At 31.6% G+C, this 72,089-nt stretch overlaps 2 protein-coding genes across 8 annotated transcripts; one reads left to right on the plus strand and one right to left on the minus strand.

Annotated features, from left to right (window-relative positions):
• Positions 1-14,424: 14,424 nt before the first annotated feature.
• Positions 14,425-42,668, plus strand: LOC107434870 (eIF-2-alpha kinase GCN2). Of its 7 annotated transcripts, XM_060815619.1 has the most exons (31): positions 14,428-14,607; positions 14,702-14,758; positions 14,873-15,033; positions 16,340-16,408; positions 16,489-16,548; positions 16,642-16,747; positions 18,016-18,120; positions 19,577-19,987; positions 21,577-21,696; positions 21,799-21,885; positions 21,970-22,056; positions 22,156-22,261; positions 25,231-25,348; positions 26,475-26,529; positions 26,981-27,150; positions 28,192-28,373; positions 30,148-30,296; positions 30,439-30,688; positions 32,095-32,377; positions 32,533-32,626; positions 33,692-33,772; positions 33,935-33,991; positions 34,313-34,444; positions 34,528-34,611; positions 36,576-36,684; positions 36,759-36,895; positions 39,225-39,332; positions 40,678-40,763; positions 40,878-40,980; positions 41,079-41,201; positions 42,097-42,668. In XM_060815619.1, exons 3-31 carry the CDS (start codon positions 14,900-14,902, stop codon positions 42,241-42,243), a joined length of 3,753 nt encoding a protein of 1,250 aa, XP_060671602.1. In that variant the 5' UTR covers positions 14,428-14,607; positions 14,702-14,758; positions 14,873-14,899; the 3' UTR covers positions 42,244-42,668. The 7 variants fall into 7 exon arrangements, 5 of the variants coding, with proteins under 5 accessions (XP_024923452.3, XP_060671604.1, XP_060671602.1 ...); XM_060815618.1 differs by having other exon boundaries at positions 14,428-14,760; positions 14,874-15,033; XM_060815620.1 differs by lacking the exon at positions 14,702-14,758 and having other exon boundaries at positions 14,890-15,033.
• A 23,088-nt stretch (positions 42,669-65,756) lies between these two features.
• LOC107434864 (MDIS1-interacting receptor like kinase 2-like) lies at positions 65,757-69,005 on the minus strand. Its single transcript, XM_060815876.1, has 3 exons — positions 68,744-69,005; positions 66,398-68,308; positions 65,757-66,142 (listed from the first exon to the last, which is right to left on the minus strand). Exons 1-3 carry the CDS (start codon positions 69,003-69,005, stop codon positions 65,757-65,759), a joined length of 2,559 nt encoding a protein of 852 aa, XP_060671859.1.
• Positions 69,006-72,089: the final 3,084 nt, after the last annotated feature.

A 72,089-nucleotide genomic window follows, 5' to 3' on the forward strand; every position in this document is an offset into this window, starting at 1 on the left:
ATAATTATAATAAATAAATAAAAACTACACTTACTATTTTTTTTTTCTTAAAAAAAAACTTCTAAGAGAGGGAGGGACTAAAACTGACATTTCAAAAAGCATAGCCTCCATGACAAATCACACATTACATTACTCTCTCTCTCTGACTTTCTCTCACTTGTTCTTTTCTTTTCTATTTCTTTTTTTTTTTGTTTCTCTCTCTCTCTCCAACAGCACAAAGTCTCTTAACAATGCACAGATGGGAGGTGAATCAGGGTGTTTAATGGTACAAACCTACTTCTTTGTATGGAAAGAGAACCTAATGCCCTTTTTTATGTGTGAGTGGGTGTTTCTGGCCGGTGGAGTATGCGTAGGATACAAACACGCCGTAGCAGGAATCGGTGGCCGGAGCTGAAGCTACAGTGGATTGAGAAATTGAAAAGGGTATGATCAAGAAAATCAAAAGAAGAATGGGGTTGAAGATCAAGAAACAGTTGGCTTTCAAAGCCCTTTTTTCCTCAAAACCTCTCTCTGCCTTTGGGTTTTTTGGAAGGAAGAATAAATAAGGAAGGAAAGAAAAAATAAAATAAAATATATACTCACCAGATAACCTAGACAAACTTGAAGCAGATCCTAGAGTTCCTTTTTCTTTTTCTTTTTTTAGGGTGAATCTGAACTTCAATGGAAGAAGGAAAGAAGAATCATAGGCAAGGAAAGACAACTTCCCATACAAAAGTTAGTAGATACTTGAAAAGACATGAATAACCCTCAAATTCCTCAAAATTTCTAACAGAAATGTCTAAATATGAAATGTCTAAATATAAGAAAATAAAATGATCTCTGAAGGGTATTTATGAATATGCAAACTGAAAGCACAAAAAAAGTTAAAACGCAAAGAAGGTGGTCGTTTTTTAACCATTATGAATAGTAAAACATGACCAAATCCTTTTGGCTCTTCTCATTTATATTATCGACTAAGGATATATATATTAAATATGGTGTGTGTGTCTGTGTACATATATATATATATATAGAAAATAAATATTCTTAATTTAAACTAAATATTGTGTTGTTTCCTTTTAATATCTTTGTTTTCAAAATTCTTCATGTACATGTGAGATGTTTTCTAAATTTATCTATATTTTAAAAAATATTTTCAACTTTTTTTAAATTATATATTTCTAAAATAGTAAACGAACAATTTTTTTATTATTTTAATTTGTAAAATGAAAAAACATTTTACAAATCAATATCGAACAAGAGTTTTCATTTTTTTATTATATTAGTGAAAACAAATCCTAAATATGTTCGACCTGAAAAAATTCCTAAATATGATTTTGGTTAAAAGAAAGAGTAAACCAAACTAAGTTAAACCAGGAAGAAAATTTTAAAAGTCACTATTAACAGCTTAACAAAAAGCAAAAAAAATAAAAAATAAAAAAAAAGGTTAATTTCATTTATCTTCATTGAGATTTGATTTAAATACAATTTAATCTCTGTGGTTTCAAAAATGTCATTTACCTCCCTTTAGCTTTCAAACAGTCCCAATTTTCCTCCCTTATTATTTCATTCACATCTGTTAAAGTAATTTCATTTACACCTCGTATAAGGATGTTAGTTGTAATTTTCAAAACCTAAATAACTAAACTGAAACTAATGTAAAACGTAGGAGGTTTAGATGAAATATTGCCCAAAAAAATTAATAAATAACATTATTAACTTTCTATTTTTTTTTTTTAAAGGAATGACAATATTTCTTAAGTTGCTTAAAAGCATTATAGTCCTATTTTAAAAAAATAATAAAAGCAAAATAAACTGTAAATTAACTATAAAAAATTATGGCTGCACGTAAATCCCTCCATGCAAATAGCAATGTGTAAAGGCTATATTTTTATTTACATAAAAAGAGGGCTAATTTTTAAATTTAAAACTCTTTTTTTAATTTTTTTTTAATTTCTCCCGTAAAACAAAAAAAAAAGGGGCTATTTTTTAAAAAAAATTAATTTTTTTTAGAACAAAAGTTTTCCATTAAAAAGAAGAAATTACATCACTAGTAAGTAAATTATTCAAAGCTAAAGAAATAGTAACTTCTACATATATGGAAGAGACTTATTCAAAGCATATTTAGCTACCCAATCAATAACTTTACTTGTTGGGGAGGAACAAATCAAAGACTACAATAAGAAAAAGAAGCTTTTAAAATAAATTGTTTGCAATGATAGAACCCTATGCCAGTAACATAGAGTAAACATCATGGATTAATTGAGAACAAATAGATTCAATTAATTCATGATGCTCAAACTCATTGAGAGCAATTTCATCCATTTGAGAGCAACTAATCCTATGAAACCTGTGTCATGCAGCCCTAAAATATATATATATATATATATATTTCCAATTAGAGACATTTATAATTGGAGTTAGGACACTGGACTTGATAATTTCCAAACACACAGCAAATCTAGAGTAGGACAGAGGGGAAAATGTGGATATTATCTGGTCGCCATTAAGGCTAAGTGGAGTTCAGCTTAGCAGCTACCAGAAGCTCGCAGCAGAACAGCATGTAGATGCCATATTTGACAATCCAATTAAACCAAAGGCAAGATTTTCCATTTGGATATATCCCACTGCTTTTCAAGCTTATAAAATAACCAACACAAATAAACCATGTGTCACACCATTTTCTCAACTGTGAAAGAGACTATTACATAAAATAAGAACCGTTGGGCTCCTAAAATGCTTAAAAAATATGATAGAATAATTATAATAACAATAATATAAATTACCTATATGTTAAACTCAATGTGAGTCAATTGCAGCACACCAACTGAATCTCTTCTATATGCTGACTTTAACGTTATCTCTTATATATGTGCTCTTAACCTTTGATCATTAAGCTTATCCCTCATAACTCCATTAGCTCTCCATTATACAACCCAAATGAAACCCATGTTGACAGTGCTTGGAGGGATATCGAAATTTCAATTGCGCACTTTGCTTTCTCGCAAGCCAAGATATCATTTCAACAAATATATCTCCCAAATGATTATCAACTCAAAATTCTTCCAAATCAATCAATCATTTTTGTTTATAAATATCACAGTGGGTGTACCGCAACTCCACAATTTCGAATGATGGACACTGGAAGCAACTTTCTATGGATTCAATGTCTCCTTTGCAAAAACTTAGCAAGCAATTTAGTCCTATGTTTAATCCTGCTAAGTCCTCAGTGTACAATGCCATATATTGCAACTTTGACTTGGTATATGTAGCATATGGCACCCAGCAGTTATTGCAATGAGTTCTTCTTGTACAATTACACAATAGTTTATGAAATTCGAAATCGTGGTAGCATATCAAAATGAATTGTTACTAAAGATGCGGCCACCTTTCAAGCATCTAATTAAAAAGTATCCATGATCGTTTTTTATCTTGTATTTGGATGTGGAGTCGAGAATAAAAATATTGTAATTGACGATTACCATGCTACTAGGTTGTTCAGCTTAGGCAATGTATAGGTCAGCTTTACTAAATCGATTTGATTCTAAATTCTTTTATTGTATTGGCAATTTACATGATATTAACTGTCGGACCCGTCCAAGATCCCTTATCGGAACCCTAGACAAACCCTAATCCCAGGGAACCCTACCAAACCTTCCTATAGAAAATCCGATATAATCTCCCCTAAAGGTTGATCTTACCTTAAAATTCCTTGCATAGAAAACACTCCTATAAGCACCATCTTATTCCTCTCATCTTACTACAATTTGATTCCACAAGTTTCCAGCACTTCAATTAACAAACAGGGAATAAATGCAATATCAATTAAATAAATCCAGTACAGTATACAGAGCATCGCATTATCTACAATTAAAAATAGAATTTCTCACAACACAGTATAGGAAATTTACAAGATGAAAGAAAAAGAAAGAAAAGTTTCTTGGAGTTCAGCAACAAATGTAGGCATCGAACGAGCCCCGGATGATCAACATCTACTAACCTGGATCTAGAGGAGTGAATTTAAAAACATATGAGATGCTAATCATATCAGTGAGCGACCATATCGACTATAATAATAGTCATATAATAATGTAATAAATTTGGCTAATTAATAATATTAGGAAATATCATTTTTCCTCAAAATCTTTACGATTCACTCAATTAGAAATGTTTCTCTTTTAAAACCTTTCACAAAACCTAACATTTTATATAACCTAAAAACTAATAAAGTAATTAACCAATAAAACAAATAGAATACAAATAATTTTAGAATCTAAAATTAACACTTCGAGATTAATATAATAATAAATAATTGAATTTATAATAATTATCATAAGATAAAATACAATCATAAATAAATTAACCAAGCCAACATTTAATTCAACACATAATCATAATATTTATTAATCAAGCCAAGGGAATAATCAAGGAATATTAATAAATAAAATGCAGATAATATGCAACAAGTCAATTTAGTAATAAAGGGGTTTAACATAAGACAAAAATTGATTTCAATAAATAATTTATAAAGAAATTGTGCTCAATAATTTGATAAACTAATGAGAGACACCATAGAACATCTTTTTGATAAATCTTAAATTTATGTAAGCTTTGAAAACATGGTAAAATATATTTTTGGATAAAATTTAAATAAATAATAAAATCATAATTAAACACCTATAATTTCAAATACCATTTGAAAACATTTAATTTTGATAATTGGGTCGAAAAAATAACTTGACACACACAATATATACCAGTGATGTCGGACGGTGCCCAGTGTCCCAAAGCACCGCCTGACAAGGAGGTTATAAAGAGAAACCTGCATCTAGGCCGACCGAGCGTCCCAGCAGTGCCAATGCTATAATCCTCAATCCCGACCATGGAAGGGAGCAGCTATGGCCAATATACTTGCCTACCCTTGGTCCAATGGCAACCACGAAAAAGTATAAATCTGCGCGCTCATCACACTCCACCCACGCACTAATCACATCCACAACTACAAAACACCGGTACTGCATAGTGCATCTTAAAAACCAAATATATATATATATATATATACACACACCATTTTCAAATACCAAAATTTCATCATTTCCACTGGATTTAATATCTCTCTCCACATCCATAAATTCACATTAAAATCCATTATAATTTCATTGATGCAAATATACCAAAATTCCAGTGACATAAAATCAACTCATAATCATAAATCCAACGGCATATATATATATATATATATCCAAAATTTTCCAATACTATAAAATAATTATTGAAATTCGCCTTAATGCATAATAAATTTATTTATTTATTTTTTTCTTCAAATCCATGAAATCAATCCACTCAAAAATAATATTTAAGCCCCATAAAATTTATATAGTCTTAAATCCATGCAACAAATTTATTATTCATCAAAATCCCAAAAATCTTCTCAACAATTATTTAATAAAAATTAAATTCGAATTTCCTTGAAATCAAAATATAATTCATATGCACATATATTTTATTCTACCCCAAATTTTTGCCATAAGAATTTCCAAATAAAATTTATCAAATATTCAGCACATAAATTATAATTTTCACATATTCAATCAACACCAAATATATTAACCCCAATTATCAATGGCAACCATACATATATTGAAATTCATCATAAAAGGACAATATATATTCAAATAGAAATTCATTTAAATATTAAACACAATTTATTTTCCATGATTTCAACAATATAAAATATATGTATAATTTTCTTTAGCCCCAAAATATATTTTGAAGGTGAGTTACTCACCTTGAGCACGTTTATCAACCAAGATCCGCCATGGGATCATTTCTACAACTCACAAGTGCTCCTTCGGAAGATCAGACCTATGGTGGCCAGGATCTCGCCGGAAGGTTCTTGGACTTAATGTCCTTAGATCTTACAAACCGTTGGGAGTTGGAGGAAAAGAATCCCGGATTTAGATTCAGGGGGGTCAAATTAGTGAGAAAAGGTAGGTAGGGTGATCGGGAACTTGCTGAAGGTGGGTTTTCCGGTGAGCTACCATGGTCATTAGAATCTGTCACGGCCGGTGGTGCATCCGGCGGCTACTGGTCGTGAAATTTGGTGAGGAGGTAGATCTGGTGATGGATAAGTAAGCCAATGGGACCGGTGGTGAAGCAAACAGAGGTCTAGTTTGGGAGAAATCAGTCGGAGAAAGAATTGGCGCCACCACCAAAAATCGCCTTGATTAGGGCACGTTAGCAGTCGGTTGCCCGTGAAATATGGGTGGCCGGTCAAAAATGAGGTGGGCTACATGGTGGGGTGGTGCATGTACTATGTTGGTGGCCGGAGATGGGTTAACGACATAAGGCCCGTCCTCCCCCTTTTTCTTTCTCTTTCTCTCTCCTCCCTTTCCCTTTCTGCCACCTCAGCCCCCCTTCACTAATGAAAGACCTAATGGGTGCCACTGTGCACTTGGGTTGGTCCAAAATGGTGACACATGGCACAATGCCATTGGGCACTGTGCACACACAGATAAATAAATAGTAGCTGCTGTCTTGGAAAAACTTCACGGGTCCTTAACTTTAAACCACATGTCCAAATCAGACGTGCCGCTAGTCTATGAACTCGTATCGACAAGTACTTCACAATCACACATGAGTCAAAGCTCAATTTTATAAGAATAAAAAGTCAATTCCAGCACCCTCAGACAGTTTAGACATCAACTTGTTTTGTTCATAATTTCCTAACTGTAGCTCCGTTTTTAACTTGCTACTAGTCCATGAACTCAGATCGACACATACTTCGCAATGGGGCCTTAGTAAATACAGAATTCTAACCGGATCAAAAATTCAAAATTTGAGCCCTTTCGATCAACGGTAATCAAACCCGATCAACCTCGGTCAACATGAAAAAATTCTGGCATACGGAGTGTTACATTAACTATGAACACAGCCAGTTGATTCTAAGAGATGGGGTTGGATTTGAAGGTGCTATAACATCCTTAGACTTGGTACATGTTCACTACTATTTAATTTTAGAATGTATAAGTGTGGGTGACAATACGCTTGACATTGATCAAAATACATTGATTAGGATTGAGAATAATATTCTATCACGAGTTGTCATAGATACAAGATCTCCGCTTATATAGCTCAGTGATGCTCCATTTAATGCATTAAAAATAGAAATTCTTATTTGAGACATTGACAAAAACCAAAGTTCCTCCTTGGTGCTTGTGTTACCAAGGGAATATAGATATAGACCTTGTAAGATTTCCAACGGTGACATTTATTTTGCTGATGGAGTTTATATGGATTTGCACATATGAAGCATGTTTCGGCATATCTGTCCATACAAAATTTTCCTTGGTGGTGATGCCAAGCAGTTTCCAAGGAATATAGAACGCCAAAATTTGTCTTTGATCGGATTGTATGGTCAACGATCTTATAACATAGCTTATGACCTTTTTGGAAAGATACTCGTATTCAAAATGATAGATTGTGATGTGCTTGATCAAACATGGTAAATCTCATCTTTGAATATATTAATAAGGGCAATGTAAATTTAGTGACTCTAATATCACTAAAAAAAAAAAAAAAAGACCATATGAATGATACGGTGCAGTGGTACTGTTGTAGTTATCATTTGAACTTCAATTAGTTCTACGTTTTTTTTTTTTTTTTTGGTTCTTTTTTTTAATGATAAAAGAAATGTCAATGTGAATTTGTATTAATGGTATCCTTGAATTGCCACATGAATATTTGTGTTATCAATTACCCTGTGATGAATCATATTTTTACTTTTATTCTTTTTTTCCCACCGATCAATGTGTCGAACTCAGGACCTAGCTATTGTGAGCACTATCCAATGCTAACAATTGAAATCGAGGATTCGCCTGTGATTAATCATCATAGAATAATTAATTGGGTGCATATATCACGTATATTGGGCTAAGATTAAAGATAATCAATCACATGTTTAATTTAACAAAAAGAAAGAAGTAGTAAATACAAGCGAGCTAAAGAAGGGTCCAAGGCTTAGAGTCTAAAACTTAAATTTTGACAAATAATGATTTTAATTAATCTACTCTTTGAGTTGGGGTTTTGGGTTTATAAACTATCAAAGTTTAAAATTGAAATGAAAATTTTTGAATTAAACTTGTATTTGAACTCAATAAACGTAAGAACATGTATTATTACTTTTTTATTTATTTTAATATTTGCACCAGGCAAGTTTTTGCTGTTTTCATTTTTAAAATCTATTTTTAATCAAAGAAAATTTGTCATTTAGTAACATGATTGGTTTTTAGTTTGTTTTTTTTTTTTTTCTATCTATCTAATAATATGTAATTTGATTATATCAAATGTTAGTCAATGCTAATTAAAGTTTTATCAGGTATTTAAATTGGTTATGACGTGAAGAAAATATATATATATATAATCACAAAATTGAAAATAAGTTCAAATTGTGTTAATATTTTATATATATATATATATATATATATATTTCCCTCTTTCTTTCAAGTTTTTAATTGTTTGAGATGTTTAACAAAAAATAGCTATCATTAGCTAATACTTGATGTGGAAAAATTACATTAGATATAATACATATGAGTAGTTCTACGATGCAGACCACATTGTACACATACACGTTCTTTATTCTCTGGTCCCGGCCTATTCCCGATTCGGTCTTTAAAGATTTATCCCAAGCCCATCCGGCGGTCTCAATTTTTAGGAAAAAACCGCCCATTAGGGGCAGTACACCACGGTTTTCGGGGTGTGCAGGGCAAATTGACATCCCTAAAATTGATATTTTTTTTCAAAAAGTATTGGCTTTGATGTGATCTATACCATAAAATTTTCCTAATATATATATATATATATATACATAAACTAAAACTAAAAACTAACCATACTATCAAATGGCACCTAAACTTTTTATTTTTCATTTTATGAAATCAATTTTTTAAAATCATTTTGTAATATATACCAAATAGGCTCTGACTTACAAGATGAGTTTTACATTCATTATTCTAAAAATATGTAGGGCATGTTTGATAGACAGGAATAGGGGAATGAGAGGAATAACTATTCTTTATGATTAAATAAATAAATGTTTAATTAGTTTCTATGTTAAAATTTGATTAGTTTCTATGTTAAAACATAGTTATTTCTTGACCAATATATGGTAAACTTTTTTTTTTTATAATCCAAATATGGTAAACATAAAATTGATTTATTAAAAATTTTAAATTTGATGTATTATTTATCTAAAATATGTAAATAAAAATATTTTAAAAATCACATTAAATACAAAAATATATAATATAAAATTAGAATAATAAATTATATTTTTAATTTAACAAAAATTTTAATGAAATATAAAAAACATAAACATAAATGTAAATAAATATAAAAAATTAAATTAATTTTTTTTTATCTTAATGATTAAATCTAATTCATTTACATAACTAAACAAATGAAAAGGATCAGTGATTCATTTTCTTTATATTTTATTCTTTGAAATGACTATTCATATTCCATCAAGTATATATGAATATATATAATAATAATTCTCATATGCAAAAAATCCTGAACGAATTTCGTCCAAAATAGTGGTAAAAATGATTATTTTTTGAAAAATTATCATTTCTTATAGACGCATTAGATAATGATTTTTTAAAAAATTGTCATCTTTATCATTTTTCTGGACAAAATTTGTCTTCAAGTTTTCATAGGAGAGGCTCTCTCTCTCTCTCTCTCTATATATATATATATATATTTACCAAACGTAATTAAAAAGAACATTATTTATAATTAGTGTTATTTTAACCTAACGTTTTTTCCACAATTGTTTTGATAACTCTTACCCAAAAAAAAAAAAAAAAACAATTGTTTTTGACAATTGTTCATCAAAAAGTAATAGCAACATTTTACAGAAAAGTTTTGGTGAGTTTGAAACACTTGTTAGCGCATTTCAAGGGATTTTTCATCTATTATATGTTTTTTATTTTAAAAATTTTGATGAGTTTGAAACACTTGTTTTAAAATACAAAATAGGTTTACCTTTCCAAATTTGAAGAGCCAGAAACATTTTTGATTTTTAATATTATATTAATATTATTTAATGCTTATTAAATTCTACAACCATTACATTATATTAATATATTTTAAAAATATTTATTGTTAAAAATAAAAAACAGAAAAAAAAATAAACATAACAATAAATATCCATTGAAAAAATAAAAATAAATAATATAATATAAAGAATATTATTAAAAAAAATTTAAAAGTTTCATTCGCTTTTTAGTTTTGAGAATCCGATGCTCTTATATATATATATATATATATTTATACTAAAAAAAAACCTTGAATTTCTTGACTTTGTTCTCCCAAAAAAAAAAAAAAAAACAGAAGAAGGTTTACTTTTTGCTAAATAGTTTTAAAAGGTTTTAAAATTACAACTCCTGCCCTTTTTCTCTTAATTAAAAAAATGGTTTAGGTTTGCTCCCGATGGAAAAGAATGTAAAAGGGTTTTAAATTTACCACTCCCACCATCTTTCTTTTCATTACTTCTTTAGGCCCTTCGGTAATTTGAATACCCTCTTCTCCGTTTTGGCATTTTAGCCTAACCGACGCCGACGCCGAAAAGAAAATAAATAAATAAAAAAAAAGAAAAAAAAAAGACTTTAATTAGATAACTCTTTAAAAAAAAAATTAAATTGAAATTCCATTTGATTTTGCCAATTTCTTGCCCAATTGGATTACTCCAGCTCAGATAGAATATCTGCTGCTTGGTTGTCGTCCATTGTATTTTTTGCATGCCAGGTGTTTACAAAAAGCTTCTTACGCTTGGGCTCCAAGGAAAAACTAACAGGTAATTTTTATCTCCTTTCCGTTTATGTCCATGTATTTGTGGCTGTAATATTTTTTTCATTTTGGTTTTTTGGTCAAATTAGTTACTTTCTGCTTCTAAGTTCTCTTTCAATCTGCATCCATTTTCCAAGTCATCATCTGGTCTAATTTTTCCCTTTTATTTTTTTTTAAATTTTTATTTATTTATTTATTTGTGTTTTCTTCACTCCAGCCTCTGCATTGTTTTCTTAAATTGTTTTTTAGCATTTTAATTGATATCAAGGCCTTTAAAATTTAAAAATATTAACAAATTAATAAAAATCTAAAAAATCAAAATCTCATTATAGAACCATATTTTAAAAATTAATTGTGTCTTAAAGTCTTTTTTTTTAAAAAAAATCAAAAGAATATAAATTAAAGAATAAATATTTGAAAATGTTAATTATTTTTTAAACAATAATAAAAACTAAATTTGTTATAGTGAATAAAAGAACGAATAAAAGGAAAATTTAGTAAGTGACAAATTTTTTAAGAATAAATGTTTTAAAAAATAATATATATTTAAATATTTTATCATTTTTAATAAAAAATTAAAAAGATTTTAGAGCATGTGCAAATTATTTTTTTTTAGACTGATTTTATCCATACTAATGTTTAACTTGAATACAATTTAATATTTTTAATTAAAAAAATCTTCAACCTCCCATATAATTTCATATCCACTAAATCAATGTCATCCACACCTCTTACAGGATATTAGCTAGTTGTAATTTTTAAATATGAGAGGTTAAATGTAATTAGTCCAAATTTTAGGGGGTCCGCAACATATATACCCTTTTTTATTATGAATTTCTATAAAAAATATAAATTCTTAAGATTTTAAAAAAATATATTATAGAAAAAAAAATTTCTAAAATTAATTTTTTTATTTTTTAGTATTATCAAAATTGCATTTTGGACCATCCTAATAACGGTAGGTTTTTATATGGAAATTGGTAAGACTAATGATGCAACAAAAGTAAGATTGGACGATCAAAATGCCAAAAAAATAAAAAAAATAAAAGAAGTTTCACAACCAAAGTGCGTAATGCAGTATAGCTTAAGGACTAGAGTGCCTCCTTTAATACTATTGTAGCATAAAAAATATTGTAAAGAACTTTATTTGGTTAGAGATTTGATTAATGAAGATCCAAAAATATGGAAAATAATACATAAAAACAAGATGCATAAACAATTTCACATCCTAAATTATTAAAAATAAAATTATTTATGAAGAAAGATATTTATGTGGAAAGAAAACTATTAACTACTTGATGGTAATCACCAATCCATCACATAACAAAACTTTTAATTTATAAAATTATTTGAAAGTTTAATAATTACTATTTTTCTAAGGCAGACAATGTATATATTGTATAATGTTACCATAAGATATAAAGAAAAGCAATTTTATAACACATTATTTTTTGGGCTAAATTTCACTTTTGCCTCCTTTACTTTTTGTATTTTACTTATTTATTTATTTATTTTGTAAAAATGCATTTATATTTTGGATAATTTTGCTATAACTTTTGACATTTTATTTTGGTTCCATTAACCGACTTTGCTAATCAAATTTTAATTAAATTTTATATTTTACTGAAAATTACAGTTTTAAAACTATATATATATTTTTTTATATAGGAAAAAGCACCCATTAATAAATATCACTCATATTTATTTTCTTTATTTGCTGTCCATTCTTTTCACAACATTTATGACAATGAAAATTATAAAATGAAATTATGATTAAATATTATTTTTTAAAAAAAAATACAAATAAAATAATAAGTGGATAATTTGTAGATATAAAGAAGTAAAAAAAAAAAAATAATAATAATAATAACACCATAATTTTTAGATATAAATAAGTAAAAAGATTAAAAATGTTATTTGAAGTCAAATAATTACTTACTAATAGTTTGATTACTAAGAGGGTTAAAAATGAAAAGAAAATCAAACATACATGTGAGGTGAAGTGAAATTTTGAAAAATTATGATACCTTTTATGGGAAACAATAAATAGCAAAATCATTTTATTTTATTTACGTCTATTTGACTTTCCCTTCTTCATCTTCTCTCTTAATTCTCTTGCAGCTCTTTGATGGTGGTTTCTCTGTATGAAAAATTTATTTATTTATTTATTTATTTATTTTTTCCTTCTATTCTTTGAATTGGGCTGACCGTAAACATAATAAATGTGATGATGGCAACAATTAGACCATGAATATGATGGATGTGATGGCTGCGGATGTTATAACCTTAAAGCTAATGAATTTGATGGGTCTGACCAATGCGATAGTTGTGATAATCTTTTCTTTTGGATAATCTTTTAGATTTTGGGGTCCTAACTAATTGTGAAAGATCAATTTTTATCCCTTCTAGAATCTAAAATATGATGTGTCTGTGTCGTAGATATAATGCCTTAATTTCTTGATTAACTACCTATAAACTTGTGAGTTAATTTAATAATACAGAAAGACATAAACTTTTACATTTTTATTTTATGAAATTAATTTTCAAAAATCAATAATTTGTAATACATTATTGATCAGACCCTTATTTAAAAGATCCCTTTTATATTTAATGTTCTAAAAATATTTAATAAAAATAATATTTTTTTTTGCTGAAATTAATTAAAAGCATATTTGTTGTAATTATTTTTATGTTTCCAATTTTAACATGAAACATTTTTTTAACATTTTTTAATTATTTTTTATTAAAATTTCGTACTTTGATGTAATTTTCACATTTTTTTTTTAATAATATTTCACTTATTGACTTAACTTATGTTCATTTTAAAGTTAGGCCATGAGATGGAAAAGACATTGCTTCAACAGGTCACTTGGACAAATTCATCTTCTTCTTCTGGAGCAAAGGAATCAAACTTTCTCAGGGTTTGTCATACTAATGTCTTTTACAATGAAAAAGAAGAAAATTGCTTATCAAAATATACTTCATCTTATAAAATGGTCTGAAATGATTTACAAATTGGTACTTTTATTTTGTTTTTAGTCTTGTATCTATTTTCTTAAAAATTTATAGTTAGGTGACAATTACAAGTGAGACAATTTTTAATTAATTAATTATTTTTTTCTTTTTGTGTTAGACTTACCATATTAGTTTTTATAATGAAAGTAGGAAATTGCTTATCAAAATATGCTTCCTTTTATAAAATAATTTGAAATGATCTTCAATTTATCTTGTTTTTATTTTGTTTTGTTCTATGCGTGCTCTTTTTTTTTTTTTTTTAAACTATAACTTGGGGAAGAGGGATTGATATTTTTATTTTGTTTTGTTTTAGTTATAGTTTTGTATGTGATGACAATTATTAAATTACTATACTATGGCGGTCTATCACTAGTAATGAATCTAATGACCAATCAAATTTACATAAAACCTCAAAAGAAAAAAAAAAAGGGAAAAAAAGAAGAAATTAATAAAGCAAAAACATAAGTCAACGGTTTAATCTAATCAATGTAAAATCTTATTATTATTATTATTACTATTACCAAAAAAAATTTATTATTATTATTATTGGCTTGTTTAACTTGTAACTTCTACATGGCAGAGTCCCTGCTGTTAAATATTCTCATCGGACGCGGATACAGCGTAGAGAATCCAACCCTACTAACAAACACTGCGTTTCGAAACGAATTTCGGCGGCCATCCAATTACGGTGCCATATATATTCCTTGTCAGCTGCCCAATAAAAGTTTTCCAAAACCCTTCCAATTTTCAAACTCTCGCAAGGTTTATCAGAATCTTTTTTTTTTTTTTTTTTAATTCTCATTTTCCCAGGAAAAAAACTTTGTGATTTCTATCTCGAAATCTGTTGGAAAATCAGGGATGAAGTTGCTACTCCTCCTTGGATCATGAATTTTTGTGGGTGACAATGTGAATTGGGTTGGTGGAATTTTGAAGAAATTGTGGAGGAAATTTTTTTTTTTTTTTTTTTTGCAAAATTTTAAGTTTTTCTTGTTTTTGGTGTTTGGTTTTTAATCTTGCGGGGGTTGAAGAAAGAGTGAAATTTAGGTGATTGAAAATGGGGCATAGTTCAAAGAAGAAGCGTGGAGGAGGGAGTGGGAGAAGGGCCAAAGGAAGGACGCCATTGAAAGATCATGCAGCTCATGATGGTGTGGATGATAATGAGCTTCTTTCTGAAGAGATCACTGCTTTGTAAGTGAATCTTACATCTTAAAAGTGATTTTGTTTTTGAAGGCTTTTGTTGGACGTTTCTAATTGTTAAGAAATTAGTGTGCAGCTCACAATGAGCCCGAAAAGAAATTTCATCCAAAAACTGTAGTAATACTGATTGTAGGCAAATTTTGGTGGGAAAATGAAACGGGAAAAAAATTCTTCTTTAACAAGCAGTTTAGGCTGAAAAAGTTGTTGGAAGATTTGGATGAAATATTGGAAACAAGCACAAGTGGATTATATATAATGGCCCAATAATTCAACATTTTGGATTACATTCGAGGTGATGAACTGTCTTGCTGTGAATTTCTGGCTAAGGAATTCTGGTTGATGCAACACCAGAAAAAGAAAAAGAAAAAGGAAAAAGAAGGAGAATAAGAAGTAGAAGAACTAGAGGCAGGATCATCGTACAAGTCTCTAATTAGATCAAATATAAGTGAGCAAGCCAAAACCATTAAAAAAGCAACTAAATTGTTGTAGTATGAGGAAACTAGAGTTAACATAAAAACCATAATATTATAGGAATAAACAAAAAGAACCACTGAATTTTTATTTTTATTTTTTTATTTTAAAATCCAAACCATTGGTTTATAAGCTTATGGCTGAGTTACATCCATATTTGTGCCGGTTTCATAGTATCAAATGTTTTTGTCTCTGTTCTTCATTTACTGGTTAACGAATTAAGTTTCAAACTTCTCTCTTGATGTTGTTATTGGGATTTTTTTTTTTTTTTTAATAGTTATTGGGACACCTCTCCTCCCAGTTTTGCACCCTTTATTTGTTTGTATACGTCGTTCAGGAAATGATTCATGCAACTAATTACTGTCAAAAGTAGATTATGAACAATGGAGACTCCTATATTTGTCTGGCATTACTGCTATAATCTGGAATATATTTTTACCTAATCCCACATTTAAGCACATGTCCATTGAAAATGTGTTATGAATGAACACTGGGTTGAACTCCTAGACAGCCTTATTTAGTAGATAGAGTTATCAAGTTTTAAAATTGAACTTGATGGTTTTTGTCTGCAGCCCCCTCTGCTCTGTTTCTAAAGAAAATACATTATTGGCTATTTATAAGTTAAATCCTTTAAAATTATATTTTAAATCTTCCATGGTTGGATGTGGTGAAATGTGTTTATGCTACTTGCTTGGCTTAAGTGAAATGTGTTTATGCTACTTGCTTGGCTTACACTTTTGTCACTTACACGCATTTTGTAATAAGCATTGGTTTGGAAGAGTTTAATATCATTGTATTTCGACCTTCTTTTGCTCTGATGGTTCAGGTGTGCAATATTTCAAGAAGACTGTAAAGTTGTTTCTGGGTCGGCCCCTCAAATTATGATTAAGATAAGGTTGGTGTTATTTTCTAGTGAAATCGTTCCCATCCATCACTACACTCTACTTCATTGAACTGTTCATGAAATTTGAGCAGGCCTTACTCAAAAGATATGGGTTTTGAGGATCTGGATGTTACTGCCCTACTTGTGGTTCGGTTAGTGGACTTAGGCTGAATACTAATTTGTAATTTATATCTATATATTTTAATGTTACTTGTTATTATTAGTTCTTTTCTCTTCTCTATCAGGTGCTTACCAGGGTATCCTTACAAGTGCCCAAAGTTGCAGATTACTCCTGAGAAAGGTTTATCAGAAAATGATGCAGATAAGCTTTTATCTCTTCTTCATGATCAGGTTATAGTTCACTCCTTGATTGTGATCTTACAAAACATAGGAATGGAAAGTAATGATTGATTAGTATGTTTTCTACCTAACACGGTTTTCTCAAAACCCTATTTTGTGGGGGAAAAACCTGAAAATATAGAAAAGAAAGATAAAGGAGAAGGCAGGATGTGAGTAGGAAAGAAACCTTGTATATCACTGTAAGGGCAAAAAGGCTGATAACATTAATCATATATCTAAATGCTGACTTGGAAAATGAGTGATTGCAAAACTGAAAGGTGAAAGCAATTGATTTGGGATTCTGTGGAAGGGTTGGAGTGGGGAGAACCAAATTGTCTGTGAAACTCAAATCTCTACTTTGTATGCCAAACATCAATTTACACTCCAAAAGTAACTGATTTGTAGATTTTCTAGTCATCTTGCAAAGATGGTACCAATGAGGAAGTAAAACATAGTTTGGCCTTTTCCATTGAAGCATGCCAGTAGCGTTGAGTTTCACATGAGGTTTGACCAAACCAAAATCTTTTCTTAATTTTAAACAGGAAAGGAATGTAAGGTAGAATCTCAATAAATGAGGAGAGTTCCTTCACCTCTCTATTTTCGAGATTTTGTTTAAAAAAAAAAAAAAATGTAAATGAGGAGAGTTCCTTCACCTCTCTATTATCAAGATTTTGTAAAAAAAAAAAAAAAAAAAAAAAAAAAAAAAAAACTTACTTTCAAATGAATTGACCAACCTTTAGAAGAAAACCGAAGGTCATGAACAAACAACCCTGTGCATTAGAAAAATTAATGTAGTTTGGGAAAATGATCCGTGAAAGGAGTCATTCTACTGAGAGTCTTGATAAAATCTTATTTGCTCTCCATTCCTAAAACTAAAATGGTAAAAGTAAAAATCAAGAAAGCCTTGGGTAATAGATTTTCCTAGGACTTTTAACACTTTTTTACCCACTAATAATCCCCCTCCATTCCCATTTGATTCTTAATTACTTATAATAGCTTTTTATTGCGGCTTGTCCAGAGCGGTAGTTGTACAACACTTCCACTATGCTAAAGCATTACGAAATGGAGACAAGTCTTTTTATATATTTTCTTTTTATGCACCCAAAATTTTAGAATTTGACGAAAAATTTATCCAAAAGTCCATTTTCCATGAAACAAAACCAAAATTAGATGAGCAATGTTTTACATTTTACACATGCTTGCAATCTGCCAGTTAGTATTGCTTCGAACATTTTATTTTGTATGGAGTTTCTTTTGTTTAGATTTTTGTTCTCTTTCAGGCAAATTCTAATGCTCGAGAAGGACGGGTAATGATATTCAATTTAGTGGAGGCTGCTCAGGAGTTCCTTTCTGAAATTGTGCCGGTGGGTCACTCACAAACATCTGTAAGTTCCCTTAAATCACAAGTTTTGTCTACTTTTTAATTGTCATCTTAATTGTTCAAGTTGTTTGGATACAATATTTTTGTTACTCAAATTTTGTCACCAAGCTATTTAGTTCCTGATCAAGTTTGGTTTCACAACAATTTGACAGTTTTCTTTTTAGTGGATAAGAAACATAAAATAAAATGAAAGAACAGTTACAAAGTATTCAAACCAGGTCTGGTCATTGAAAACCTTACCAATAAAAGAAATGTATTATATTTTTTATGAACTAACAAAAACAATTCTTCTAGGTAATTGTCCACTTGAATCATTCCATATATAGGACTGCTTCCTTGATAACAGTGTTTTCTCTATGTACATTAACAGAATTGCATCTTTATACTATCTCCTGAGAACAGATATTGAAAGATCTGTTAAATGAAAGGCTTATCATAGCTTTGTTTTGATGAGTCTGTTAACACTTTAACAGATGATGGACTTCTTTCTTGTTTCTTTCAGTTCTACATCTTGGAAGGATGTATTTTTGTACCAATATTTTTATTTTTCTTGACCGTGTTTTACGATTTCCTAAACTCTTATATGTAAAATTTTTCCTCAATAAAATTAAGGTTTTTATCAAAGCCCTTATATGTGCTTCTTATTTTGTGTTTTGATGGTGCATATAGTTTAATATTTTATGAGTTTGTAGAAGTTTATTAGCGTTATTAAGGAATGTTTTAGTGTTTTAAAAGTAACGTGTAAAGCAAAACAAAATGTTGTTCAAGTTCTGTGCTTTTAATGGTTTTCACGAGGTTAGTAAGCGAATAGGTTTTTTTTTTCTGTGAAAGCATATGTAGAAGCACATGTGGTGCGAAAATCGGACTTGTGTAAAAGGAACAAATGACAACAGATTACCTAATACTTTTACTCTGCTTCTCTTGTTTTCTACCGCACAAAAGCCTTGCTATGTTAAAACTATTTCTTGCATTGCTGGAGTGTTTGAGCTATCTTAAAAGAAAAAAAAAAAAAGAAAAAAAAGAAAAAGAAAATAAAAACTAATAATGTTAGGAAAGGTTGACTACCTTTAGGGGCTTTTGAACCTACAACTTTTATGATTGCACAAGGCTCAAAACGCTTAGTAAAGTGGCAGAATGAATATTCTCATAGTTCATCTTTTTACAATATGCATTTGCTTTTTCCTATATTGTTACCATTCTTTTATCATGAAAGGCATAAACCTTATTGTATAAAAGTATAGTTGTCATGTATGAATTATATACGCAAACACACAAAAATTTTATTAAAATTGTACATGATACATGACAACACATGCTATAAAAGAATGTGGAAGAAAAATTCACATGTTTTTATTATGAAACTTTGTTAGTTGTAATCTTTGAAATTTCATGTTTATCTTGATTGAATCTGATTATTTTTTGGTCAATGTTTTTCTTATTATATTCCTTTCTCCTGGAAGGTCTCATGTTCGAGTACAGATAGCATTAGTCAATTGTTTCTTCAGGACGTTGCAATTTCAAATAGCATAAGGGGACCTTTTGTATACGGTTTCATCGACCTTTTCAGTGGCTCAGGAGAGTCCTGGAATTGGGGCTTTGGAATAGATGGGAATAGTGGAACGAACACTTTAGTACCACCCCATACAGTGGATGACTCAAAATTGAGAAATGAAGTTAAGGAAAAGAATCTTGAGAAGCATGTGAGACCTACATTGTTACAAGATACAAAGCAAGCTTCATTACTTTCCCCTACTGCCAAATTACATCCCCTTGAAGAAGAAAGTGAAGAAAGCAATAAAAGCTTATCTTCTAGTGATGCAAGTGAATCTTTGCAGGAGAAGTTGTTAGGAAATGGTGACAAAGGTGAAAAGGTAAGCGATGCTGGACCTTGTCTCGCTTAATTTACGATTTATGTTTTGACAGAAAAGTTAATGTAATCTATATTTAAATATTGTGGAAGAGGGATGATAAATCCTCTAATACAGTGAAGGAAACTGAAATAATTCTGCTAAATTATATCCTTTCACCTTGATGGGTAGTAGTATTCCTCAAGTAGATGCCCATAGAGAGGCTTAAAACTAATTTTGTCTCATATATACCACACATATTTATTCTTGTGTTCAAAAAGTGTCCCATTACCTTCCATCCTTATTTCCACATAAGGTCATTATTGCTTAAAAAAGACAGTTTGGGAGCTAAATTGAGACAAGAGCCAACATAGATGAGATTTAATCTTATGTTTAAAGAGTGTCTCCTTCCTTTCCTTCGTCTATTTATTTTCATATTTTGACCCTTAGAAGAGCTGAGCTTGATTTTGTAGATATGGATAAATTTTATCATGGCATCTTTGGATAAATAACTAAATCATTGACATGCCATTTTCTTGTTTAGACAATTCTATCGTCTCCCTGTTATTCTGGTTATATAAACGTGTTTCAATCTATAAAATTGCATTAATGTGGAAAGTACTTAATGCTAGTGCATAAATTTGCACTGGATCTGACTACCATAAACCTTTCTTACTATTCTCACAATAAAATCTGCTATGTTCTTCGTGCCTGTCTAGAAATGACATTCAGACTCTTGAAAAAGAAAAAAAAAGAAAAAAAAGAAGGAAAGAAATAGAATGTTTGGAAAAACTGTTTAACAGAAAAGTAAGACTCGGTCTCCTAGATAAACATGTGCTTTTCCTACTATCCAATCTGCTCACTTTTGCTACCATTGGATCCCAAAAACCAAATCATTTTGCCCTTAATGGGAATGCTGAGATGTTTCTTTGGCTATTCTTCCACTGAATATCCTACATTAGAAGCTATGGGATCAACGCACTCTTTGACATGTTAATCTTTGAACCAGAACTTAAACGACAAACTATTGCTTGGAACTTTAATTTCCATAAAAAATTTGAATGATAGAGAATTGTGTACTTTGATAGAGAAGAACCCAAAGCCGAAGCACTTCTATCAGGAATTGTGGGTTTAAGAATTACCCGCATCAAGTACACTGGGTAATTCTTAAACCTACAATTCCTGATAGAATTGCTTCAGCTTTGGATTTTTCTCTATTCTTGTAGATCATTGTTGATCTTTTTTTTGATAATCGTTACATTTTGCATTTGAATCTTCTCTTCTCTTGATATTTATTTTTATGTGTTTGAATCTTTTTATTGATAATCGTTAGATAAGTTTTGTTTGTTCTCTCCTTTTGATATTTATTTTTTATGTTTTTACTAATAATTTTTAAATTTCTTACTAAAGATAATAGCGAGCCAATGAAAAAGAAAGGACAAAAAAATGATATCTGTTTTTTAACAGTTTGGGGAATGGAAACTGAACTACCTTTAGGCTCTTTGCAAAACCAACTTTCATTTTTTGAACCAATTTTAAAGAAAACAAAAGAAAATTTGAAAATTTGAAGTTGAAAAAGCAGTAAAAAAAAAATTGTTTATATGCTTTCATAGGGTTTTCCTATCGAGGAGGAAACTACCGATGATGCTGAGTTTGAAGGTTCCGAGTCACTGTCCTTTACTTACTTAGCCGATAATCAAGTATCTAAAACTACAGAAAAGGATTTGATTATGGTATATCTTCAACTCCCCCTGCTCTTCCCCTCTCTGTCTTTCCTTTAATCTTTTCTTCACATGGAGTATGTAATTTATGTATCCTAGATGTTGGTTTGTTAGGTTCATCTGTTGCGCCTTGCTTGCACTTCTAAAGGACCATTAACTGATGCATTGCAACAAGTAACCACAGAACTGTATAATCTAGGGGTATGTAGGTTATCTTGACCAATTTAGTTAACAAAAGTAGTCTTCTTCTGTCCATATCCTAATTTTTGCTGATATTATTTTCAGATCTTATCAGAATGGGCACGAGATTTAGCTTCAAAACCATCTCCTCTCTTTAACAAAACATTTGATCATGCTTTCAAGCAACATATGGTGGCTTCGCTTTACTTAATATTCCCTAGAATCTAAAATCTGGTTTCTAACTTTTGATTTGCATTTCTCATACCTGTTTGTTTTGCTAAATTAATCTAGGTTTCATCAAAAATATCTCAATTTTGGACACCTGCTTCTGAAGGGGCGAATACCTCTCTCCCAAGCTCTCGATATCTCAATGACTTTGAGGAGCTACAGTCCCTTGGTAAAGAAAAGTTTATATATTTTCATTTCATATAGAGCCAATCTTTCCCATATTCTCTTTTGCTTTTATAAACATGTACTTATGCATACTTGCTCATATATTCAAGAAGCTGATGGATAACTGTAGGTAGTTACATGCTTTTCTGTGCTTGTGGTGCCGTTGGTTTCCTTTACTAAATTTTGGAAGTTGAAGGGTAAACAATTTTTTTAATTAATTAGACGTGTGAAATTTAGTCATGTAGTAACATTGAAGCAAAGTTCTTGCTGTGGTTATCAGATACAACCTAGGATCACTTGAAAAGCATTCATTTTATGATTTCTTGCTCACCATGTCACTTGTAATTTCTTTTTGTTTTTTTGTTTGTCTGCTTTCTTCATTTTAATAGCTTGCTTCATTGAATTTTTTTATTTAGATTTCCTTGTAGATTTGTAACCTGAGGATTTTTTTTAGTCCAAAGAAATAAAATCCAAAGGGTAGCGAGCTGTAGAGTATAGTTACTACTGATATGCATTGTGAAGACTGCCAAAATGAAGCTATTTTAGGAGTTGCATAGTGGTCCTCTTTATTAAGTTACCATAAATTGCAAAAGTTGTTAGGAAATAGACCCAATTATGCGTATCATATCAATAGAACTAAATTATGTTTAATATTCGGCTAAGGTATTGGCCAGTCCAATAACAAAACAAAATTTGGGTCTTATGCATGTTGCACAATAAATTAGTTGAAATTAGGTTTCGCAGGATTTAATCATAAAATGAGTTAGGTAATTAGTCTTTGGTACTAGGTTAAGTTACCGTAAATTCCAAAAGCCTGTCATTAGAATTTGGACCCACCCAGCTATGCATGTTAAATCAATACACAAATATAGTATTTTACATTTCTTGTTTTGGAATAATTGACATTGCTGATGAACACTTAAGCCACACCGGTTCAGGATTTTCTTCATGTTTCTATGGAAATATTGAAAGTTCTTTCCATCTTAACGGACCTTATATTATTGACTGTTTTATGACAAGATATTCAATAGTAATAGAAATCCTTGAAATAGAAAAGCACCACTATCTCAACTTAATGTTAAAATGTGGGATTGAAACACAGCTCTTTTGCCAATGCGCCCATAGTGAAACTGCAAAACTTAAAGATGATTACATTGAAAAATCAATATCTTGATGTTTCCCTCGAAAACTCATTTTATTATATTGCAACCAAATGGTTCAGAACCATTATGTAGAAAGCTGGAGTTTGTGAAAGCTGTTGATATGTGTTTACTTGATATGCATAATTGGGCCAACTTCCAGTCAGCTTATCTTTTTGGATTAGTGGTAACTTAACAAAAGCAAAGGAAGATAAAGCAAAATTAGAGAAGTTCCTTTCATCTTCATTGAAGCATGAAGAAGGTGTCTCTTCAAATGATTTAGGAGATGAACCCATACTTGACATCAACTTAATTCTAGCCAAACATACCCAAAGAAGAAAACACCTAATTCCAGCCCAGATAAATGATGAATCTTGGAATCATATCTTTCAAACAGCCTCCCAGTTACTTCCAATCAAATAACCCAAAAAGGAGTCATCAGTGCTCCCTTGTAAAAATTATTTTCCTTTTCATCCTTATCAAACCCTGAACTAACCTAGTATTAGAAAAGAATTAGACTAAGGAACATGCAGAAAAGCCAGCTTCTTGCGTCAAATGAATCCTAAGTTGACTGCCAGATCACTGTGGAAAAACAGATGGTCGGTAGAATCTCCTCACTTCCTGCACATAACACGTCAAAAGTGGGACAAAAACGCTTGTGGTTTTCTTCTTTGTATCAAGTTGCAAGTGTTGATTCTGTCAAGTGCAGAGTACCGGAAAAAATCAGTGAAGGAATTGTGTTCAACTGTAGGTCTTGATTTGTCAGTAACTTTTATATCAGATTTTAACTATAATAGAAGTTTAGGGTTCTGGTTGCATATGCTGTGAATTTCTCCTGTGTTACCACAACAGCGTTATCTTATTTTAACTATGGTTAAAAGTTTGGGTTCTGCTAGTGTTGTTGTTGTTTTTTTTTTTTATTTTTCAAATGCTAGCCTAGCTACAAATGTTTTTGCAATACTTTGAAGCTAAAAGTAATGATCAGGTATATGAAAGTAAACAAGTTCCATGGAGAAGAGAATGGAAAGGGTGAGCCTAAGTATGACACCTGTGATTTAAGTTTTCACACCCAAGAGGAAGATGCGAGACACATAAATGATAGTTCTGAAATCTCACTATCTATTATCTCCACATAAATAGCAATGCATAGTGTCTGCTTTGTTTTCAGATATTGTTCTTGGAAAACATATCTTTTGGAAAGGAATCACAAACAATTTAATGTTTGGATTAGAACATCATTTTTAAAATTTTTTTTCAATGACACTCTTAAGAGAATGAAACAAAGGAAAACTTGTTTGGTTAAAGAATTGAAAAGAGGAGTGACAAAAACTCTTTGGTTGCATGTTTAAATACTTGTTTTCACTATTAAAACTTGATCAATTTGATATAGGCCATTTTTTTTCTCTGTGTTATGGCTTGAATTGATAAGGGTCAATTTAATTTGCGTTAAACTTTACATTATACATAATACATAATCTTTACATTCAATTTACTTTAGTATGAGTATCATTCAACATAATTAGAATTTTTATGCTATTTGCAAATTCCTATTTTCAGTTTCTTCACTTATAATTTGTAAAAATGGCTCATTAAATTCATGATAGTTACATAGTTTTGGCCCTATAATTGTCTGTACAATACAATAGTCCATCTAGTTAACCTACATTCTGACATTTATCACATATGAATTTGGAAACCTTCTTGCCGAAAGAAATTTCTATAGTTTTCCACGTTTCTTGATTTTCTACTTGCATATTTATTTGTTTATCTATTATTATTGTTATATATATAAATATAAATATATATATATATATATATATGTATTTTGGTACAGGTCATGGTGGTTTTGGCCATGTTGTGCTGTGCAAGAATAAATTAGATGGAAGGCAATACGCAGTGAAGAAAATTCGACTGAAGGACAAAAGTCTGCCTGTTAATGACCGAATATTAAGGTACTCATTTGTTAATATAATTTATTCCTGAAAACTATAATGTTTCTCAGAAGCCGTCTAGCTCACAAACTCATTCTTCTTTTAGGTATAATACTTCAATTTATTCTGTTATAGTTGAGTTAATGTTATTGTTATGAATATCATATGTCTCCTTCCATTTTTGCTGTTAAAACACATTAAGTGCTTTTAGTTTATATGGAATTTAACCATGGATTGGAAAATGGCTCTTCATTCCTCCTCTCATTATTTTAGTTTCCCTCTCATTCTTTAACCATGCAATGTAGTTGATGAGCTGATGAAGTTGAAGTGACATGCTTCGTCCCCTTAGCATCTAAGCTTGTCCTAATGGGTGTGTTGTGCAGTGAGTAGGTTCAATGACCTGACCAAATGTGGGTTCTCACTTAGTGTAGTTGAGGATCCATGGACCTAATTCTCTGTAAATGCAACATATATACTCCATAGATGTAATTGCTCTTTCAATACATTAGTAAGCTTGGTGGCGTAAGCTCTTGTGTATGTTTCTTGATGAACGAAAGTCTTTTTCCCCCTTATAAAATGTACGTGCATATATAAGTTTAGCCATTCGTTCTTTGCCTAGCAAAGATCTATCAAACAAATTAACACTGTGTTATTTTTCATTTTCAGTGCTGATCTATGTACATGAGTTAGGTAATATTCTCATGATGAAATGTTGAATTGGTTACATGAATTTGTATGATGTGAAATTCTAAATTTTGTTAAGTATTGGAAGTTCATTGATCTTGAGGATCTGTTTAACCTTGTTGCAGATGTTGCATTTGCTTAGACATTTTCATCTTTATTTATTTTAATCTTGGCGATATTCTAAAAACTTTGTGCCATTTTGGTTGTGTGATTTTGTTGATACTGTGAATGTAAATGCTGTTGGGTCAACTTTCCTTTTTGACATTATATATAAATGCTTGCTTGGCCACTATTTAGCTGTCTTCACTTTTTGTGTGCCACATTGAACAAGGAGTTTCTATTTTGCCAGACGGCTACCTAAATGTGGAATTTAATGTTTGATCCTAGGTTCTAGAATAACTATATTTTTTGTTCTCTGGATACCCTTTTGAGATATGTTGATAAAATTTTGCGAGGTACTTAGGGAAGTAGCTACGCTTTCACGCTTGCAGCACCAACATGTTGTACGTTACTATCAGGTACAAGTTTTTCCCGGTTTGGTTTTTTATATACTACTGCTATAGATGCCAAAATGTTCACCAAATTTATTTACAAAATGCTACATGTTAAGACATTATCGGCTGGCATATTTATATAACCTAAATTTGGAAAAGTGAATCTTTAATTGGATAAGTGAATCAAAAAAATAAACCAGTTAAATGTTGCCACATCATTTGGTAAAAATTTTGGTAACTCTAGCATTATTGGTTGTATATATATTACTATTTCCTACGTTAGATACTTTTGAAAATTTTCATAAACTGGTTTTCTTTGTGATATTTTGCAATACTTCGATACGTCCTTTTGTTTTCTTTACCATAATGGCATAAACTATGTATTTATATCATTACAGAAATTTGATTTAAAGAAATTCCTAATGCATGTAATTTTTGTTCTTCATGAGGGTTGTAATAATGTAAGAACTTCCAGGCATGGTTTGAAACAGGAATTGCTGATTCTTATGGTGATGTCACTTGGGGTTCAAGGACTGCAGCAAGCTCCACTTTCAGCTTAATGGGGACAAGCTCAGCTGATGCCTTTGGGCAAGAGAATAAGCTTGATCCAACGTATCTTTATATTCAAATGGAATACTGCCCAAGGTAAAGCCTATTTTCAGATTAAACTTCACATTCTTTTCAAATATTTAACAATGTATGGTCACAGCTTGATTATTCCCCTCTTCCATTTGATGTTAGTGTTCTCCCACCTTAAGCTGGCGTTATAGTCAGCAACTAAAATTCATTTTTGTTGGTTTCTTATTCCTTATAACATTTTAGGTTTTCTATGATTGTGCTAATTTTAGAAGAAAGATATCTTTTATTCTGTAAAAATAAGGTAAATTTCAAAATAACCACCTCTAGTTTTCACTTTTTGCAGATATGTATTTTATTTTATTTTTTACAATTCAGCCCCCTCACATTTCATTTCACTCTTGAAAATATAATCACACAATAACTAGAGGATGATAAATCCTATATAGAAGAAGACCAAAAACTTAACAAACTAATTATATGACATTAGAGAGATGAGAATTAAAATATTACTTATTTCAGATTCAGAGTAACCGCACAAATTATGACATTTTGTGGAGATGATCAACACATAACCTTTCGAACAAAATGCTGAAAGGATTGATCACCACTGCATCATCCATAATCTGATAGAAATAGAAGATAAGTTGAAATTATTCAAGAAGTACATCAACCACATATAGGGATGCCAAGTCTTATAAATAAAAAGGTCATGTATGTGGTGGACTATTTATAGTAAAATTCAGGACACTGTTTGGATCTATTGCATGTATGAATAGTCCAGATAAAATCTTGACAAAATTGTAAAGGTCTAAACTCATAAAAGGTATCTTCTTAAAATTCTTGAGTGATTCTGATCAGAAAAGCGAAAAGGACGACAAATGATCCTAAGCTTTCTTTAGTTCTTTGTAAGCCTTTGCATGCTATGAGAGGTATAAAGTTTCTAATTTATTGAAAATTGGTTTAGCTTGACCCCCTCCCTCTCCTATTTGTTCAAAGACATAAGAGGTTTTCTTCAAATTAAATTGATTTTACTTAAAGCAGTTTTCCATGAAGCTGTTTTAGCATGTTATGGTTTTACTAATTCTGATTTTTTTATTTACTTTAAAGGACTCTACGCCAGGTTTTTGATTCATATCATTTTGACAAAGAATTAGCATGGCATTTTTTTCGTCAAATTGTTGAAGGCTTGGTACACATACATGGACAAGGAATCATACATCGTGACTTAACCCCGAATAACATATTCTTTGATGCTCGCAATGATATTAAGATTGGGGATTTTGGTCTTGGTAAGATCGATATTATTTGATTTTTTTCTTTTTATATATTTTGATGGCAAACAAAACTTCTTATTTATAAGAGAAACCATTCACTATATAAATACAAGATTATAAGTCCTTCGAAGTCCTTACTGCTGTTCCATGATTTGACACCATCCTCTATGCTGTTGCCTTTTTAACATAGGCTATCCTAATCTGCTTTCTCATTACCATAAAAATGAAAATAAACCTCACAATTCTTATCTCTCATGGATGCTTGATTGGTCGCTGTGTACATTGCCATTCAGTTGCAGAAATGTCCATATGTTCTTTGATAAGCAAGCTAATTCTTTGAATGGAGATGGTACACACATAATATATGACTTTCCATGGCACCAAAAATGTAATCAGAACTTTATATGATGCTATAGCAATCGATATATGAATTTTTTATTAATAGAGTGCTCTATTCCTTTTCATCCATATAGTCTAAAAAGGAGTCATCATAGCGCATTTCTCTAATACTTCACCCCTTTTCTACTTCTACAACCCTTCTTTTTTTTTTTTTTTTGGCTATGTAAATACTTTACATCAACGGGGAAAAAAAAAAAAAAAATGTACAATGGCAATAGATGGTGTGAAAAAGAAATGGTTGGAGAGAGTGAGAGAAAGTAAATACGAGCTTAAGTCAAATACCTAGATCTCTGATTTTTTTAACAAAGAATTCTTCAAGAGTCCTTGGAAATTTAATTTCTGTGTTATCTTTCTTTGTTGAGTCTTTACCAAGTTTTTAAGGTGGAAAGAGGTGACAGGATTATATTTTTGAGGATTCTTTATAGTTCAATGTACAATAATCTTTTGGATTTCCTTGATTGTATTGTTTAACAAGGTTGAAGAATGCTATTATGTGTTTTTACTCTTTTAATGTTTTCAGAATTTTTTTCTCATAATCCCAAATAATCGATAAGTGATTATGATCTTGGAGCTCCTATTTTTTTCGTGCAAATCTTTTTTGAATTCTTGATTGATAGTCCTTCCTACCCTGTGTTTGAGCCTCTAGTATTCTTTAGAAAGTTAAGTCACCTTTTAGGCTTTAGGTTTTTGCTTGGTTATTAATTGGGAAACTTAATATATTTGATTTGTTGCAAGGAAGAAGATTACATGTGTATGTCCTCTTTATATGTTGGAAAGCCTGTGAATCTGTTGATCACTTTTACATTTTGGTGTGGTTGCTTTTTTTCAGTTTAGACTGCTGACAGCAGCTGGATTATGCTGGGTATGTCCTACAGAATTCCTTAGTAGTTTGATGTTTTATGAGTTTTGGTGGTTAAAAAGAAAGGGAAGAATGTGGTTTTGGATACATTTTGTGTTGTTTAGTTGGAATAAAGTTAAGTATGTCTGGGGACAAGTTTTATGATGCTAGTTACATATTGGATCTAGTTAAGTTCGTAACTTCTTTTTAGGCATTGGTAGGATACATGTAAACTGATGCAATGTTAGTTTCTTTTCTTTTTCTTTTCTTTGTCTTTACTTTTGATTTTGATCTCTTGAGGACTCTTCATTCTCCTCAAACCATGTACCATATATTTGTTTACTGATAAAGTTTTGACTTTTGTACAGGAAAAATGGTAGAGTCTCAAAACTATTTATATTCTGCATCATGCAGTTATTTGACAAATTCTATTCTTGCTGCCATTTTATTAATGCAACCATTTTACAGATGCATTTTTTATTTTTTTCCCCTTGATAAGAAAAACAAATGAAAATTACATACTTGATTCATGTTATATTTGTTTTGTTTCAGCCAAGTTCTTAAAGTTGGAGCAGTTCGATCAGGATCCAAGTTTTCCTGCCGATACAACTGGACTTTCTGCTGATAGAACTGGTCAAGTTGGTACTTACTTCTACACTGCACCTGAAATTGAGCAAGGATGGCCCAAAATTGATGAAAAGGTGCGTACTTGTTTTCATTTGATTTTTGTTCTTATTTTCTTTTTCTCCAGGCTGTATGAATCTACTGCTTTCTCCAGATAGAAAGGCATATAATATTTTGTTCAAAATATTGGATAAACATTGTTGTCGTTTTGGATGGCAGGCTGATATGTACAGCTTAGGAATTGTGTTTTTTGAGCTTTGGCACCCATTTGGGACTGCAATGGAAAGACACATTGTCCTATCTGATTTGAAACAGAAAGGAGAATTTCCATCTTCTTGGATTGCTGAATTTCCAGAACAGACATCGTTGTTGCGGCGCTTATTGTCCGCAAGTCCTTCTGATCGTCCTTCTGCCACAGAACTCCTACAGCATGCATTTCCTCCAAGAATGGAATCTGAATTGCTGGACAGTAAGTAATTCACTTCAGGGAAAAGAATAATTGCCTTATCATATGAAAGAGAAAAATGTCATGATTGCAATAGCTGGTTTTATTAATATATTTAGAAATTCTGGATCAATTATATTATCTCTTTCTCTTGCTTATTTTCTGTGGATTTGCTTCAGCATTACATAATTGGATTACATTGTAGATAATGCATGTTGCAACAGTATTATGTCTTCTCGGTTCCCAAAGTTTTATGGGGTTAAATTTGAATTAGTTCAGGGCCTGAGAGATCAAGCATGGTTTTGCACTTAGGAACTGGTATCCTTCCCTAGCTATAAATAGCATAATGATTATAATTGAAGGATGAAGTTACCATATCATTTTTTAGGAAGGAATTCGTGACTTGTAATGGAAATGATGGGATAATCTTGAAGTGCTGGAATTCGACAAGAACAATCAATAAAATTTTGATGCTGAAGCCAAAATGAACTTAACATCAACCCATATGTAGTTTTCGCCTGGTTATCATATGATTTGTTTCTTAGTATGTCTGACTTGAAAAAGATCTATGTCAATCATATCTGTAGTTCCATTTAATCCAAAGTGTCTTCAAAGACAGGTTTTAGGAAGAAAATATTCAGGTAACTGGGGCTTCATATTTTAAACTGGAGTCATATATTTTTATGTCTGCTTTGTTCTGTCTTCTAGATTTAGATATTATTGTATTCATCTGTACTAAGAGAAGAATCTTTCCTGTCCCAGAATGCTGCTTATTAGACTACAATCTGAGGCATTGGTCTGGTTCTTAATTTCCACCTAAGAAATTTAGAGAGATGAAATGCAACTAAAATGTCTATCTTTTTCCATGTTCCTTTTCACATTTATATGCACTGAGGTGATTGATAGCATCCTTAATATCAAACTAGAAGCTACTGGGCTATGAAGAATTGATTGGCATATTTTATTGGTCCTTGAATGTGTACATATGTTTGATTGCCATGACAGTTTTGGTAGCTCAAACGAGCATACATTATAATTTCCTAATGTGTGAGGTTTTGGAGAGGATAACATATGAATTGACATATGTTAAGTTACCATCATGGCATCTGTCCATTTGATTTTGTGTTTGAATATCTTAACCTTGATTCTGATGTTCTGTGAGTTACACTAGCACTTGTTAAGGCTGCTATGTGTCTAGTTATTTCATGTGCCTTCATGTAAGGGGTGTTAAAATGCGTTGTGTTGGCTTGATATATATAGATGGATTCATTTCTTGATAGTTTAAGCGTTTGGGATTGACACTGACTTATCAACATATTTATTTATTATTATTATTTTTATTTTTTCCAGAAGCATATATAAAATTAAGTACTATGTTTGATTAATGTCATTGGTGAGCTTGACTAAGTGCTTTTCCCTGATATTATCAGATATTCTCCGTACAATGCAGACTTCAGAGGACTCTAGTATATACACTAAAGTTGTGAATGCTATTTTTGACGAAGAGATATTAAGCGTAAAAGACCAGCATCATCATGCTGGTGGGTTGAGCTTAGCTGGTGGTGATACATCTGCAATCCAGTATGCTGATTTAGATACTGAGATTCGTGATTATGTCGTTGAGATCACAAGGGATATTTTCAGAAAGCATTGTGCAAAGCATTTGGAAGTAATACCCATGCGTTTATTGGATGACTGCCCACAGTTCAATAGGTTCATGACCTATTCAAATTCCTTGTAGTTGATTTTACTTCAATTCTTTTGTGATACATCGTCTTTAATATGATAAATGCTACCTATGGCTGAACCTTTTTATTTATTTATTTATTTATTTATTTTCTCTTTTTCTTTTTCTTCTACCCCTGAAGGAACACTGTCAAACTTTTAAACCATGGAGGGGATATGCTTGAACTTTGCCATGAGCTACGCTTGCCTTTTGTTAATTGGGTGGTCTCTACTCAGGTAAAACATATGACAAATTTCTGCAGTTTTATGCGTTTTCCTCCCATTCATTAACATTAAACAAAATTCATTTTTATGACATTTTGGTAATTTGATTTGACCTCTGAATTTGATATAATATCTTATTCTATTTCCCATTATATCTAATGTTGCAAGTGGAAAAAAAAAAAAAAAAAAAAAAGGAAACTAGGTTGGTTGACTTGGAAGCCTGTGGAGTTATGTATCATGTGAACAGTGTGTTTAGGAGGAAGAGATACAAGCCCACTTTCCTCATCTTCTAATGCACAATATTCAGCTGTTAAATCTTAAATAGACAATTTCAATAAAACATTGATGCAGAACGTTAGAGAAACTAATTTCTTACTGGATTACAAAGCCCTGTTCAGATAACTAACTAAAATGTAATGGGGACTGAATGAAAGATGAAGAAAAGGCTCTTAAGACTTGTAGAATTCTTGGAATTCTTAACACTCAGTTAATAAAGTAATAAATCTATGATATTTTGTTAAATTTAGGTCTCTCTGTATGAATCCTGTTTGTATTGTGTAATGATATTTTTGTAATAGAAAACTCTTTTGTGTAAAAAAGATCTGCCTATGCACATACAAACACCTAGGACACTGAAGTAATCAAATTAAAACTTATATGAACCTAAACTCATCATGACATAACTTTTGGAATCATAAAAGACAATAAGCATACTGTCTTGTGAGGTTGAACATGTCCACATTATAAAATCCAAATTGTGAAATATGGTAAGTACAAAAATTATAATAAATAACCTTTTCCTCATGACTTATATAATTAAAATTTTATTAAAAACTACAATGTGATGCTATATTTGGTGCTTAGTTGTATTTAATAACCATTGCTATTAAATAATTGCTATTTATATTTTTGTTGAAATTAATGTTTCTTTTGCTTGATTGCCAAAGATAACTTGGTCACATATGTACTTTTCATATTAAAGTTTGTTTCATTCAAGTGGTACAAAAAATCGTCTTATAAATTCTTTTGTTCAAGCAGAATAACTTTACCACATTTTTTTTGTTTTTTATGTATTAGAAATTCTCATTCAAACGATACGAAATATCTTGTGTTTATAGAAGAGCAATTGGACATTCACCACCAAATCGCTACCTTCAGGTGCAAGTTGTAACAGTGCTTGTTATAGCTCTATTTCCCTCTCTTTCTATTTTACTTGAATCATATGAAACTCCTGTACATGAAATAATTGGTGCTCATGGACTTAATGCTTATGTTTTCTGTACGTTGAGGTTCTCACCATTCAGCATTTTTGCCAAACAGGGTGATTTTGACATTATTGGAGGCACAGTGACGTTGACAGAGGCAGAGGTCATCAAGGTTGATGCATTGGTTTATTTATTCTGCTGTGTCTCTTGAAATCTGAATGATCTACATACAGCCAGTTGCATATTTGCTAGGGCCATGTCATTGTGTTGTATGAGACCAAGTGAAAAATTTATGCACATCTGTTTGATTAGCTGAATTGGAGCAACTGAACATGGAATTTGATACTAAAGTTATCATTTGAATGTGTCTGTGATGTGAGACATAGGGCATGGAGGTGTAAACTTGTTCGGAGTAAAAAATTTAATAGTTAATACATGTTGAAATTATTTACTTATATTCCATGTTTAATTTCTTATATTTGTATATTCGCAGGTAACATTGGACATTATAACTCATTTTTTCCACTCAGATTCCTGTGATATTCATCTAAATCATGGGGACCTACTGGATGCAATATGGTCTTGGATAGGAGTCAAGGCTGAACATAGACATAAAGTAGCAGAGGTATATCATTTTATATACTTGGTAAGATTCCTATGAATAATAAGTGATGTATGACCTAGTACATGCTTGATTTTTCTATGTAGCTTCTTTCCATGATGGGTTCTCTGCGTCCTCAATCCTCTGAACGGAAATCAAAATGGGCAGTAATAAGGCGTCAACTTTTGCAGGTGAGCAAAATACTTTCTACGTATACTAGCCTGCTGAAAAATCATTATAGCGTTTTGTGCTAACATTGACAATTTAGATGCGCATGAACTTGTGATGCTGATGGTTTTGTTGTATGCTTGGCATTTTAAAACAAATAGCAGTTGTAACTACCACTGAATTTTTTCTGTAATTTTCTTGTAATTCCAAATGTATTCCAGCTTGTGTGTTTTCATAAGTATTGACCAAGATTGGTGATATATTGTTTATATCTAGCTAAGCATCAAGACTGAATTGTAATGCAATTCTTTTTCTTGTCTGCACCATGTCATGCTGTTGATAGGCAGAGTTAGTACCAAACTTTTGGATGCAATCTTGGATACCCCTATCAATAACAAATGTTGTCAAAGATAAGAATTAAATATACACCTGTGAGATAAATTTCCATGGGCTTCAAAAAGAACATCTGGCCACCATATTAAAACCAGAGCCATTCACAAGCACCCCATGGTTACTCTTGACAACTTTATATCACGAGAAATCTGTTTCTAAAGGAATTTGCCACAACAATTTACCTAGCAATGGTATGATCAAAAGATTTTTCTATTCATAAACCTCCAATACTTAGGAGTATATTTTTTCCAATGATTTTCTGCATGCTGCTGCTGCAGCAAGGGCCTCTACCTTGTTTCAGCAAACCCAAGGTGGCGTTTTGTTCTGCGGGCATCTCTTCTGCTGTTTAGGGCCATTTAGCAGCCCTTCTTTGGCTGCTATGGAGTAAGAGTTTGCTGCAATACTGACTGGAATTGCCACAAGCATCTGGTTTACACCTCCATCAGCTGTGCCACTTGTTGAAATTGATGTTTCACAGCATATATGCTGTGGAGGCTGGCAGCTGGACTGTGGAAAATATCTTTGCTCGGTTACCACAGTAGAGATAGAAACAGAGTACCCAGGAACCAGCTCTATTTATAATATTAAAAAAATGTATCTGATTACATTACACCCACAAACACACACATATAATAATCCTTATAAGGTTTCAAAGGCCCTAGAATTCCTTGTTTTTGAGCGGACTTTTGAGACTTGAAATGGTGATATAACGTAGTGGGAACATATCTTTAGGAATTTTGTATATTTTTTCCATCTGCAATCATATAGGTTGTACTTCATAGAAACAGTTTGTCCTTGAGCCAATGAATCTTTATTTTTTTATTTTTATTTTTTTTTCTGTCTCTTTATAAGATGTAACTATGTGTCCTTGTATAAACTGAAAGTAAAAATCAAAGTTCAGCAGCTTCTTGAATATGTTGTCCAAAGGCTGATTACTTCTCATAATCCTCCTGATGCATGCATTCACATGTGGCACATCTAGTTTCTGTGCTTCATTTTTAGGAGCATAAAATATTATTGGTTTAGAAGAGCGGTAGGAAGAAGGAGAAGATATAATACAACGAGAGAGGAGAGAAGAAGATTGGGAAGGAGGAGAGGGAGGGGAGAGAGGGGGGGGAACTAGAAGAGGGTCAAGTGGCTTCTCACTCAGACTTCAGATGAGATTACTCTAAAAGCTTATTTAATCTAGCATTCGTTTTATTATTATTTAAAAAAAAAAAAAAAAACTAATCCTGAAAATAGCATTCGTGAAATGCAGAAACCAAATAATGAAAACCTAATGCAAATAAGAAACAATGTCAAAATCATTAAACAATCTTATAACAAATCTAAACAATAAGATATCTGTAATTATAACTAAAATTTTGATCTCGATCAATTGTTCATGTAATCTATACAAATGCTGTTTTTTGTTTTTTTGTTTCTTGTCTACTAGTTACATGGCAATTTGTTCTATGCAGTTAATAGGTTAGCATAACAAGGTTACCTTAGATGAACTTGTGTATTTTTAATATGTGAAGATTATTCATATTCAAAGTATAATGCTAGTAGTAAGGTGTTCTGATCTATTCTTTCTTATTTTTGCTATTTCCAGGAACTTAATTTGCCAGAAGCCATTGTAAATAGGTTACAAACTGTTGCTTTAAGGTTCTGTGGTGCTGCAGATCAGGCACTTCCTAGATTGAGGGGAGCATTGCCAGCTGGTATAATTATCTTTATTAATTAATCTGTGCATGTTATACATGGTATGAGGATCATTCAATACAATGTAATGCAGATAAATCTGCACGCAAGGCACTTGATGAATTGTCAGACCTCTTCAGCTACTTGCGGGTTTGGAGGATCGAAAGACATGTTTATATAGATGCACTAATGACACCAACTGAGGGTTATCACAGAGATCTGTTCTTTCAGGTATTTTGCTTAAGTTTTTTCTTTATTTGATATTATTCATATACCCATAGAGATGCTTTAGTACCACTCTGTGGAAAGTCCAGAAAAGTTTTTGTAGTATTTATCTTTTGGGGCAAGAAAGCTAATCCAGTATGGTTGTGAATGTGAAATTCCTTTATTGAAAATGATTGTAGATCCTAGCCTCTATATTATCTTGGAGTTTGCCTAAGCGAAGTGTATACGGATTCTATGAGAAAGAACCAAGGTTGGGAATATTGGAATATTGATATGTACCTGTTCGTAGTTCTTGTTGAGAATTTATTTCTTTTCTTCTTTACTTTTTTTTTGTTTGTGGATAAGAAGCAACTATTTCTTTACAACATAACAATTTAGGCTTTTAGGACGGAGCCAATGCATGGGAACTTCTTCAATCTTTAGAAGCATTTTTTGGGCCTAGTTACTTTCTTTTCTCCAATATTCTTGTTAAAGCCAAGAGGCAGTTTCATCTAAGTGTGCATTCTTCACATTGAATTGCTAATGACCAATCATTTTTGCCACTGGTGCAAGGTCTTTTGTTATTCTATTCCATAGGTTTAAGTATAATCCTAGCAACCAGTCTAGCTTTAAACCTCTATGAAGACATATTGACATTATGATTCGCACTTTACCATTTATGTCCCTTATATTTCTTCCCTTCAGGAAAGTCAACCATTTCGCATGCACTATTATGCCCTCAATTCTCCATTCATGGCTATTTTCCAGTTTATATCTTTGAGTGCATCTTGGGCGGCAGTTTTAGGAATTTCTATTGAACATAGTTGAGTGACAAAGGCGGTAAAGGAATGTGATAAACGTTAATAGTTGAGTGACAAAGGCGGTAAAGGAATGTGATAAACGTTAAGCAGACACAAGTTTAGGATGTTGAGTACGTGTCCTTTTCTGTTCCTACTAGCAATGGGAAGAAACATTAAAGATCTGGAACATTATCAAATTTTGAAAGATTACGAAAGAGAATAATATTATCTTCTTCTGGTTCCAGTGACTGATCTTATGTTCAGTCAATGGTGGATTGTTTCCTCCTTGATCACTTATTAGGTAGAGGTAAGAAATCTTTTCTAGAATCAGTTGGAAGCTTTAGTTCAGGTTCTTGAGAATAGCAAATGATAGGAAGCTTTTTAAACTAATCAACTGGGATAAAGCATGGCTATTATTTTTTACTGTCCTTGAATAGGAGGAATTCAAAAAGTAAGGTTGCTTTTCATGGAATTTATGATTTTCCTTGCACCCTTATTGAGATGGGAAATAACTGAATGGAAATGTGTCTAAGGACTTTAGGATCTAATTTGGTGTGGATCTAAATTTTGAATAGAATCTAATTTGGTGTGGATCTAAATTTTGAATAGTATTGGAGAGACAATATTCCCGTCTTTTGTGCATATTGGTGACTGAATAGAATACAAGTGCAAATATATAAACAACCTAAATTATACAGAAGGAAATTAAATCAAACTTAACAATTTGCATAATTGAATCTTTATTGGCAGCAATAACAATATTTAGTTAGTAAACAAGGAACTTTCACATATATTTTCCTGCAAAGTTAATATATAACTGATAGTTTTGGAATTTGAATAATAACTGTTTTCATGGATATAAACTAATATTAGAGATTGTATTATAATAGACAAATTGAGTAAATAACTTTTCAAAAAATAAAGAGTAACTGCCCTTACATAAATCAAAATCATATGAATATCAATTTAATCCACTATCTAAAAGATTTCTGGATACACTTCCTACACCTGAGTGTGTGTTAAAAAGTGTGGTGGTTTCATATACATGGCTCGGCTCTCTTCCTAAAAGTTGTAACAGTTTATTTAATGATGAAATATAGAGTTTAAGAATTGTGGAATATATTATAATGTACAGTTGTCTTCTTCGAGAGAAAAAGAAAAAATAGAACGCCAAGTTGTCAATGAAGCAACAAAATCCATGCTTATTTTTCTTAGTGTACTCCTCCTTAGTGCAAATGTGAATCTGTGCATGCATGAGAGTAAATTGTTGAAAAAATATTTTCTTTCTAATATATGCTATATATATATATTGATAAATTTGGGAAAGTGAATTTTAACACCAATCCTTGAATCCAGGACCTGAGGGTTATCTTCAGTGGTCATTGCCACTGAGCTCTCCCATGGGGACCTAATATCTGCTATATCAGCATTGTATTTCATTCTTAAAACTGAATTATATAAAACAACAAGTTTGTTTACATTGTTTACTCATTGATGAAGACAGTATATTAAATTTTGCTTCAAAACATATAACCAAGTTTCAATTTCTTGCTCAGGTATACTTAATAAAGGAACACAGTTCTGGGTCACTTGTCGAAGGTGCATTGCTTGCCGTTGGCGGTTGCTATGACTATTTGCTTCATCAATTGTGGGCTCAGGAATATGTAAGTTATAAGTATTATCTTATGTATCTTTTTGAAATAAAAAGAGAAAGAACGACATCGGTGTTGAAATATCTTTCATTACAACCTCTCTAATATAGTGGCAGTTCACCTCATTATGGTTGACTCATTCATGGAAAATTACTTGCTATATTATTATTGCAGCTTGTTTATCGTAACACATGATCATAGGTTATCACTGCCCATTCCAATCATTAGCTTTTTTATCCTCATAGGTTCACATGTTGTATGAACAATGAACAGTACCCTGCTTTTGCACACTATATTTTGTTTCTTACTCATATGGGCGACATTTTCTCCGCACAAAAAGTAACATATCAACTTTTTGATCTTCTTGCAGTTATTATCTGAGTAAGCTTATTATGTCAAGACCTTGTTCTTTTGTTATATATGACATTGCCTCCCAGTGTACCAGCTTAGGATTTTCCATAAAATGATTATAGCTCCAACAGAAAAAGTAATGCATGGACCAATGCTAATGTGTCTTAGTTTCCCAATATAAAAACTGAAAACCAAAAACAAATGCGTCGCGAAACAAGCCCTGGGATTTCACATCTTCAATGCGACTAAAACACTTAAAACAATAGTGTTGTCAACATACACAATTAGTCAGTCGTGCCTACCTGCATTCATTTGTTGAATATGGAGCAATCAGCATGGCATTCACTGAATCCAAAGGAGATGAACACAAAATGCAATAGGTTGCTAACTTGCTTTATGCAAAGCTGTTCCTGTAAATCTCCACAGAGAAATGCATTTTTAACATTTAACTGCTACATTAGTCATTAATTCTTGACTGCAAGAGATAATAACACCCTTATAGAGTTATATCTGGCCCGTGGAGAGGTGGTCTCAAAGTAATAAAGTCCATTTCTCAGTATATCCTTTGCTAAAAGTTGTGCTTCTAAGTGCTTGAAACTACCATCTGGTAGAGTCTCAAAGCAAATTTCGATAGACAATTTGCAAGTTCTTTTACTTCTGGTTGCTGAATGAGCTCCCAACTGTTACTGTAAACTGGAGTCGTCAAGTCTTTTTGCCATGTATGGTACTGCCATGATCATCTCATCTAGAGCAACATAAAGTCAAAATACCTAAACTACCCTTATTTATTTTCAACACTCAACGTGTGGCATATTTTATATTGCCATGAAGCTAAAGAGTTGTTTCTTTGTAATATTTTATTTTAGTTACCGTAATGGATAGTGAACTATATTATATTTATTGTCATGACATGTAATCGTCTTTTTTAATTTTACCATCTTAATTATGACTTCGCTATTCTTGGAAAAAAAAAACATTAATAATTTTTCTATTTTTTGATATTCAGAAATCAAATCCTCCAGGTGCTGTTGGAAGCAGCCTTGCATTAGAGACTATAATTCAATATTCACCTGTAGATTTCAAACCTATTAGGTATGCAGATAACTTATCCGTTTTCCCTTAATCTTCCTATACTTTTAATCTAATCGTTGAGGCTTGGATTGTTATCTATTCACTAAAGATCCATACTTTTTCTTACTGTTGTAGAAATGAAGCTAGCACCAGTATTCTTGTATGTTCGAGAGGAGGAGGCGGTCTATTGGTAGAACGGATGGAACTAGTTGCCGAGCTGTGGGAGAACAATATTAAGGTTGGAGATTTTTGTTTTTTATTCTTTCCTAGGAATTTAGCTGCATCACAATGTTAATGAACTATTGCTTTCTGCTTACTGGTTGTTTTGTCCGCCAGGCAGAGTTTGTTCCCAACCCTGATCCGAGCCTTACAGAACAGTATGAATATGCAAACGAGCATGATATAAAGTGTCTTGTCATCATAACGGACACTGGTATGGTTCACAAGGATACAGTTAAGGTAATTCTAACACAGATCTAGAAATGCCTTTCTAAATAACATAAGAAGGTAGCTTGTCAATTGCTAAATTAATGTGCAAGTTAAATTTTGAATCATGTGAACACCCAATACGATCAAGTTTATTTAATAATTTTTAATGTGAAAATTTCCAGATTTATTAGGAACAATTAGTTTCCTAATGTTGTTCTTTAATTTGGGGAGTTAAATCTAAAAATGTCCATGCCCTGTTATTCATTCCTTAATTGTTTCGTATTCTTTAGGAAATGTTATTAATTGTATGGTTGCTTCTCTAGTGCACTGGTTACTCTAATCTCTAGATAAACTGTTGTACTGCTATCGGGGAATAATTAGAAGGATTATCTTTTGAAATGGTACCAGAGCTAGGGTATTCCTCCTAGCTGATACCCTCCTATTCTTCTCTGTAATTTTTTTTTCCCATTTTTTATAATTATTATTTTCTGGTTATTTGGAAAACACCTGGGTGAACGGTCCCAGGGGGCTTGCCTAAATCTCCCGGGAGACTGTTGCTTTTTTTAGTTTATTATTTTTTTCTCAACCTTTTGAAATATGTGAAGATAAAACCAAAATTCTTAAGATCAAGCAACGAAGTCAGGGAGTCACTAAGTACCATCCAATTTTGTGGGAAGAACTGGTGTTCAGAAAAGCAAACGTGAATGAAATCTCTTAAAGCTTATTAGAAATAAGGTGTTAAAAATAAATCTAAAGGTTTTTTAGAGGAGAACCTTTGAGAACTACTCTGTTCTTTAAGCCTTAAATCTGGTGTTTCTTCACTTGAACCAGATTCTAAATGCTCACAATTGCGCACACACCGCTCACAAAATGCATGCACACATACTAATTTTGGTCTTTTGAAACACCCACTGATTGACTTCAGGTCCGACATCTTGAGTTGAAGAAGGAGAAAGAAGTTGAAAGAGATGGTGTTGTTAAGTTTCTGCTGGAGGCAATAGCGACACAGTTTAGAAATCCTTCCATCTGGATCAAAAACCCATCTTCACAAATTGCGTTTTCTGGTGTGTAAATCCTGATGCTATGCTGGGAGATTTTGTTTCACAATCACTATTTACTCGCTCAATTTTGATCGACTTGAAATATAGTTACTGCTAATCTATGTTCCCTTGAGAAGCATTCATAGGGGTTATTCATTGCCTCTTAATGCATAACTTTGTTCTAAGATTGCATCCAGCGTTCAAGCTATCCTCTTGGTTTCACGAGCAAACTGTTAATACAAGTAATGATCATCCCACCCTCAAAGGAAGAAGATAAGACTGGAAGTTTTATGGCTTTAGTTTCTGTAAATGACCAACTTTTTACACAGGTTTTGCTCTGTAATATAACTGCACTGGTCATGGTGTAAATATGTAAATATGTAAATATATAGAGGAAACATATCCATAAAAATATTAATTTGAGGAAAAAAGTTTTGGTTTTTTAGAGCCAATATCATATTTGGTTGTCTATTGGGTGTTTCATGCACTGTTTAGCCGGTTTTCGTGGTGGTATTTTTTTTTCTTATATATTATTTTGGTAAAAATTCTCTCATAGATTCATTAGACAAATTGGTAACATTCTTATTTTGGAAGTTTGTTCTTTGTGGTTGTCCTATTCTGGATGGATGCAGTTTATCCAAATTAAAGGTTATCTCATGAACATTAAAGTCGGACAACTTTTATTAGTTCTAGGAGAAACTACAATTGTTGGGATACGTCGAGTGAAATATAGTTGGAGTTGTGGGCAAGTTGGAGATTCTATTAAAAGATCTGTTTATAGGTAGTTTGGAACTTGAGAGGATCGCAGGAAAATGTATAGGTTTTTGTTAATACGCGTAGAATTCTAAATGAACTTGTGATGATTTGTCATAGATTTATCTTTTTGGCTTTTTCTATTTTTTATTTTTAATTATATTTAATTACAAAAATATTACCATATCTAGGTCTTTTCATTTTATTATTCCGGCCTCTAATTTTATTATTATTATTATTTTACTGCAGTGAATAACCGCTTTTAGTATGAGTTGTTTTCAATTACCAAAACGTCATATAAATGAGTTAAATTGTGTTATGGGATAGTTTTGGTGGGAAAAAATGACAAGAAAAAGAGTATTATTTGGGTTAGTTGGGTTCGATTTTGTCAAGCTAAATCTACGGGAGGGTTGGGTTTTGAATCTTTAGGAGAAATTTAATAGGGCTTTCCGTAGCCGAACTGTGTTTGGATAATTACATGTCCACATAGTTTGGATGGTAGATTTTTATTTTTTATTTTTTTATTTATTTTTTGTTGTTGTTGTTGTTGTAATTCTTTCTCTCCCCTCTTCCCTATTGTCTCAAATACACAATCTTTCATTACTAACTGAGTTAACTTCGCTTGACAGCTAATAGAATTCTTAAACAAAGATATTTTCCTAATTGCATTTTTTTTTTTGTTTTTTAAGCTGGATTTGGTAATAATCCATGTTATTTATGGAATAGCTTTGTTGGGGTTGGGTTATTTTGGATAGTGGTGGGATTTGACAGGAAGATAATGTTGGCTTCGTGTTCTTTCTCCTCCAATTCTCGGTGAGAATGCTGTGGTGTCTGATTTATTGACTGAGTCAGGATGTTGGAATACTAATAATAAGCTAACACTATTTTAAGCTTCCCGGTTGGGGGTTTTGGTAAAATGGATGCTTTTGGTTGGCATTTTACAAAATGCGGGAATTTGTTATGTAAAATTAAGTCAGGTCATTGGGTAGTGTGTAAGCTTAGTGAAGGTGCTGTTATTTGGAAGTTCAAGTATTATCCTTCAGTAAATGATTTGTGGCGTGTGATTTGGAAACTGAACGTTATGAATAAAGTCAAGATTTTCATGTGAAAGAGGGCTTGCCCATGTGCTCATGATCTTCATTGTAGAAATATATTGGATAATGGTGTGTGCTCTATTTGCAATGGAGGGGAATAGACAGGATTTGAATGCATTGTGGGATTGTTGGGAATGCCAAGTCTATCTGGATAGCTTAATGTTATATGCAGCAGACTCGGTTTGCTTTGGTGGCTTGGAGTACATGGTGCGGTCGAAATGCGGTTATTAATGGGGCTATGGTGAAATTCAGATCTGCTTCTTCTCAATTCTGTGGCTGCTATATAGATGCTCATTGTAAGGAGACTCAGAATATGGACTGAAAATCGATGTTGATGGTGCTGTATGTCAAGTTGATGGAAGAGTCGCTGCAGGTGGTATGTCATTTGAAATGCTAGAGCTGAATTGATGGGGGCATTTGTTTAATCCTTATTATCATCTATGGAAGCCTCTTTAACTGTAGAGCTTGTGGCAATTAAATATGCCATTTTGTTCTGTTTGGATTCTCAGTGTTCTTCAATGGGGAAATTGTGAGTGATTCAAGAAGTTCTGTGCAGTTGGTTAATAGTCGGTTGCATAGCATTTCTGCAGATTATTTTCTTGTGATGGAAATTCAGTCCTTGCTTTCATTGCATTTAAATGTTTGTAATGTTAATAGATTAGCTCATAGACTTGTTGAATATGCCTCAACTTTAAATTCTTTTCTGTCTTGGATGGAAGATGGTCCTCATTGGCTTTCCTCTGCAATTCAAGATGATTTATGTAATTCTTGTTCTTAGTTAATGAAAGTTTCTTTTCTCCCAAAAAAGAAATAATAATAATAATAATAAATATGATTTTATTCCATATATAATATAATGTTAAATAAATTTCTATCAAAGCTGGAAGCAATTGACCACCTGGATACATAAAATTAGCTTACATTTAAAATTTTTTGGAATTATGGATTAGCCTACATGAAAATGTTTGATTGAAGGATTTTTTTTTTTTTTTTGGGGGTTTAAAATTGATTATTTGTAAAGAAAAATAACAAATAAATCATTCCAGTAATAGCCAAGTAATCTATAGACCTTTTTTTTTTTTTTTTTTTGAAATAATAGTTTGTAATGTTGAATAATCGCTTTTAACTCAAACAAAAAGATCATAATAGAAATATTTTATTGAAAAATTAAAAAACCAATATAAATATCACACTCTGAATGGTAATGTCTACACTCTTATATATATATATATATATATATGATATCTTATTCTAATAACCCTAATGATTAAAATAAAAAAATAACATTATAGGACAAATATTTAAAAATCATCATTAAAATTACATAGATATCTTTGGCAAATAATCCATGCCCGATCTAATGGTATATATTTGATTTTTTTAAAACCTTCAAATCTCTTTTATATATATATATATATATATATTTCCAAACACTTTTTTTTTATCTAATAATTAAATAATTGATGCTATCAAGTAAATATTTCTCTCTTCTAATTCAATTGCATCCCTTTTTTTCCCTCTTCAAGCCCCAGTTATACCTGATTCTCAATTTTCTTCCCCAAAAAAATATCGAATCATTTCTAAGCAGAAAATATGCACCCAAATTAAAAAATAGCCTTAGAAGGATTAATTTTTTTTTTTCCTCTCTCTTTATGGAAAGAAGTTTTTCTTTATCGATTTTTATTCCTATACCTTGAAAATTGGGTTTTATACTATCGAATAGAATTTTAAGCTTGCGAATGCAATATCTGGATATTGGAGCTGAATTCAACATTTGCTCTTATTATATCAATGGTATTCATTGATGTAATAAACAATGGCCATAGTTTCAAATAAAAATATCAAACCCCATATGAAATAAACTTAAAAAGAGAAAAAAGAAAAGAAAAAAAAAACTGATATCTTCATCATCGATTCTAACCATTTTAATTGGCTTAAGACAAACGACCATGGGCTTGTTTAAGATATGAAACCCCATAATTATATTTCATGTTTTTTTGGTTGTTTATTATTGTTACTGTTATAATATATAGTTTAATGAAATTGACAGTTTTTTTCAAACATCAAAACGAACTGCACAAAGGAAAATAACATAGCTAAAAAAGAAGTGAACTATCTTTTGTTTTATGTTCTCAAAAATAAGAATCCATAATTTGTGTTTGAGGAGAGACAAAAATGGTTGGATTTTAATTAGGAAAAAGTAATTATTTTGGCAGCATTAAATTATTTAAAAAGATAAAAAGGTGTTTAGACATGGATATAAAAGTGTTTGGATATGCATATAAGAGATTCAAATGTATACTTTTAAATTAGATTAATAAATGACTTAGATTATATTTGTCAAAAACTTTGATTAAAAAGTCTTTATGTAGGGAGTACTTTTTTATGTGTATATAAATATGTTCAAATAAGATTTATAATATCGAAATTATTATCAGAATTTTCTTTTCCAACTATTATACTACAACAATAATTGATATTTAAAATTTCGTTTATTAATTATTGGATTCTGATAAAGTTTACTTTATTTAAATAGAATTTTAGCTCCGTTTGGTAAGAGAAATGGAAATTAGAAAGTTGAAAAAGCGAGGAGGGATGGAAAACAAGATGAATGGAAAATTTTATATCTATCTCTCCTCTTGTTTGGTTTTGACATGAAGGATGGAAAGTAACTTTTTATTATGTACACTATATTTGGATTAAAGGGTGGAAAGGAAGAGAAATGATAAATTGAATAAGGAAAGGAACGGAAAAGAAAATATTTATAATAATTGTATGTTTTGATGATTATTAATGGAAAAGAAAGTAAAATATAATTAATGTAGTTTATATTTTTATAAAAATGCCCTAAATATAAAATATCTCAATCAATTAGCTTTTAATTAATAAAATAATATTGAAATATTCAAAAGATTCATTAAACTCTTTTTCTTATCATTTCCTTTCCTCTCATTTTAACGATTCAAACAAAAGAATTAAATCTTTTTCTTTTCTTTTCCTCTCATTCTCTCAATCCAAACATAATAGTAATGTTACAAGCGAATTTACAGTTTTATTTCTACTTTTCTCCCTTCCCCAGATCATTTAAAAATTTAGAGAATTAGATTCAAGTTAAAAAACAATTAGGGAAAACCCAAAGCAAACTCTTAAATCTCGAATCTCAATCCACCGTCTTTAGCCATATCCGTATTACATCATCATCATTGGGCCATCATTCATCAGATGTCCAAAGTCGAGTACATCTGATCAAGCCTCACACCCACATCATATCTTTCATTGGATGAAGCCTCATGCCCACATCTCATATGGCCACAGTAGCCACTATTGCAAGTTTTCATATTGTTCCAGTTGTTGCTATCTCACATCCATCAGCTTCCTACAGTACCCATCTAATACTATGAAGCTGGCTTTTTTCAAAGCAAAGTCCAATATAAAAAGCCCTAGATCTAAGAATATCTAATCTTTACCTTCCATGAACTCGAAGTTGTCTTGAAAGCCTTGTCAGGTTCTTTTTTGGATCAAGGGAAAGTGGATTCCTTCATTTATTAAATACCGAGATATTAACTTGACTTCATCTTGGTAAATAAGCGCTCTTTTTGTTTTCTTACAAATTCTAGTAAAAGATTGCAATTATTTTGAAGTTATGTTGTAACATAGCTTGATTCAATATGTTAATAAGAATTATGTGGAATTTTTATTTTAAACAGATATAAGATTCGTCAATGTTATCAAATTTTTTCCCCTATTCTTTTTGGCTTTTGAACAAGATAAAAAAATTGACTAAGTCATCCAATCCTGCTAACCTCTAGTAGATTGGATTGGATTGGATTTCATACTAAAATTGGGTTGGATTGAACGATCATTTATAAAAACCAATAATCATTAGATTGGTTTGTTATTAGGAAAAATAGTTGGTTTTGTATCGATAAGCGGCTTTACTCCCATTTTTCAAATTAAGTCTCCATTTGAAATTTCTTTTAAAAAATCACCTAAATTAAACCTTATATAGATTCTAAACTTCAAGTTAAATTAGCATTGTTCATTTATTTCGGTCCTTTCAAAAATAAAAATGGATATATTTGTTATGATCCTTATCATCACAAAATGTTTTCTTCCCTGCAGATGTTAAACTTGTAGAGTCCATGTTTCCTTTTGATGAGAATTCGCCCGAATCCGCACAACCGACAACCCGCTGGGGTACTGATCCATTACGGATGAAGACCGGACCAATCACTAGAGCTCAAGGTAAGAGATTTAATGAGAACCTGACTGTCTTTATTTAAGGAGTTATCAATTCTCAAAAGGGCTTGTCCATACCCAAAGATACAAAGTCTGTTTTAAGGATCCAAGTGGTGGAAGCCATTACGGACCCCGGATAGCTGTTTTCGTGCAAATATGGACTCCGGGCAGTATAAAATGGTTCCAACACCACATGGAATCAATGAATACCAATAAGAGGTCATGGAATCAAGCCAAGCCAGAATCAAAAGCATTGAAAAAGGGCTTATGCGCATAGGGGAAAAGTTGGCCTTTTTGCTGGATTTTGTTGTTGGCTATATTGTATTTTGCTAAGTTGGCATTTTCTCTTTATTCCAATCAAAGGAAACATGTGGGACTCAATGATAATTCTATTTGGCATCCTACATGGCACATGGCAGTTGATTTGGAGCTTAAATTAGTCATATTGAAAAAAAAAAAAAAATTCATTCATAGCCGAAATTAGGTTTCTTTGTTTTACCGTATTTTTGCTTCCTAGTTTGTTGGTTGTCTTTCATCATTTTTCTTGTTAATTTTTTCTTTTTTGTTTTAATCTTAATTAGTTGCATTCATATATTAAAAAAAAAAAAAAGAGTTTTGAAGGCATATTGTGCAATTTGATTTTGTTTTTGGTGGTCACGGGGTTGAATCTTGTTAGATTGAAGTTTGCGGTTTGAGTTGATTTTTCTACTGCTGGACATTGTGTTGCATCCTCATATTTGTGATTAAAAAAAAAAAAAAACAGATAAAAAAAAAGCCAAAAGCCAAGTAAAAAAAAAAAACTGCACAAAAGGTCGGCTTGTTGAATTTAGAGTTTGAAAATTGTTTTCTGGAAAATTGTGATATTTGGAGTTGCTGGAATTTTATATTGCTGCTGGAAATTGTATTTTTGAGTGCTAAAATTAATTGGATTAAAATTAGTTAAAGGATTTGATACAAAAACTTGAATTACAAAGAACAACAATCAACAACTATCCTATATTTTTGTTCAATTTGATTCTCGTTCGTGTTTGAATTTCTTTCTCTATATTTATTCCTTGAATGCTTCATTAATATTTTGGGAAGTTTATAATTCATTCCCAAAAATTTTCTTGTCGAATTACCTTGTTTTTTTCTACTTAGAAAGCCGAGAATAGGTATTTTCATTCTGCTTGGTATTTGTTTGATTTAGTTGTTGTTTTATTGATAAGTTTAAATTAAGGTACACTTGTGATCTAGTTTCTATTTAAATGTATTTTATTTAGAACTTTAAGTTAATTCTTTGAGTGGAAAAAGACAAGAGTGTGTGAGCTCAAAAGTCGAAACTAGTATGCAAACACAAGTGTTAAGACATTGTTTGAGTGAAATACGTAAGGGAGTGATTTTGGCGAGGTTCTATTTTATTTTTGTGTTATTCATACTAACATGGCAGATTTAAGGGTGAGAAGCGGAGGTGCACCATTAAGAATTAATGAAGAGGAATCCGTAGGATTCAAGGGTGATTACCGATCTTCGGGGAGTAGAGGTGAGCACACGGACATGATGGCGGTCATGGAGCAATTACAGCGGATGAATGCTCGCTTTGATCACCTAGATTAAAGAATGGATAGGATAAAAACTTCACAAGGTGGGCTGAATCTTAGGCAAGAATTTCATGGTGGCCGAGATCGAGGTCGAAGAGATCGTGGATGCCATAGAGAGGATTTTGAAGTAGGTAATTATGGAGATAATTTAGAGTAGGATTTTGAAGACATCTATGCTCTCCAAGGAAGGCAACACCTTGGGAGACCAGCAAGGGATGAGGATGATGATCTTGGAAATATGAAGGTAAACATACAACCTTTTATGGGAAAAAGTGATCCGAAAGCATACTTGGAATGGGAGGAGCATATGGAGATGATCTTCGATTGTCACAACTATTTGGAGGCTAAGAAAGTTAGATTGGCAGCTTTGGAGTTCGGTCATTATGCACTCCAATGGTGGAAAAATGAGCAAAGTACACAAAGGAGAGTTGAAGATGAACAAATGAAAGGAGCCATGATAAAGAGGTTTGTACCAAGTCATTACCATAGGTTGCTACATCAAAGGTTTCAATCTTTATCTCAAGGAAATAGGTCCTTGGAGGATTATTACAAGGAGATGGAGATACTCATGACGAGATTGAGCATGAATGAGGATAGAAAAGCAACCATGGCATAGTTTCTAGGTGGGTTGAATCGAGAGATAGCCAATTAATTGGAATTGCAACAATATGTAGAGTTGGAAGAGATGTCGCATGTGGCTATCAAACTTGAGAATCAATTCAAGAGGATGGGCACAAGTACATGGCTTGGAGGGGTATCAAACAGCGGGTGGTCAAATCCAAGAGTTTGAAGAAGCAATCCCATATATGACAACAAGCCAAATCCAAAGCTAGGTGATGAAAGCACCAACTGACCAAAAAGGGAGGCTAAAACCGAATCTGTCCAAGCACTAAGGAATGAAGGTAAATCTAATCCTAAACCTTCTAGAACTCATGATATTGTGTGTTTTAAGTGTCAGTGATGAGGAAAAATTGCTAGCCAATGCCTGAATAGGAGAATCATGGTGCTGAAGGGTAATGGTGAGTTGGAATCTGAAAGTGAAGAAAGTGAAGAAGAAGCTGAATTTGATGATGAAGAAGTTGGAGATGAAGGGCTTGATGAATCCAAAATACTCAAAGCATCTAGGACCAAATTGAGTTTGGTGGCAAGGAGGGTTCTAACCGTGTACAAAGATGAGGACCAAATTCAAAGAGAGAACATCTTCTACACCCAATGTAAAATTCAAGATAACATTTGTAGTATGATAGTTGAAAGTGGGAGTTGTACAAATGTAATTAGTAGTTTGGTAGTTGAAAAATTAGGGTTAGCAACCATTAAACATCCAGAACCATATAGATTACAATGGCTTAATGATAGTGGAGAGATGAAAGTAAATAAACAAGCCAAAGTAAAATTCAGCATTGATAAATATGTGGATGTTGTATTGTGTAATATTGCTCCTATGCATAGGGGTAATATTTTATTGGATAGGCCATGACAACTTGATAAGGATGCCATACATTATGGAAGAGAGAATTCCATTGCTTTTAAATTTACAGGAAAAAAGGTTAAGCTGGAGCCATTAACTCCAAAGAAGGTATTTAGAGATTAATTTCAAATGCAACAAAGAAGGGAGGCCAAAAACTCAAACAAAGGTGTAGTATGGCACCCACGGTAACAACACCAATTCAAGGGGGCAATGTTGTGCAAGACCACCTAGGTAAGATTTCTAGAACTTAAATTGAGTGGGAAAACCAAGGCAAACCCGAGAGTGAGAAGAAACTTGAGAAAACTGAGAGGCATAGTGAGAAATGTGATAGTGAAGGAAAGAAAGCCATATCCGAGAGAGAGAAAAGAAAGAGAAGAAAAATAAAAATTTCTATCTTAGTTTTGGGGATGTTAATAAGGCTATCTTGGGTAAGAAACCATTGTTGGTTATGATTTATAAAGATGTATTTTTAAGTGATCAAGCTAATCCCAAAGAATTTGAATTGCCAAGTTCTATTTCTTTTCTTTTGTAGGAATTTAATGATATCTTTATCGAGGAAATTCCTAAAGGTTTACCACCTATCCGAGGGGTTGAACATCAAATTGATTTTGTATGGGGAGCTACAAAGGCAGGTAAGTGAATTGCTTGATAAAGGGTATATTCGTGAGAGTATAAGTCCATGTGCTATTCCTATGTTATTAATTCAAAATAAAAGATGGTTCATGATGCATGTGTGTAGATTGTAGGGCTATAAATTCCTAGGTTAGATAATATGTTAAATGAATTACATGGTGTATACATGTTTATAAAAATTGATATTAGGATGAATGAAAGAGGATGATGAATGGAAAACCGCATTTAAAACTAAATATAGTTTGTATGAGTGGCCGAAACCTACCTCCATTACCCAAGTGAGGAGCTTTCATGGTTTGGCTAGTTTTTACCAAAGATTTGCCAAGGATTTTAGCACCATCACAGCACCTTTGACCGAAGTTGTAGAGAAAAATATTGGCTCCAAATGGGGGGAAGTACAAGATAAATCTTTTAATTTGTTAAAAGAAAAATTAACCAATGCACCTTTACTAGTTTTGCCAAATTTTTCTAAGACTTTTGAAATTGAGTGTGATGCTTTAGGTGTAGGTATTGGAGCTGTTTTAATGCAAGAATGAAGACCCATAGCCTACTTTAGTGAGAAATTAAATGGAGTTGCATTAAACTACCCGACGTATGACAAAGAGATGTATGCATTGGTAAGAGCTTTGTAAAAACGTGGTAACATTACTTAATGCTGAAAGAATTTGTGATTCATACGGACCATGAATCTTTGAAGCATATTAAAGTTTAAGGGAAGCTCAACCGAAGGCATGTTAAGGGGATTGAGTTCATTGAAACATTTTCTTATGTCATCTGCTACAAAAAAAAAAAAAAAGGAAAATGTGGCTGCCGACGTATTGTCCCGAAGGTATGTACTATTTTCTATCTTAGATGCTAGATTGCTTGGATTTGAATAATTGAAAGAACTTTATAAGCATGATGGTGAATTTGGAGAAATATTTAGGATCTGTACAAAATATGGTTTTAATAAATTTTACATCTTTGAGGGATATTTGTTTAGGGAAGATAAACCTTGTGTGTCTAATTGTAGTATTAGGGAATTCTTAATGAGGGAAGGTCATGGTGATGGTTTAATGGGTCATTTTAGTGTTTTAAAAACTTTATCCTTGCTGCAAGAACCTTTTTATTGGTCTAACATGAAGAGAGATGTAGAGAAAATATGTGAAAGATGCTTGAAGTACCAAAAAACCAAGTCCAAATTGAAGTCGCACGGTTTGTATCATCCTTTGCCGATTTCTACTTTTCCTTGGGTGGACTTGTCTATGGATTTTATTCTTGGTTTACATAGGTCAAGGACAATTAAGGATTCAATTTTTGTTGTTGTAGATAGATTTTCTTAGATGATACATTTTATTGCCTGTAATAAAACTGCTGATGCATCTAATATTGCTAACTTATTCTTTAAGGAAATTGTGAGGTTGCATGGTATGCCTAGAACTGTTGTTTCGGATAGAGATGCTAAGTTGTTGAGTTATTTTTGAAAACCTTTGTGAGCTAAGTTAAGAACTAAAATTTTATTTTTAACTACTTGTTATCCACAAAATGATGGACAAATTAATGTAGTAAATAGGACTTTGTCTACATTGTTACAGGCTTTAATTAGTAGAAATTTAAGAGCATGGGAAGAATGTTTGCCACATGTTGAATTTGCTTATAATAGATCTTTGCATTCAGTGACTAAATATACATCATTTGAGATTGTTTATGGTTTTAATCCTTCGACTCCATTAGATTTAACACCTTTATCTTTAAGTGAACGTGCTAATCTAGATGGAAAACAAAAAGTTAATTTTGTGAAGCAGATTCATGAGAAAACAAAAGTAAACATTGAAAGGAGGACGGAACAATATGTCAAGAATGCTAATCAAGGCCAAAAACATGTTTTTTTTTTAAAACCTGGGATTGGATTTGGTTGCACTTAAGAAAGAAGAGGATTATCGTGCAAAGAAAGTCGAAGCTTATATCGCATGCAGACGGACCCTTTCAAGTTTTGGAGTGGATTAATAAAAATGCTTACATACTTGATTTAATGGGTGGGTATAATGTTAGTGCTACATTTAATGTTGCTGATTTATCTCTTTTTACTCAGCTAATGATTTTGATTTGAGAGCAAATCCTTTTCAAAAGGAGGGGAATGATGAGAATCCGCTTGAACTTGCACAACCGACAACCCGCTGGGGTGCTGATCCATTACAGATGAAGACTGGGCTAATCACTAGGGCTCAAGCTAAGAGATTTAAGGACAACCTGGCTACCATTATTTAGGGAGTTATCAATTCTCAAAAGAACTTGTCCATACCCGAAGATACAAAGCCTGTTTTAAGCATCCAAGTGGTAGACCTGGGTAGCTATTTTGTGCAAATACGGACTCTAGACAGCATGAAATGGTTCCAACACTTCATGAAGTGCTTGAATATCAATAAGAGGTCATGGAATCAAGCCAAACCAGAATCAAAAGCAATAAAAAGGGCTTGCATTTGGTTTTGCTGGATTTTGTTGGTGGCTTTATTGTATTTTGCTGAGTTGGCGTTTTCTCTTCGTTCCAATCAAGGGTAATGTGTGACACTCAATGATAATCCTATTTGGAATCCTACATAACACATGGGAGCTGATTTGGAGCTTAAATTGATCATTGATTGGTAAAAGAAACCTTAGTTTGAAAGATAGTCAATTAGTTTACTAATTTGATTTTGACTTTTTGTTTTAGCAAATTAGTCTTTTCTTTTGTTTCTATTTATTTATTTGCTTGATAAATCAACTTAGGAAAGTTATTATTTTATTATTTAAATTGTAAATTAATTAATTTCTAATTCAAAATAAAGGAATTAATTAATCAAAATTAGATTAGAAAAGGAATACAAAATTTGGCCACAATAGGAAAATAACAATAGTTGGCCAGTTTTGTCCTAGGTCTTTAAGGTTTATTGTTTTGTGACTTTAACCTATTTAAGGTTATTTTTCAATGAGAATGCACCTTCAATATTATTCAGAAAATTAATTATGAGATAGAATTCTCTTTGTTCTCTTTGAACACTTAAAACACTATTTGGAAGTGAGTGTTTTAGTTTTGACTTATCAATAGGGCTTTCACAACCTATTATGGTGTCTTCATTATACGAATATTTCTAATCACAGGTTGGTTAGGGGGTTAAGATTTTCCTATAAGAACTTGAACTTAATTGAGATCCGAGCTAATATAATACAGGTTTAGGCGCGAGTCGACCTAGGTTCTTATCACCTTCCTTACAAAAAGTTTTAATCTTTTTTCTAGCCAGTCTTCTCCTCATTATTATATTCCTATTAATCAAAGTTGTAACATCCTGCCTCCAGTTTCTAGTTAGTCTCCTCCTCATTATTTTATTCCTACTAATCAAAGTTGGTCCGGTATAGGCTGTAATACCATTTGTAATACCCCACATCCACTGGTAAACTTATCAGTCTCTGTCAATATTGTTCTCAATTTAGTCATGGCACTCGGTATAAAGAGATCACCCATTCTTGGCCTACTCTTGCCTAAGGACATTTAAATTCAGAATTCTTTCGAACCCTAAAGCCAAATTCTTTGAAAAGATCTTGGTGTTATGAGAATAACTATCATTACATTTAAATTATCCTTTGATCCATACTTGAACGATGTGTAATTTGGACACTAGATAGCTTACCAGTGCCTCTTCCATCCACCCACATTAGTCGTCACAATTCAACCCCTTGGGGCCCAACATTTTCACTGGCATACTTCTAGCAGGGAACAGGCTTTAATACCATTTGTAACACCTTGCCTTCACTGGTGGACCTGTCATTCTCTGCCGATATTTTTCCCAATTTAGCCATTGCATGCAATATGAGATTTTTTGTTCAGAGCTTCCTAAGAGGTCATCTATCTCTAATTTAGCAACCACACTTAGTATGAGAATTTTTGGTTTACAACTTCCCAAAAGGTCACCTAATTTAGTAACCATACTTGAGCACGCTTAACTTTAAAGTTCTTTCAAACCTTGAAGCTAATTGCTCTAAAAATTTTTTGGCATGACTATCATTATATTTGAACCATCCTCTGTTCCACACCTAGTTGATGTGGCATTGAACACGAGGTAGTCAACCAGTGCCTCTTACAACTGCTCATATTGGTTGCCTAAAAAATCCTATATGAACTTCATCTCTACAATCTCTAAGTTAACTAGCTGCTAATTTAAATACTATCTTGCACACTTCTCCTTTATTATCATTGTCAGTTTTGTCTCATCTAGGAGATACTTCACGTTTGCCTTTAGACGAATAACCACTGGTTAGTTTTACTCACTCATGTGAGTCTTCTTCACCAAAATAAGTGGTAAAACCATACAATAAGTCTCCTTTTGCTCATCACCATACCATGCACACCCATTATCTCAATATGATTTTCAAACCTAAGAATTTTGATTATTTTTATTTAGCAATGAAACAATAATCTACGAATGTTGAAGAACCAACTAATTGTTCAAGCTCTCAAAGTCAAAGAATGAAAAGCAGCTATGAATACTAAATTTGAAACCTTCATTGAAAATGAGACATGGGAACTTGTTATGCCTCAATCGAATCAAAATATAGTAGGTACAAAGCCTGCATTTTAGTAAAAAGTTTTAATTAGAAGCTTGAAATTGATTACAATGAGAGCTTTAGTCCGTTGATAGGCATAAAATATTATGATTTTATGCCATCTTTTATGCTTTATATTTTTTAATTTATATTCATTTTATCTTGAAACCTACTTAATTTATATTTTTCTTAAATTTTAAGCAAAAGAAGAAAACTTCAAGGAAAGTGCTGAGAAGCTAAAAATTTATGCAGCATGTACTAATTTGAACATATCTAAATATGTAGGTGAAATTTTTAGGTGATTCTAATTGAAGAATTTTATTAAGACATTATTGATTATCGTTGCTAAATTTCATTACAATCAAACCAGTTAATCAGTGCCAATTCAATTTTGAACTCAGCATAAATGCACAATTTGGCAAACTGTAGTATTGTGGGAAAATCAAGTCTTGGATGTCAACCTAGTGTTATCATTATGCTTTATAATCTAAGACATATAACTAACATTTTCAAGTGGAGTTTACACAAAACAAGTAGATTTGATGTCCAAAAGTTGGTCAAGGTCAGGTTGATGAGAATTTCTTATAATCAAAAGCTTTAGTGCAAATAAAATTCCTAAAACTTAAAAATATATGTAGCAACTTATGGTAGCACGGGGGAATGAATTTGGCATTGGGAAATTACAATTAAAAGCCAAAAATAAGTCCTAATTTGTTTGGATAAGCCAACACCACTTTCATGATCTAATAGAATTGAGTTTTGGAAACCTACTTGACTTGGAAAGTAAGTAACAACACTAATACTACTTGGCTTGAGATTCAAGGTATAAAGAGGGCACAATTCTACAACCACACACACATATACAGAGAAATACTCATGAAATTTTAACAAGGTTTAAGGACAAGGATTTTAAAACAATTAAAGAGGAGAAAAAGATGAAAAGACCACAGGACCACTTGGAAGATAGGCCAGCAGTTTGAGAAATCCTATGGATTAAAATCTCTAGGTTTTCTTTCTTTTTCTCTTTTCTTTTTAAATGTATACTCTGGTTTGATTGATTATGGATATTGAAATTATGTTTGTGATGAACTAAATTTCTAAATTAGAGCTTGGATGAAACTTTAATTATGGATCTTAAATGTTATTTTTGAATTTATTTTATTGGTAATATAACTATATATTATGAATTATAGTGTTCTTAATGCTTTTTATTGGCTTGAAAACCATGAATGATTTAGTTCTATTTACATTTAGAAGAGGCAACATATTAGATCTCAATAATTCACATGTATGCCTTCTATTTGGAAGATACTGGGATGCATGCCGAATTCCAAGTTAATTAATATGTTGCATGTTAGATTGGAAAATATTCATGTTGTTTGTTATTAATATAGACTTTATTTTCACTTAATGATATTTGCATTAAATTTAGATTCTTATCTAGAAGGAACTGATCTCTGATCTAGGTTTATATGAATAATATCAAGAAAGCATGAAATGATTTTTAATAATTTAGATGATTAAGCTTTGTAAGCAAATATTGCTAATAAAATAGACTTTTTTGATAATTAGATTGAAATAATTAGTGGTGGATTTTAAGTTCTAGGTTTCATAATTAGTGAAATTTTCCTTTGCCTTAAGCTTGTTGAATTTGGTTTTCTTAGTAATAACTTGCTTTCAAAATTGCTTTTCAATTTACTTGTTTTTATTTCAATAGTCATTTAATATTTGGAGTCTAAATATTACCAAATCAATTATTTACAATATTTAGTCAATCAATCCTTAGGTATGGTAATTAAGGTATTAAAATATTTTTTCTATTTATTAATTGGTTCATGCGCTTGCTAGTTGATTTTATATATCATCCGTTGTTAAGCTTACTCCATTTCATGTTGTTCTTAGTATTGCTTTGGCTAATAATAAGGAAATTAAACAGTTGAATGTGAATAATGCCTTTTTTGAATGGGCATTTACAAGAAGAAGTTTATATATCTCAGCCTTAAGGTTTTGTTGATTTCAATCATCTTTCTTATGCTTGCAAGCTTCATAAGGCTTTTTGTGGTCTTAAATAAGTTTCAAAAACTCGTATATTTCTTTCAAGAAATTTCTCTTAACTTTTGGATTTGTCAACTATTATTCTGATGCTTCTCTATTTATTTATACTACAATGGACTAATACTAAATTTTTTAGTCTATAATTTTCATATGGAACAATTTAGGATTTTTATACAAGTTTGTTTCTTTTGTTACAAATAAGTTTGCCTTAATATATCTTGGTGAATTAAATTTCTTCTTATGCGTGGAATCTATTCCTTTGTCTGATGGTCTTTTGTTATCTCAATAAAAATATATTTTGGATATTTTAGAACAAACTAATATGCTAGATGCAAAAGAACTCGCCACTCTAATGTCTGCATCCATTTCTCTGTTACTTCAAGATGGTAGACCATTGGGTTCACCAACCTTGTATTAATAGAAAGTGAGAAGTTTACAATAGTTGTCTTTGACTTGGCGTGATATAGCCTATTCGATAAATAAACTATCACAATTAATGTATTGTCCATATGATGTTCATTGGGCAACAATTAAAAGGCTTTTATGCTATTTGAGGGGTACAAGCTCTCTTAGTCTCTTTCTTTCCAAAAACTATCCTTTTAACACTTCATGCCTTCTTCTATGTCGATTGGCTGGAATCAAGGATGATTACTCTTCCACATCAATATATATTGTCTTTTTAGGTGCCAATTTTGTGTCAAGGTCATTTAAAAAGCAAAAACTTGTTTTTCGGTTTTTGATGGCTACTTTCCTTGTTTAAAGAACTACATGTTGTTTTTCCTTTAAAACTAATTGAATATTGATAGGTACCACCCTAGGAATCTCTCCAGGATCCCTCTAGCTAAGGAATGTTGCACTAGATAGTTATATAGAAAATCTGATAGAACCTCCCTGAAAGAATGGATAAATATGAAAATTCCTTGCATAAGAAATTGCACCCCAAATAACTAAATCAACAACGCAATCTCTAAACTACATTTCATTAGCTAACATCCACCACCAAATCCATAACCATAACATATATTCAGTACTACAAGCATCAACTACAACCATGTCCAATGCATATCAAATCATGCTAAGAAAGTATTATGGAATTTGGATAAATACAAGTCAGAATAAATATTATGATAGCATAAAAGATTATAAGGTCTCATAATGTGAAAAAAAATGATAGGATGATTTGCGAGAACAATTGCCTGCTAGTTGTCAGAACCTAGGGGAATAGGTTAAAATAATAAAACATGAGATAATGAAATCTCAGTGAGTGTATTTAATACTATAATAGAGTAATTAAATAACTGGCAATTTTTTTTTCTCTAAAAACCTTACATTTACTTTCTTTGAAAAGTTTTGCATTTTGAATTCTTTTTTCACAAAATCAATATTTACAACTCCAAAAGCAACATAAAATATAAAACTATAATATTAACATAAAATTGAATTTTGAAATCACATTTTGAATAAAACTTAGTACTCGATGAATAAAGCAACATAAACCATAAATTTAAATATAAAACTATAATATTAACATAAACGGTGTATTTAAATAATACCATAAACCATGGGGAATTTTAAATTACCAAGTTACTATCAATATACCATGCTATATACCTAATGCTACCAACTGGTCTTTGGCATTCCAAAAAATTGTAGGATAGGGGGAGGTGGAAAACTCATCATCACCCTTGGCGTCCTAAGGCATCATGGCACATCTAATCACATTCTTTGCAGTAGAGGATCGTTAACTATGCGTATAATGGCCATAACCAATATTCAATTTACTCACTGGTATTGTATGATACACTAATCCAATTTATACTCAAAATCATTGTACAAATTCATTAGCAGTGGCAATTTAAGTCATGACATAGCGACATAACTCGAAAATGATATGAAATAAATGAGTTTGGATTTATTTTGGATCATAATTGGGTCAACCCGTTTAACACGGTTATTGATCGTGTCATTTTCGGGTTGATCCGTTTAACTCAAAATTGACCCGTTTGACCTATTTATTAAACATGTCAGTTTCAATCCGACACAATTATATACCTATTACGATCCATTTAAATTTAATTTTAAATTATAATTTTATCTATAATATAATATTTAATAAGTAAATCATATTATAAATTAAAAAACTTTATAAAAGTAATTTTCTATTATTAATTTTTAAAGACAAAAAAAAAATCTTTAATAAAACAAAATAAAAACATAAAAAAAAAATTCAGATTACTAAAACTCCTCTCCACTACATGATTAAAGCCCTAATTGTCATCTTAATTTTTATGATCCATATATACTTACCACAACCTCGGTTCTCAATTCCCTTAAACCATTTTGGATAAACTAAAATTCCATAATTCCATTTTCACATTTACATTAACACTATTCCATACGTACCAACACTCTGATAAATGGAGTTATAACCACAAATAACATCAACAAAACCATTTAAATGAAAAATTCCTTAAATATTACTTGCAAACATATTGTAAATTTAAAGACAAGACCACATATATGTATATGTATATATATGATCAGGCTAAAATTAGGTTTTTAGTATTGAACTAATGTCAAGACTTACTCTTTCAACTTTTGAATCGCATCAAAAGCCAATAATTAAAATTTCATTTATTAATCACTAGATCCCAACTTAACTCATTTCTCAAAATAGGATTTTAATATATCATGAAATCGATATTCGAATCTTAGCATTTGATGTGATCTAAAGATGATAAAGGAGGACATAATGTTAAAACTATTAAGTTATTCTAATGTGAGCTTAACTATATATATATATATATATATTTCTATGGTGCAAATGTTCGCACAAAAAGACTTGCAGATTTAGACACAAATGGAACTATTGCCAACAAAAGTCTTGAAGCCAAAAGATTATTTTTCATGTGTATCAACCAATCTCTAGGGTGTGGATATTTGCATCATAATATATATATATATATATATGTATGTATACATGTAGGAAAACTAACCAAAAATATTGAATAAAAATTCAAAACCAATTAATTGAATCATCAACATGCCCAAAATAGCTTATAAAAATATTTCCAATCATAAAGGCAAGATGGTCACTCTTGCTCAATCGGGGGATCACTTCCATGTTTAGTTCATGTGACTAAACAATAGGTACTTCTCCATTTAGTGTGGTATGAGTTTTTTCTTTTAGAGCTTCCCAAGAGGTCAGTCATACTTGTATTACTCTCGCCTGAGTACGTTTAACTTTTGAGTTCTTTTGAATCTTAAAGCCAACTACTATAAAAAGTTGTCGACATTATAAAAGTGACTATCTTTACGTTTGAATGATCCCCTAATACACATCCAAGTGATGTAGGATTTGATATTAAGTAGCCTACCAGTGCCCAGCACCCTCCTATACTGGTTAGGGTCTGGCATCTTCATTGTCACACTTTCAATTTGGTGTAGGCTTTGATACCATTTGTAAGAGGTAGCCTCTACTGGAAAACCCATAACTCTCTACCGATATTGTCCCTAATTTAACCTATGCACACTTCTGACCCGGTATACACTCTAAAACAAATTGCTCTGAAAAGAGCTCGGCTTTATGGGAGTGACTATCATTACATTTGAATCATCTTCTGATCCACACTCAGGTTATGTAAGATTGGACACCATGTAGCTTGCTATGGCCCTTCACCCTCCCACTATTGTTATCACAATCCACCCTCTTGAGGCCCAATGTTATCTCTAGGACACTTTCGACTAGTCATAAACTTTGATACCATTTGTAACACCCTGGTTCCACTGACGGTCCCATTACTCTCTATCAATATTGTTCCCAATTTAACCACCACACTTAGTATGAGTTTTTCATTCAAAGATTTCTAGGAGGTCACACATCTTTAGATTACTCTTGCTTAAGCGCACTTTATTTTGGAGTTCTTTGAAACCTTGAAACCAATTGCTCTGAAAAGAGCTCGATATTATGAGAATGACTATCATTATATTTAAATCATCCCCTTGTCCACACTTTGATGATGTAGGATTGGGCATTAGGTCATTAATCGTCACAATGAAAGTATAGTTGCATTGAAAATCTATATAAAATTTGGGTAAACTAAAAATATAAAAACTATCTACTATAAAAAAGAAAAAAAAAGAAAAAAAAAAAAGGGAAAACCTAAGCATAGTGTCCTAAATTAAATAGGAATAGAAAACTACACAAATATAACCAAAGGAAACTAACCAACATATGAATAGAAAACTAAACAAATATGGGAAAAGGAAACTAAATAAATATAAGTAAATTAAACAAATAATTATCATAAAATCCTAAAAAGACTAGAAAAATTCCATAGCTCCAACACTCCTCCTTTAGATTTTTCTTAATTAAACCCAACTTGCTTCATCCACTATCAATTAAAGTTGGACCATACTTGGCTTCAACATGAGAAGCCATAAACAAATACTCTATAGCTTCGTTTTTCTCGTCTACACAGATGACATGTTATGGAGGCATTTGAGTTCCTTGATTTTGCTTAGCTTGACAAAATGTTTCAACATGACCTGATATGAACCTAGAGTGATTTGCCTCTAAACCCTTAACAAGGATTGATTTGGACGATCTAACTACAAGTTATCAATGGAAAACCTTGACTCTTTACCTATATTTGAGGTAAGAACCTTGGTATGATGAAAATGCCACAATAGAATGCGGAATAACTTATTGATAAGTTAAATTTGAATTCCACAAACAAAGTTTGAAAAGTTCGATCGAGCTCTTAGAGAACTAAGAGAATCACTCTCACTTTTTTAATCAAAAATTGTAATCTCTCTTTATTCATAACTTATGTGCCTTTAAATAGGTAAAATAAATTACAAAGTTTTCCTAAACTAATATGGCCAAAATTTAGGTTTAGGAAACCTAATTTGGTTAAGTTTAGGAAACCTAATTTGATTAGGTTTAGGATACCTAATTTAGTTAGGTTTAGGAAACCTAATTTGATTAGGTTTAGGAAACCTAATTTGACTCCTAGTTTCCTAATTTAAATAGCCTTTAATTCCTTGACCAGTCAACTCTAACAAAAAGAGGAAAGTTATTTAAAAACCTAATAAAACTAAATTAGAAAAGTGAGATAGGCAACATGCCAAAATCCAATCAAAACATAAATAGAAATTTAATGTGTCCTAACTATAAGATTCGGCCAAGCTTAGTTGAATGTCATATAGGAGCATATCACCTTCCACGTGGCAAAAGTGCCACATCACCATGTTGTAGGATGGCATGTGTTAAGCTCTCTTTCATAGTGGCATCCTCCATCCCAATCATATGGACCAATTTTGGTTCATCTTTAGTAATGAACTTGCTTCCTTGAGATGTGAACACCTCCTGGATTAAACCATTTGGTGCTTCTTTGAACTGCTTTGCTCTAGCTCTGATTATCAGTTCTATAGAGATTTGAAGTGGCTCTCGACTCTATCTTAAGGTGCTCTTAGTCACGTCCTCATCATAACCAACCTTGTTGCAAAAGTTACATTAATAGACTTGTTTTCCTTTGAATCAACAATCTTTTTGAGGATGATTTGTTTTCTTACACAGTTGGCAAGGTGAAATTTTTTTTTTGCTTGTTGCTCTTCCTTTGGAATTGGCTTGAAAGCACCTTCAACATGCTCAAAATTTTGAATTGCATCCCTTTGTTCTTGGCCTTGTAATTACTTATAATTTAGCAATAGAAAGAGTAGTCAAATTACAAGATTCTTCCATTGCAGAAATTTTTTATTCAAACTTTTTAGGAACACTCACAATAGCTTTTTCTATAACCCACTAATCAAGAAATTGTTCACCAGCAAGCCTAGTTTGATTCATGATATTCTTAACATTGGTCGCATTATCCAACATCTCAAATTCTCTTTTGAGGGTTGAAAGTTTGACAAACTTCACCCCTATGCTTCCTTCAAACTCCTCTTTTAATTTATCTCAAGCCTTTTCGCAGTGTTACAATCAATGATCATTGAAATAATTGAATCAAAGACAACCGCATGAATGCGAGACAAGGCCCGTTGTCCCTTTGATTTTTCCTATTCATGTTGCCTCATCTAATTTAGAGTCAAATTTGTAGGCAAAGGGGCAGTCACTACTTCATTCATCACATATTCCTAAACATGAAGTGCCTTTCAAATAGGATTGCATCTTAACAACTCAAAATTGATAGTTTTCACCATTAAATTGAGGGACATAGAAACACCAAATTTGAAGACATAGTGAAATAAAAAGGAAAAAAGAAACTAAAAAATCATCTCTAAAACAAAAATCATAGACCTTTAAATCTAAAACTCTGAAACCATCGTTGAAAATAGGCTATGTCACTACTTTTGAAAACAGAGTTGTAGCAGCCAAAAAAATAAAATAAAATAAATAAAATTGCAAGGTAGTAAAATTGAAAATAAAATTTCAAAGTTATGTTAAACTTTGAAGAAATTAAAATAAAGTTCCAAAATTTGTTAAACCTTGAAGAAAATAGAAAATTGGAGAAGAAAGTAGAAAAAATATTGTATTGATAAAATATAAAATTTGAATATGCAAAATAAAATATAAAATTTGAGTAAACTAAAAATATAAAATCTCTGTACTATAAAAAAAAAAAAAAAAAAAGAAGACAAAGTCATATTTATAGGCCTAAAGTCCTAATTTAACTTGGAATAGGAAACTTAACTAATATAAAAAAATAAAAAATAAAAAATAAAGAAAAGAAAGCAATATAAGAATAAGAAACTAACAAATATAGGAAAATGACACTAATTACAAATAATTATAACAAAATCCTGAAAGAATGTGGCTGCTGAGGTCATTCTAATTGGCTTCCATATAATAAGTTAAAGCAATATTTGCAAAGTCAGCATGCAGGGTTTTTCGTATAATCAAGCCATCAAGTCCATACTTCGCTGGAATAAACAGTGAGACAGTAAAAATTATTGAGGACGCCAAAAAAAATAAAAAAATGCCGAGTATATATGCCCTATAGTACAATAAAGAAAATCAAAACTAATTCATTATTCATTAGTTCCCGGATGTATTTGAAGCTACTGGGAAAAAAATACAGGTGAGAGTATATTGGAAACATAAACAAAGAATACAAAGGAATTCATAAAACACAAAAAATGAAACAAGATAGGATTGTAACTGCTCATGATGTTGAAGTTGGGGGATAAAACAGCTGCTCCAATGTAATTGTATGAAGAGGCTCTGATAAAGATGGTAGTGAAGTTGACAGCTTATCACATACATCTTTCATAGTTGGCCGAGAACCTGGATCTGGTTGCAGACATGCAAATGCTACCTTCACAATGGAGACAACTTTCTCTGCTACTTGATTCTTTGGTGGTGAGAGTCGTTGATCCAATAAATCCTTAAGTAGAATTTCAAGAACAGCTGGTGGTGATGAAGACGATGATGACGCTGACAGAGACAAGATTAGATCTCCTGGATGCTTTCCCATAATCAGTTCCAAAATTACAATTCCAAAACTGTACACGTCGCACTTCTCATTTACTTCCATTGTGTAAGCAAGCTCTAATCAAAGAAAAAGCCTTTTAGGTTAATATATATATATATAGCATTGAATAATGATTTTACTGATTGCCCACTGCTCCTGTACATTTCTCCATTGCAGTCTATAAATGATCAATTAAAACATACCATCTCCATTTTAATTCTTATTTCTATAATGAAATGGATATCTAAAATATGAACTTAAAGTTTACTAAAAATTACAAAAAGATGCGTTCAAAGTTTATCAAGTGAAAGTCAAGTTGATGGAACACTTACCTGGGGCTGAGTATCCAAAAGTTCCTGCAAATGGAGTCCAATTTGATGAGTCTGGATCTACAGTTATAGCAGAACCAAAGTCAGAAATGTGAGCTTCATATTCATCATCCAACAAGACATTCCTACTTGATATGTCTCTATGAATGATAGCTGGACAACATTCATGATGCATATAGGATATGGCATTGGCCAAACCTTTCACAATGTTCCCTCGCTTTCTCCATCCCAACTCTAATGCCTTCACTTCAATGCTCAAGATATCTGATAAGCTTCCCTTTTCCATAAATCCATACACCAAATAAGAGTACCTTGTGTGTGAACAAAACCCTTCAAGCTTTATAATATTTCGATGCCTTGCTCTTGTCAATACATTGATCTCGCTAGCAAAAGCTTCTCCAGCATCCAATATTCCATCATTTGTGTGGAATTTCTTCACAGCAACAACTTGACCAGTTGACAATTGTGCCTTGTAGACGCTCCCATATCCCCCAACTCCAATGCAATATTTGGAATCAAAGTTCTCAGTGGCTTTAACTATTTCTTCATGCACCTTTTTCCCATCATGGTTCCATGATACAAAGTAAGTTTTAATTGGTGTCTCTCCTTGCCCATCCATGATCATCTCTCTCTTTTGGCAGGCGAAAAGTAGGCCAACAACGATAAACAATAAAATTAGACCTCCCAAGATAGAGACTACGATTAAAACTACAATTCCATTGCTACCTTTCTTTTCCTCCATGCGGCAAGTCTTTAGGCTAGTGTTGTTTCCACACAAACCTTTATTATTTCCCAATGCAGCCATCGTAAAGGCTTTGATTTTCGGAATTGGACCTTCCAACTGATTGTATGACATATCAACATAAGTCAAGCTCAACATTTCTTTATATGTAGCTGGAATGGAGCCAGAAATATTGTTGTGAGAAATGTCCAATGTTTCTAAATTTTGTAGATTTTGGAGCTCGAAAGGCAACTCTCCTCCTAGCAAATTGCTACTTAAATCTAGATTTTGAAGCGGCCGTAAATTCCCAATCTGAAATGGAATAGCCCCACCAAATTTGTTATTTCTCAAGTTTAAATCAGCTAGCTTGGAACATTTTTCTAAATCTTTAGGAATTGATCCACTCAGATTGTTTGCTGAAAGATCAAGATATCTGAGTTCCGATAACATGCCAATCTCTGATGGAACTATGCTTGAAAGACTATTGTTGTTCAATTTGAGTTTGAACAAAAATTTCAGCCGCCCCAGTTCTTTTGGAATGTTTTCCACAAGATGATTGAAGGAGATGTCTAGAATACGCAATTGGGCAGCTTTCCAGAGTTCAAGAGGTAGACTACCAGAAATTTCATTTTTGGAGATATTCAACAAAGAGAGGTTACTACATTTTCCCCATTTTTCAGAAACCTCGCCAAAAAACTTATTGCTACTCAAATCCATATAATACAAGTTTGGGTATATTCCAAACATTTCTGATATGTTTCCTGTAAGCTGGTTTGCTTGTAGCTCAAGTCTGATCAAACTAGTGCAATTTCTCAAGCTTTTTGGGACTGGACCTATAAAGTTATTATCATATGCATAAAACTCTAGAAGTTTCCTACCAAGACAGACATTTTCTGGGAGATATCCAGACAAGGAATTTTCATCCAGTTGGTAATACTCCAAATTGGTAAGATTGCCCATTTCTAATGGCACTGATCCATTGATGTTGTTCATGAAAAAGCTTAACCATGTGAGGGATCTAAGTTTCCCAATTTCAATAGGGATAGGGCCAGATAACTGATTTATTCCCAGCTCCAAGAACTCGAGCTTTGTCAAGTTTCCCAAAGAGGAAGGAAGGAAACCAGAAAGCAGGTTTCCATATAGGTATAGACCGGTTAAGTTTTTGATATTCCCAATTGATGCAGGAATTGAGCCTGAGAGATGGTTGTCATCCAAATATAAAATATTTAATGACAAAAGATGTCCTAATTCTTTCGGCAAATGTCCAGACAATTTGTTTTCACCGAGGCTTAAATAGGCTAAATTGCTAAGGTTTCCAATGGACGTAGGAATTGAACCTAACAGACTATTATTACATGCATAAAAGTCCACAATGGACCGCAACATGCCTATGTCATGTGGTATAGACCCATTAAAATAATTGGAATCCAAGTAAAGGAATTGCAAATTTTTTAAAAGGCCTATTTGTGGAGGAATATTTCCAGACAGACTATTTATACTCAAGTCAAGATTGGTGAGTTTAGAAAGGTAACCAATGTGAGATGGTATGGTACCATAAAACGAGTTGTTATATAGAATAAGTGTGAATAAGTTGGGAAAAGATGAAAAATTCAAGTTTTGGAGCGTACCTCTAATACTACCATTTGCAAGGTTTATCTCAGTAACACTCCCTACTTTGTTACAGTAGATGCCAATCCATTTGCAAGGGCTGTTAATGTTGTTTGTTGTTGAAAATTTTGAATAAAGCCTCCATGAATCGAGCAGAGGATGAGAGGTTGAATTGTCAAGGCTGTTCTTCCATTTGAGAAGGGTCTCTACTTCTCTGTTATATTGAATTTTTTCACTAGAGGAACAACGAAGTAGCAATAGAACGATTATAATGATGGTCATGATCATAATATAATTATGAACATCAAAAAAGAAACAGGAGAAAAAAAAAACTTCGTCGTTGAGATTTTTAAGAGTGCATTGGCCTAAATATATATCCTGTGTTGGAGAAAAATGAAAATGATTAAAGAGTATGTAACATTATTTTGTAGCTCAATTTTGAACTGGTTTTAATATAAAAGCCTGCCAAGCCGCATAGTTTACAATGGTAAATGTTTCCTATTTTTTGGTTTTGAAGTCGTAAATGATTTATATTCGTTCTCATTGAATGTTCAATGCAAGGAATATAATATTAGTGATTGTTAAATAAAAAAGGATTATTACATTTATCTTTTCTCCCAAAATTGTAATTATTTTCTTCCTTAAATATTTCAAACTTGTGTATCGCATGGAGCATTCCGAGGTTTTTAAAATTTTGAACGTATATAATTAAGAATCAAACAGAAAATATAGTTTTATACACCTCGTCCAACCAAAAAACACCATAGTTATACATATTCTTCATTCTTCATATAGTAAATTATTTAGCAACTTGAAGTTGGAAATTGATTAAGGAACCCACTTTTGTCGGCTACACAAAAGGAGTATGTATGTAGTATGGGCTTTCATTTGTGGGTAGAAAGGACTTTTGGGTACTACAGCTACTGAATAACCAATAAATACATAAAATAAACAATAAATACACACGATATAAACATGAAACAAAACATATAAGTTTCATGTCGGTCGTACCGACTACATAAGTTATACTTTAGAATAAAGCAATATTATAGTCATTAAATTGTTAATTACCAAATTTACAAGTGAATGATGTGATGAAAAATGATATGATAATATAGTTCTAATTTATATTTGTAATTTCATGTATTTTTTTTTTAATAATTCACTTATTTATATTTAAGTTATATTCATTTTTATTTATATTTAGATATGTACTAATTTTTTAATCAATAATATATATTAAAACATTATTAATTTTACCAGATACACGTTTTTGATAAATAATTTGGTCCACAACATTTAGATTATTGTTGGTCGCAGAAACTATAGTTTCGTATAGTGCAGATTAAAAAAAGTATATTATGAGGAAGTGCTTTACCTTACCGAACGCACCGTTCGTTAGTATGATAAAAAAATTCAAATAGAACCAAGAAAAGGAGAAGGATAATTCAACAATTTCGGTGCAGATAATGATATTATATCACCCATTTTTCTTTGTTTAACTTTTTTAATTAATAACTGGAAGCACAAAAAAGATTTATCTAAAAAATTCTTATTGAATTGAGAATATATTCCTGTATATTTTGAAGTAAAAAATGTTACTAGTTAGAAATCTTCTTGGTTATTCTAATTTTGAACCTTATTTATTTATTTATTTTTGAGTTTCCTACCTTCTCAATCTTCTTCAATATGTTTGGACATTTTTGTTTAAGTGGTGGAACAGGCGCAAAATTGCTTTTGCATATTTTCTTTAGGAAATATAAAAGGAAAGAAATAAAAAATCTTTACAAGTTTTACTTATTTTAACTCGTTTTAGTTAATTAGCTCCAACTTATGACAATGTACTGCAATAAATGGCCGACATACATCGAGAAATGAAATTTTTTTTTTTTGAATTTTTTTATCATAAGAAATGAAAGTTTCACGTAATTATAATTAATAATGTGATGTTAGTCTAATTAAAATTTAAAATATGAGAAATTAATTAAAAAAATTCCAATATTTAGAATACAAATATGAAACATGAAGTTATACTAAAAAAAATATGACGTTTCTATAGAAACTTTTATCAATTAATGGTTTGCTAATATTGCTAATGTTAGACCAATTAAGTTTGCTATAAAAGATAAGTAAGGTTAGCTCAATTGGTAAACCATATATATCTATGATTAAGAGTGATTTGAGATACTAAAATAAGGGGAGAAATTATTGTAAATGATGAAAAAAATTATTTTTTATTTATTTATATATTTGCTATATTATATAATTCTGTAAACTACTTTTATTTTGAGCAAGTAGAGCCTCTGTATAAGAAAATTTATGGTCAGGGTACTCAAACAGATTGTTATATATTTATCTAGTTTTCTAGTGGATCTATTTGTTTCTTAAATATAAAATTAAAAAACAAAAATTGAATAACCTGATTAATCAAAAATTCGAACAAATTACCCGTCTCTGCACCATGCCGTTTAACCTTCGGGTTGCACCATGTCATTCATATTTTGATTTTGATTTTAACTTTAAAAGGATTTGTCTGTTTATTTGGAAATTATAGTATTTCCATTTCATATTTTAGATGAATTTAAGTTACAAAGGTGCTTATGCTTGTAGGCTATATTGTATTTTGTAGCTCCTTGCAGTTACCTTTTTCAACATCAACATTTAGGTGATCTATTAGCATCTGAACCGTCATTAATTTGTGGATTTCTGGTTGGTTCATACTTTTATCTGAGAGAAATTTAATATATTTTTTTTGGTCTTCGGCTCTCTTTAAAAAGACCTTTGATTTCAGCAAAATCAAGACATCCAAAATCATGAATGCAAACTTTTTGCTTGTTATGATTTGAGGTTAAACCATATTTTGTCTATATGACTTTGGAGATGGTAATATTGAAGGGTAGAAAAGGTAACTTGGCTGCAATGCATTTGATTCTTTTGAGATTATATACAAATGCTGTGAACATTGGATCTGTTATTGCAGGGATTGTGATTATAATTGTTGTTCCAGCATTATGGTCCTAGAACTAAGTCAATATGGAAATGGTTTTAGTAAAAATGATGTGACTCCAATTTTTGTTTCAGTTCCATCTATTAGTAAATTAAAGAGTGTCAAGAATTTGTTTTGTTCAGAAAGCTAGAGGCAACAAAATCAATCTACTCATTAACTACTTAACTACGTAGCATAACAAAGTCCTAGTATATCCAATGACAATATCTGCCCCCAAGAATCCCTTTAAGATTCTCAAGTAATCCTATCTAGGGGAAATTCCACCAAACAATTCAACAGTGTATTCAGTAGAACCTGCCCTCAAGTGTGGATAACCAAATATAAATGTAATACTACCAATAACCAAATGTTACTACAAT

This window comes from Ziziphus jujuba, chromosome 3 (assembly GCF_031755915.1).
Source record: "Ziziphus jujuba cultivar Dongzao chromosome 3, ASM3175591v1".
Lineage (NCBI taxonomy): Eukaryota > Viridiplantae > Streptophyta > Magnoliopsida > Rosales > Rhamnaceae > Ziziphus > Ziziphus jujuba.

What these genes read in the sequence shown, in the direction of transcription:
- LOC107434870 (XM_060815618.1), top strand. Translation starts at nt 14,900, where the DNA reads ATGGGGCATAGTTCAAAGAAGAAGCGTGGAGGAGGGAGTGGGAGAAGG. An exon ending in CACCAAATCGCTACCTTCAG is followed by an intron (nt 33,773 to 33,934) that starts GTGCAAGTTGTA and finishes TTTGCCAAACAG; the next exon opens with GGTGATTTTGACATTATTGG. An exon ending in TAAGGCGTCAACTTTTGCAG is followed by an intron (nt 34,612 to 36,575) that starts GTGAGCAAAATA and finishes TGCTATTTCCAG; the next exon opens with GAACTTAATTTGCCAGAAGC.
- LOC107434864 (XM_060815876.1), bottom strand. Translation starts at nt 69,005, where the DNA reads ATGACCATCATTATAATCGTTCTATTGCTACTTCGTTGTTCCTCTAGT. An exon ending in TGCAAATGGTAGTATTAGAG is followed by an intron (nt 68,309 to 68,743) that starts GTACGCTCCAAA and finishes ACCATCTCTCAG; the next exon opens with GCTCAATTCCTGCATCAATT. An exon ending in TTTTGGATACTCAGCCCCAG is followed by an intron (nt 66,143 to 66,397) that starts GTAAGTGTTCCA and finishes TTCTTTGATTAG; the next exon opens with AGCTTGCTTACACAATGGAA.